Here is a 72,089-nt window from a genome sequence, read left to right on the forward strand (position 1 = left end):
CCCATGAACACTTGCCTGAATGCACGACAGTGCGATGAGATAAAACTCGTTCAGTTCAAATGATCCAACTAGTGAAACCCGCATATTCTCCTAGTCTCTCATCATCACCCTGGTGCCTTTGAAACTAAATGTTGTGGGCAGGAATCGAACTTGGGTCACATGAAATACCAAGTCTCTCCCTTACCACTCCACCACTAGCTTATTATTAATTACTATTATGACTACTCTTAGACTATGTGTAAGCCGGTCTCTGAATTCATCCAATATATTATGTTACGTGGCGCTGACTGGACCCGACCCTTCAGCCTTTGTCAGTCGCGCCCCCGTTGAATTCACCCGGTTGTTGCTGAATTCATCTATTCGCGAGCCAACTCATCAACTTTCCCCCTTTAACTCAAACGAGTAAGCTCGCCCGAAGTCGCGGTGCCCGATTGCAGCGAATGATAAAGTGAGGGTGCTATGGTGTGCGTTAGCCACCTGACTCGTGGTGACTGGCCGCGCCAGCCGTTGATAACACATGGCCTTCTTGTTATTAGTTTATTACTATTACCTATGTATTTGTTGTATTTATTTGTTTTTTTTTCCTGCTGCCTTAGGTCTAGTATTCAACTTGTGTTTCTTTATTGAGTTTATTGAGTTTCATGCGCATGATTTGTAATTGGGGTCTCTTTAGAAGCAATCTTCCTATTCTTTGGGATAGGTGTAAGATTTGCCTACATTCCACCCTTCAAGAGCAATAGCTTTGCACTTGGCTGGATTTTTATTGAGTATGTTATTTCAATACGATGGTTTGGTCCGGTTTCGAACCAATTTCACCCAAACCGATTCTTGGATCAAATTCGGATCGGTTTTGGATCCGGTTTCGGATCATAATTGGTTCGGTACTTCGGTTTAGTTTTACACATCTATCTTTTTTTTAGAACAGCTAGCACACACTTAAGACGCATTCAAAATCAACACAGGTGTCCTGTGTCCATTATGGGACCCTAACCCTCAATCTAATGAGAATGACATCATTTTACACACTAATACGTCTGTCTAATCCCATGTAATTTTTTTTTAATTTTTGGTACATATAAAACAAAGTGTGTATGATGACTTGTGTTGGCCCAAGAGATGATCTCTCTGATGAAACACAACTTGGTATACAAGTCCAACACACCTTGGCCCAAACAGATTCGGCCCAAACCCAACCTAAATCTCAACCGGCCTACCCAACCCGAGACCAGCCCACCATTAAACGGTCCACCTCTCGGGTTTCAGAATCCCAACATTTCGGTTTTGGTTTCAGATCTGACCAGACGCACACCCCAAAGGTATCGACTAGTCGCAAAAACCCGTCACAAACAATAATAGCAAAACATAAAATACTCAAAATTGTAGCAATGGAACTCCTGGTAACAAGAGAAACTTCCGAGAAACACACTAAAATATCATTCCAACTTTTTATTATTCTTAGCAACAAATCTTTATTCCGCGACCCTTATCGTTGCAATACTTTATTAACACGACATTCCTTTCACATTGACTGGTACGAACGCACTCACATCAAACCTTTCTTAAAGAATTCACGGCTCAAAACCGCATGCTATTTCTCTTGATTAAGGAACAGGAATATATTACAAGTTCCTTTTAAACCACAAAACGTTTATATACTTTGAACAAAAAGAAACAAATTTAACACGAGATAGATTCTTTAGATGTCCCACACACCTTGCCTTTTATATATTCCCTCTGTGTGCACAAATAAATGTCACATATTTTGATTCCTTCATTTGTTCATCACCATGGTTCCAGATTTACAGGTATGTATTTGTCCCTCATGAAATCTATCTAAGAATATTAATACACAAATCCTTTTCCTAATTTCTATATTCTAAACGCATGCAGAAGCCTCGAGTCACCGAGATACAAGTCCGTATGGACTGTAACGGGTGCGTTCAAAAGATCAAGAAAGCTTTGCATGGTATCAATGGTGAGTTCTAATCACCTTCCAGCAATCTTACTTTACTTGTATGTTTTGTTGACTAATTTCATGACTGCTTTGTTGTTTTTAGGGATATATGATATATATATCGACATCCCGCAACAAAAGCTCACAATAGTCGGGTGGGTGGACCCAGAAAAGATCGTTAAAGCTATCAAGAAAACGAGAAAAAATGCCACCATATGTTCACATACAACGCCAGAGTCGGAGCCGCCAGATGAAGGTGAACCACCGTCTTCCGACACTGCAAACCACCCGCCCGGAGAAGAAGGTCCGCCACCAGAACAAGCTCCGCCAACAGAACCACCTCCAGAGCCGGAAAATCATCCACCAGATGCAGCAGCAACACCACAGCCTCCACTTACAGAGCCTACATCAAGCCAACCGCCACAATCTCCCAGACCAAGAGAGGCAGAAGAGGTTCATGTTGTGTACCGTTATCCATCTGACTATAATAATGACCGTGTCTACAGCGGGCGTGTGGACCATTATCCAGCGAGTCAAGGTGATCCACGGTTCAGTCAAGGTTTCAGACATGAGCCGCCACAACCTATCCATGTGAACCATGGCTATAACACATACAAGCCCACGCCTTATGTCACTGAATATGAATACATCCGTCCACCGCAACAATACACACCTTACCGCATACCCGAACCACCACAATACACCTCCTATAGTTGGCCGGAACCACCACAACAATACTCACATTACAGCCGACCAGACCCACCGCCACAACATTACAGCAGATCAGACCCGCCACCACAACATTACAGCCGACCAGACCCGCCACAACATTACAGCCGATCAGACCCACCACCGCACCCGACAAGAGCCGTCAACGCCACAACATTACAACCGACAAGAGCCGCCACCGCCACAACATTACAGCCAACAAGAGCCGCCACCCCCACAACATTACAGCCGACCAGAGCCACCACCACCACAACAGAGCCATACAGAGCCGCCACAACAGAACCGCCAACCACCACAACAATACACGCATTACAACCGTCCTGAACCACCACAACAGTACACACGCTACAGTAGACCGGAGCCATCAACACATTACATATACTACAACAGATTCGAACCACCAGATTACAATATGCACTACAGTAGCAGCAGAAATGATGGCATCAGCTCGCCTTTTGGAGATGAGGTCCAAATGGATGTAAAATTGTCTAGACAAAACGAATCGAATGGATCTTTTGGTCCAATTACTGGTTGCCCAACAGGTTAATGGAGAATAACCAAAAAATTGATTAACACCATACAAAAAAATATTCCCACAGAAACATGTGATGGTGATGATAGAGAAGAACAAGATTCTTAGCTTGTGAGTGCATGAAGAATATATTCTTCATTCCTTTTGAGAATGAGGTGTTTTATCTTAAATACTACTTTACTGTATTAAAAAGTAATTATAAACTTAAAGTTTTACCTAATAATAAGTATTCATATTTTCTAAAAGTCGGTCAACCTTTTGACTTTATAATGACTCACATCTGACTATCTTTACTTTAGTTTCAAATCCTCGATGTCATGCACAATTATCCTGTAGACCTAACTTGCTGCCCTAAAATCACGATGACAGACCGACAATACCTCAAAAGAGAAGTAGTCAATTACAGAATGTCTAAACATTAGTCAAAAGCTCGGGTTTCATTCAGGAAATCCTAACCGGTCATTTCTTGGTCCTGTCTAGTCAATATGGACCCCTGGTCCTTCCATAACAGAACAAGACTTTCGTAATGTGAAAATATCAAAAACCACGTGTTCTAAACAAAACAAAATGTAACACAAAAGTAGATAAACAGTGAGAAAAAACACAAATTTTCTGATATTCAGTAACTATAGCTTACAAGACCAATTACATTAAGTTATCAAAAGATCGCCAAGAAATCAAGAGGAGAATAGGGAGACAAAATTGTTTCTGCAGGCTCGTTTACAACGTGACCAAAGATTTGATAATAATGGGAAAGCTTCTAAATAACTATTATACCTCCAACGATATCATTTCTACATGGGAAACATGATATCTAATGAAGAAAACAAAACCTATGTTTGCCTGTCTGACACTGACCTAGTTATTGTCATCATCGCTGGTATTTTCAGACGCTTCATCTTCTTCAACAGAAAGCATATCTTCATCGTCGTCGTCATCTTCACTTTCTTCTTGTTTCAAAGGCTGACTTTTATCAGCAGCCTTGTTGATCTGTTCAGAACAGAATTTCAAATCACCATTAAAACATGAACAGCACATTTATCAAGGGTTATATCTCTTGCTATTAAAGAGAGTAACCTGTGATGTTAAAAGTTGCAATCGCCCGGATAACTGTAGTAGAGACTGAATAACAGACCCCTTTGACTTTGTAAGCTGCAAAATTATTAAGAACATTTATTTAATAGATTAAAATGCTAACACAGCTAGGAGCATATTATACTAATAAGGGCTCAATATAACTATACCTCATGCAGTGAATCCAGTATATATGATGCTGATTCTGTAGATTTAACATAGTTCCCGTGATGCACAAGTATGCAACAAACCCATGAAAGAATGTACTGCATGTTCATTGACCTATGACAGAGAACGTCTTTCAAAAACTAAAACGCCATGTTTATTTAACCCAAAAGTCTTAATTAAATATCTGGGGAATTCATAAATGAAAAGGTAGAAATGCAAAATGAGCAAGTTGCGTAACGAGTTAAAATGGGTTCGGTTAAAACTTAAAAACAGTAGTTTGATTTGATTCCAGTCAGATTAGGTTAACCCGCAACACTTTTTGTCCAAAAACTTTAGTTTTTAATAACCACTGTACTGGATATGGGATCAAAAGGATATATCTTGGTTATGTTCAGCTTTTCAACAACTTTACTAGTATTATAATAATCACATTTATTAAGTAATAACCAAAAGTAGGACATAAGAATTAGAAAATGCGCACCTTGATTGCCACATGGACAACAATATTTTCAACAATGTAAACGCATCGTCCGATGTCATAGATGAAACAGTTGATCTCATCTGTTAGCATTTTAGTAACAATACAGATATGACAAATATGAGAAACATGCTGAAACTAGTTTTCAATGCATAAAGTACAATTCAACTTAAAGCATGTTTTGGGTATATATGATTGTTTCTAAATTAGACAACGTATTTATGAAATAGCCTCCAAAAACATGCACAAAATGTGAAAAGAGCATAAAAACCTGTTTTTGTGGTACAGCATCTTCAAGGTTGACCCCATTTAGAAGCTTGGATAAAATAACTGTGTTAGATTTTATATCATTATCACTCATGATAATGCCTTCAGCTCTCAACCGATCTTCAAAGCGTACAGTTACTTCATCTATTTCCATATCATCTGATCATAAGATTTGAAAAAAGAAGTGAACAATAATTACAATTTACCACTATAAACATAAAACTAATAAAAGAGCATATGCAAACCTTTAGTTAATGAAGGTGTATCTCCGCTTTTGGCATCATCAGTCGCATTGAAAATCTTAGAAACTGGAAGCAATGCACCTTCAGTATTTGCACGGTCTAAAGCTGTAACTGTTGAGGTCTGGACTTTCTTTGACTTGTGAGATTGGGTCAAAGGTAAGAGAATACCATCCATTGAACTAGTTAGCTTTACGTCCGTGCCACCATGCACCAAAATTTTCTCAAATTTCGGTTTTATCAACAAACCATGGGCGAGAAAAACATGTCCAGTTGCAGGTTTCAAAAAACTTTGTAACTTTGCAGAAAATATAGTAGGGCCCGCACCCTTGTAATTCTTGATATCATCCTCTACGGATACCATGACTTTTGTTGACTTGGAACTGTTTAAGTCGTCAATATTTGTTCCATTCCAAAAGTAACAAACACCCATTTCTGAAATGGCGAGTACAGATAGACCTAAATTATCTGGACCATATGACTTGCTATCTATGAAGATAGCAGGATGGCCCATTGCAAGAACACAAGAAGCTGATTTCTTTTTGCTACCATCTATCCCCCAAATGGCAATGTCTCGTTCACCAACAGCAGATGAAATTACATATTTGCCATCATCAGAGAAAGTCATGCACCGAACAGCTACCTATTATAAGATATAAGATTAAACAAAAAAGCATAAAAAAAGTTAATAAAATAATAAAGACAAAAAAGAAACATACAGGATGCCCGGAAAATTTCTGAATCTTTTTGTGGTCTGAACAACTGAAGATCTTTAGTTGAGCTGCTGCTGTTGCTAAAAGCTTCCCATCTGATGTTAAAGGATTAGCATAAGAAATGTTGCATGATGAAGTAAACAAATTTCTACACAAATTTCAGATGACATATATACCTGATGAAACACACATTGCAGATATGGCTTTTGCAGAAGCTTTAAACTTGCTCAACAAGTTTCCTGTCATGGAATCAAGTTCACATACCATCCCATCAACACCAGCAGTATACACATGAGATCCACTTGCAGGTGCAGAGATGGCAGTGGCACCCCTGCATATTGTTACAATATTAAATTTTGGCTATAAGAAGTAGAATTATCAAAATTAATCTAAAAAGGGAATAACATCTTTTTCACGGCCCATTTTTTAAAGTGAATGTTACAAACTGTAATTCTTGTGTTACCTTCAATAACATGCATGAAGCATTGCATAAAATTTTGGAAAATTATTATCAAGAACCTTGACATACATAGAACTATAAAAGAATGAAATTATAACTCACCCAGGATGGCAATCACTAACCCTCCACTTTAACTGACCAGCAGATGCATCCAAAGCTAGAATATCACCACCACCTGTTCCTAAAATGAGCAATGAGTTTCGAAGCTTCCTTTTTTTCTGACAAAAATATAATCAAGTAATCAATAATGATTAATGGTAACCAAACATTTCATCATATATGTATAATAAATAAACCAATTCATATATACAAAGAAAAGAAGGCAAAAAACAAACCTTTTTCTCCAAGGACAACCATTTCATGCAAGTGTAATCAACCGACATGTGTCCACCTTCAGGTTTAGCAAAAATGCCAGTTTCATCTGTTGACACAATGTTTGCAAAGTCTGTCTGCACTTGACCCTTAATAGTGTCCCATATCTGAATAAACAGTTTAAAGAGGCATCATATCATGTGCCTAAAACCTCTTATTCCCAGAACCCTAATACTTCAAAAGTATAGTAAATGATACCAGAAATGTAAACGAGCCAAGCCACTCGTGAGCTACTCAAAATCAGCTCGTTAAAAATTCGAAGCAACCACGCTTAAACAAGCTCAAGCTTAAAAAAATAAGTTTGCTCAACAAAAGCCCGAGCGCGAACTTCACTTGTCGAGCTCGAGCTGGCTAGTGAGCCTAAATGAGCCTACTACAGTACTACTTATCTAGTTTTTACTTAACATATTATATATACAATTCTATAACAATTCTTATTATATGTAAAAAAATTCGATAAAAATAAGCTAATAATACGTATTATGTTATATATAAAGATTGCACATAAATATATTTAAAAAAAAATAATAAACGGTTTGAGCCTGAGCTCGCGTTTGAAAAACTATCTCGAGCTGAGCTCAAGCTTGAAAAACTGCTCACAAGTTGAACCTCAAGCATTCGTTTACACCACTAAATGATACAAAGATTCATAATCAATCTCTGTAAGCGAGTAAACCACAAGTAATACTTTGCACAAAATAAACAACTGATATGAACTTAAAGAGCTATTGTAGAATTTGTTTAAAAAACCAGCTAATCTTTTGTGGAAAACAAATTGCTTCAATTAAAACAAATTAAAAACCTCCATATATAAATGCAGTAAATGAGGTCAATTCTTCAACAAGCAACCAGTTTCAAAACTCTGATTTTACTTAATTTCATATTATTATTAGTATTATATTTGCTTATATAACATCCATCTAGGTTACTCTAATTTGACAGTTAAATATTTAAAGTAATTTTGGAGGTTAAAAGGCTACCTTAATCCGGCCATCGCCTGAACTGATAGCAAAGAAGTCCAACAACGGACTAAAGGAAGTTAATACGTCTCTGATATTAGCTGCTGACTCCATTCTAAACCTAACCTAAAATAATATAAGTCCATTGATATTAATCAATATATGTAGAATATAATGTTTCAAGTAATAATTATAATAATACCTGCTCCGGGAGAGTAGATGACGACGGAGACGGGTGACGTGTGTCGGCGCCGGTGGTTGTTTCTTCTTCTTCTTCTTGACGCGGCGCCTGTTATAAAAATGGTGGTGATTTTGAAAAGGGAACCCTCCTTGTTGTGTTTAATTTGGCCCTTGTACTTTTGCTTTTTCTCTAAAACTAGCTTCTTAAATAGGAGATTTCTGAAGCCAAAGCTAGGGGTGCAATTGTGTAAACGAGTCTAGGCGTTTGCGAGCTACTATTTAAAAAGCTCGATGGAGCCGAGCTTAATCAAGCACAAGCTCGAGCCTTAAAGTAAGCTCATTTAATAAACGAGCCTGGATCCAAACTTCACTTATCGAGCTCAAAGCCGGCTCACGAGGCTAAGCTAGCCTGTCATTTATATCTTTTTTATAATATAAATTAGTAATTTTAATTAATATATATATAATGTTATGAAAAAATAAATAAAAATAGCTAAGTAATATATATTATTTTATATATAAAATTATAATAGAGAAAAATATATAAAAATACTTATAGTTATATAAAAAATAATTGATAAATAGTAAACGAGACAAGCTCGAGCTTGAAAATATAGCTCAAAACTTTATGAGCTCAAGCTTTGTGTAAGTCAAATGAGTCGAGCTCGAGCCTAGTCAAGCTCGACTCGTTTGCACTTCAACTGGTGTGGCCTTTGAACGCCATTGGAAGAGACGTTGGTTCAGGTGTTTGGTTGTGATTATCCGGATTTACATACGCATGTAGATGGACGGTGGTAATCACACGATTGTTAAATTGGTGTTTGAGAAAGAAAAGGGCGTGGTACTGGATGGAAAATGGGTGTTTTTTAACTAGGATTTAAAATACCATATGCCATCACACATGAAATTAAAAGGGTGATTACATGACATGAGTAAATTAAAACAAATTGTATTTATCATGGCATATGTTGTAATTGTGTCTACCCAACATTTACTAATTCAAAGCACAATAATTGCGAAAATATAGTTATTAGTAATCAATTATAACAAATGAAAGGTTACTTCAAGTCATTTCGGTGATAATAAGGCAGGTCTTGAGGCCTATTACCTTTAAAGTTGATGATTTTAGTTTGTAGATACAATTATAATGTCCTAAAGGGATATGGTGTGGTGGTAAGATATTTCTTTTTTTTTTTTTTGCCTCATCGGTGAATAGATGGGTGAATAGATGTATAGATTGTTATTCAAGAGAAAAAATACAATTACAATATTTGTTTTAAGTTTGATATAATATGATGCACTTAAAACATGTATGTCTAACATGTTATGAGTAATTTTATTTTGTATGTGAGATTTTTTTCTTCCATCAATTTACTTATTATGAAACCTCAAATTGTTTTTAACCTTCCATTGCATTTTCATGATATGTTGGTTTGGCTAAAATCTCATGGCCGTATTGTTTTATGAAGTTTGATGGTTTGGGGTAGTCTTCATATCTTCTAAGTAATGAAAGAAAGATGGTTATAGCATCTCCAACACTACTTTGTACTAACCTTTATCTCAGCATGCCACATTAGATTTCATTAAAAAATCACTTAATTTCTTCCACAACAACAAACATACATAAACCCAGTTAACAAAATATTAAAATTGTATATATATTTACGTATTTGAGAGAGTAAGGGACCTACACTATCCCATCCGCTCTTCGTATAAAGCCACAAACTTCCAAGCTAGGCTTGAGCTCCACAACGTTGGCGGTCTGATTGCCTATTGTCCACCTAGCTCCATGTCGGCTACAGACTTAGCAATGGGGATGCTCTTATAAGGTCTGCCTTGAGCTACAAATCTATTAAAATAATGTTTGGTAAAATTTATTTAAAACATAAATTGTTGGATAAAGTTCTACTTTACTTGATCAAGTTGTTCGATAAAGGTGTATTTTACTTTATTTAGTTTATGCTTAACGTGTTTCACTATTTTTACATAAGTTCATGAACTAAACAAACAACAAGTTGTCTAAAGAATGTAACCTAAAACCCTTCCATACTTATCAATCTGGTAAGTTTTAAATCTTTATATGGTTTATGCTTAACGTGTTTCACTATTTTTACATAAGTTTATGAACTAAACAAACAACAAGTTGTCTAAAGAATGTAACCTAAAACCCTTCCATACTTATCAATCTGGTAAGTTTTAAATCTTTATATTTATTTTGTATGTATTATCTCAAGATTGATGAACGATAATTAACGAACAATATAGAATGATCCGACTTTTATTATGTCAGAAAAAAATTACAAATTTTGTCCTTTTGAATATGTAAAATTATGGATTGGGTCCTTTTTAAAAATGAGTTTAACTTTTTATCCTTTGTTCGCATGTTTCACTCATTTTTTGTCCTTTGAACTAACGACAATCCAAATACTCAGTTAAGTGTTGACATGTGCCAAACATGTGAGGGCAAAAACTTAATTTCCAATCTACATTATAATAAAAAGAATAATAATATATTTTAGGGTTGTGGACTTTTGACCCATCTTCATCTTCATCTTCGTCAAACCATCTTCAACCCTAATCCTCCACCACTACGACCACCATTGACATGACCTGCAACCGCCGCTTACACCACTCCAGCCATGATCTTCATCTTCATCAAAAACCCCTCTTCTCATCTTTCACCATTTAACCCTAACCCACCACCACCACTACTGGCCGCCATTAACAGCCACCCGTGGCAACCACCAGTAACACATATAGAAAAGTTAGGATAGTACCGCAAGTGCTTTCGGTGACTTCATACAGGTAGTGGTGGAGCCGATGAACAACGGCAATCGTGGAGGTGAACGCCGATAGCCGTCAGAAGCTCAATTGGGGATCCGATTCCGATGAGGATTTGAATTTGCGAGGGCGTGAAGCGAGGATGTGGAACAGTCAAGCCATTGGATACCTTGAATGATGTCCAAATCTATTATATGAACAGTTGATTCGTATTGGGGCTAGGGTTTTGAAATTGAGAGGATCATGCTAACTATTGGTGGTGTGTTGGTGGGTTTCAAATGCTGAAAGAAAAAGAATGGGGGAACATGGTGGCGGAGTGGTGATGGTGTAACCAGGTGGTTGTAACGGTAAGGTGGTCCAATTAGTGGTAGTTAGGTTAGAAATATATTATTTTTGCCCTCACATGAATACGATGAAGATGATGATGATCTGATGAATATGAAGCATTGATGAAGATGATGATCTCTGATGGGCTCACAAATTCTAAAGTATATTATTTTTTTCTTGTTATTATAATATAGGTTAGAAATTACATTTTTGCTCTAACATGTTTGACACATGCTAACATTTTACTGAGTTTTTGGATGGCCGTTAATTCAACGGACAAAAAACGAGTGAAATATGCGAATAAAGGATAAATAGTGAAACTCGTTTTAAAAAAGTACCTAATCCATAATTTTACATATTCAAATGAATAAAATTTGTAATTTTTTCTTATATCTGGAAAATATAACTCAAAATACATCATTGCAATAACTTTCATAATACATAACCCTAACTTGGTTGATGTATTTAACTATTTATATTGCTAACACAACTTCGCCAACAAGTTATTTTAATTAAACCATAAAGCCCCTTAACCCCATACAACTTAATGAGATACTTAGGCCTGGACCCAATAGGCTTGACCTGCTTGACCTGGTTAATTAATTGAAAACATAATCTTGGTGTATACATGCACATTATAGAGATGCATTTTGATGATATTAAAAACCCAGTTAGTAGTATTAAAAATCCAAACATGCAATTATATCATAATTATAAATATAAATAAAAAGTGATGCTTGTTGCCAGAAGATTTTCAAAATCCCATGTAAGTTACCCTTTAAATAAATTATATTTTTGGCAATTTAACAATTTGTTAAGAGTGTGATGGTTAGAGATGTGCTTGTTAGGTTGTTGCTTGCACAGATGCAATGGTGCAAGTTCAAGTCCTGAATGTTCCCTCTTTTAATATGAACTAGTGATTTGCTTGGCGCAACCAGGTTGGTAAAATTCAGGCGGTGGTAAAACCCAAGTGTTGAGACGGTAGGTCGATACGAATTCGATCGGTTTCGGTTGCGTGTGTTATTGTGCTAGAACTAAAAAAATCTTGAGGTGGACCAATGGGGTGTAGTCGGTCAGTAAAACTCGATCGATGGTAAAACCCAACTGTTATCGATACCAAGTGTTGAGACGGTTAGTTTACGCGAATTCAGTCGGTTTTCGTCACGTTCGTTATAGTACCATAACTAAAAATCAGCATTATGTTGGCTTTCGTTATGTTCGTTACGGTACTAGAACTAAAAACAAAACGCTGTGAGTTTACGCGAATTTGGTCAGCTTCCATCACGTTTTATTCAATACAATAACTACATAAAATAAAATCAAAATTGGTTTTCGATCGATTTTTGTTACACACATTACGGACTTAAACTAAAACAAAAAAACAAAACAAAAGAAATACCACCAATAATGTGCCGCAAAGTGGCCCAATAGGGGACTTTGCGGCACCAAAGTTCTAAAGTATTATATATAATAATTTCTTGGGTTACCTTTTGGTTTTATCATGGTCTTGTGGATAGTTTTTTTTAGTAATGAAATGATTCTTTATTTATTTTATTGTTTTTATTTGGTTTAACCGAATCGTTAGCCGAAACCCAACCGTAAACAGACTAAATTGAACCGAAAATCGAATTAACCGAACCGCACCGAACTCTTCATTTTCTTCATATTTTCAAGCCTTTTTTCCTCTATTTCGTGTGTTATATGTTTAATAGTTTAATACTATCATTTTCATGTATTTATATCTACATTTCATTTATTAATATCTCAATTTCATATGTTTATATCTTCATTTCATGTAGTTATTCCTTCGTTTCATATATTTAAGCATTCATTTCATGTATTTTTAAGCAAAAATTTAGCCCACGTTTGATATTGGCTATTAACCGAACCGTGCACACTGCACACCCCTAGTATGTACTTCTTTTTAAATATATGTATTCTTATATAAAAAAATATTTTTTTTACTTACAATATTAAGTTTACAATTTAGTATCGGCACCATCAATATCGATCGAATTCGTGTCGGTTCGGTAACCTAATACATGTATTTTTTTCTTTTTGGTTTTAAATATGCTAATATATTGTATTTTGGCGTTGACAACTTTTTTAATTTTTATTTTTAACTTTTTGTGCAGTAACCGATACCGACCGAATTCGCGTCATGCTTCTAACATTTTATGTTTTAACATTTTTTTTATAATAAGTTTATACAAAATGTCAATACAATTACAGCCCTGTACTGATTTATTTTTTAGGTTTATTGTCGTTACTACAAGGAACCTAAATGATACTAGCCGAGCACGTGCCGTTGCCCCCATCGCAATACGGAGGGCTTATTAACTAGTATAGATTAAAAAAAAAGCAAAGCTTGGTGCCACAAAAGGCTTTAAGGCTATTATTTTGGCCTTTTATGTAATTAGTTCCAATCATCAATCAATCTGCTTATTTGGTTCAATGGCTTTGATTAATCTTCCCAACTCTTGATCATGTTTGTCCAAGTTCAAATCTCTAGGATAGCAACTTAATTTTTTTGGTTGGTTATCCCTAGTGTGTGTTGTGTTAGTTTTTATGATTAGTCGTTTTTTTTTTCATGTACATTTTATTTCTTTTTTTTTTGTTTTAAATATACATTGTTCAATCTTTGGTATTTAAACATCTCACTTCCTAGCATTTTACTAATCATCACACGTCAAAATCAAAATTAAGAATATTCTTTATAGTTCTAATAAAGTGATTATATCAATATTATCATATCCCCAATACACAAGACAACAAGAGAATAATGGAGCTTAAACTTGAAAAATGATCACTACATATCTTAGTGATACTTTTGAAAAGGATGATCATCCCCTGAAAGAGTGACCATTACGGCACTACCTGGCTAGCTAGTAGATTAAACGAGGAATCACTACCTGACTAGTAAGACAATTGTGGTGATTAATTTCACATCGGGAAAAGAAAGAAGTTGCGGTGATCAATTCCTTATTACGAGGAAGCTTTTTAAATGGTTCATTGTTTTATATTCTTAACGAACAAAATTAAATTTAGTGGATACCAATAAAACGAGTGCACGTCTCTGTTTTGATTTCTACTTTACTTCATTAACTATAATTATCTATATAGAGTAAAGTAAAAAGTTGGTGCAACAACTTGCATTTGATTGATAAAGTTTTAATTCTAGTATACAAAAGATAGTTTTCTAAATTAAACATAAATGAAGTAATGGAAGGGTGGTTATCATATGTTTGATTCTAGGTCATCACCCGGGTTTGACCCTTGGTAACAGATAATGGTGGATAATATTTAGATTTTTTAGTCCGCGTCATTTTATTATTATTAATAGATTCAATCTCATCTCGCCAACTGATTTGAATTGTTTTCTTTATATATATTATATGCACTTATTTATATATATTTAAACAAATAATTTTTTTGGTATATGAATATCTGGAACTAGATAATATAAAATAAAAATAATTTTTTATATAGTTTTTTTAAAATCTTCATTTGATCTAGTATATAAGTAAAGGAGACTTTTGGCGTCGTAGAAAGGAAACAACTTCCATGATTTGTTTTTCAATATATTATATATTTATGAAATGCAATCATAAAAGTTTTAGATTTTTCGCTTTAGTTCCGGTATTGTGACAAATGCAATGTGACATTCGTCAATTTCGGGTCTTGTTTGTATTCGTTTTTGTATTTGTTTATTATGTAAACCGACCCGATTTGTAAACCGAAGCTTATGTTATAATCAAAATGATGGATTTATGTTACAATATTGTTTCACACTTGTTGGGTCTTGAAAACATCCTATTTTTATTTGTATTTTTATTTATTTATTATTTATTTTTTTTTTTTTTTTTGTTGTTTTGTGTTTTTGTCTTGATCCATTTTGCATGAAAACTCTTGTGTCTCACACCCATATTTGAATACCAACATTACCCTATATATACACCACATTTCCTCTTCATTTTCCCTTGCTACAACTCCAAACAAAAAAAAAACTCTCTCAAACATCAAAGATTCAAGGTTATCTTCTTAAGTGTTCTTGAAGGATTTTGGTCTTTCATCTTAATTAGTTTATGTAGCCTTATTAATACTTGTTTATGGTTGTGCAACATATATATAATATACACCCCTTGTTTACCTTTGGTAATTACTTCTCCGATTCCGGTCGGTGAGGTTTCGGACCCCATAAGGCAAGGCTTCATGGAGAACTTCGTGTCCTTGATATATATACATCTATATAACTTGTTCATACATATTAATCTTGCTTATTTTAGTTTGTTGGTCATGTTTACAAGTTCCATGGTTATGGGTTTTTAAAAGTCTATGCTTCGGTTTAACTGTAAATAGCTCTAAACCGTAAACCAAACTTTGTTACTAGTTTTGTTTGTTTAAACATACTTAGTGTTAGATCTAAGTTTCTAAAATCATTTTTACAAATTCTATGGTTATGGGTTTGTAGAATATTACCTCGGTCTTAACCCGAAACACGATCCGAACCGAAAACCAAACTTTTGTTTAAAGACTTTATTGTTAACTTTTGGTATTTTTTTATTTGTACATTATTATACAAGTTCTTTAGTGTTTGGACATGTGGAAACCATCTATGAACTTGTTGTGAGATGGAAACCGAACCAAACCGATTCTTGCTCGCTTAAGACACACAAGTGTGTGTTTTTTTTAGCCATCAAGACTTGTGTATTTATTTAAAAATAGTTACAAATTGATTTTTAAATATTTTCTTAAGTACTTGGAAATGTTGGATCCAACTTGATCTCATAACAAAGTTTGGACCGACAAAACCGAACACTCGCTTAACGTGCGTTGTTAGTTCTAAAACAATGGAACTACATACTTGATTAAGTCTTATTAAATTTTATTGAGTTATCTCATAACATTCAATATTTTGGAAAGTTGACTTTGGGTTTGACCAATTATCAAGACCCGAACCGACAACCCGAACACTCGATAAAATAAACCCGTTTTAGTATCTTTATTCCAAAGGGATTTGCATTCTTGCATTTTACCCACCTTATTACTTAACATAGGTTGAGTAAATATTAAGGTTAGATACTTTAACCCGGTTTCGAGCAAACTTACATTTTTAAAGGGTTATTATTATAAATTCTTAAATGGTCACATTTTAAACCTTGAACTTTAGTTATTTACATTTCTCAACATTTATTTTGTTTAAAGACCTTCAAGACAACCTTTCTAAATTCAAGACTTCTTTTTTTTAGGCATTGTGCGTTAAACTCGTCGTTCTGACAAATCTCCAAATTATCATCTTTCAAGTTTACCACTTGAAGGTGAGTACTTCATACCCCATTTTTCATCTTTTATTTTGGGGGTGACATTTCATACTTATTCAACAAAATGCTTTATATTTGAATCTTAAACCACAAACGTAGTTGTATACTTTACCTAAATAATAGCTCGATTTGGTGTTCTATGCTTATATGCCTATGTGTTTATCGCTTTTGGTTGGTGGAACTATAAAATCCTAGACTATTTGGCATCCCCTTATAGCAAGGTGTCGTTAACGTAATGCAATTAACGATAACTATAAAATCCTAGACTATTTGGTATCCCCTTATAGCTAGGTGTCGCTAATGTGTTTAGCGATATCTATTTATCCAAATTACTACTTTTATTTATCGTTTCGTATGCAAATTTTGTGGCTATCTTTATTATATACTAATATGATCAAACTTATGAATTGCACACCGACCTTTGTGTTGACAAACTTTATTTTATGAAATGTTGCAGGTTTGCATCTTGGTTGATTTATGATTGTGAAGAAAACGACATCAAAGACCTTAGGATATTAGTAAAAATGAACAATATCAATTTGCCATATTTTGTGATATCTTGTTTATGGTTATTTTATGGATAATTGTTATGTGACATTTTCGATGTTGTGAAATGAAATGAGTTTATTAAATACTGTCACTTTAATTAGTGTCATGTGTTTATGGACAATCGTTACACCTCGGCATGTTCCGCCGCCTTTGGTCAGGGTGTGACATGCAACCTAACGAATTTTTTTAGATCCGGTACAGTAACGAGCGCGATGTAAACCGACCAAATTCATGTAGATCCAATTTTAACGACCGACGACACCCCATTGGTCCACCTCAACTTTTAGAATTTTTTTAGTTCCGGTACCGTAACAAGCACGATATAAACTGACCAAATTCATGTTGACTCACCGCCTCAACGACCGCGACCAACAACGATCGGGTTTTACAGACACCCGATTTTAACGACCGACGACACCCCATTGGTCCACCTCAAATTTTAGTTTTTGTACCGTAATGAACGCAACTGAAACCTTAATAGACATCATGAAAACTGCCCAGATTCGCGTAGACTCACCTCCTCAACGTCCAAGACTGACAGCACCTGAGTTTTACCAACGTTGCTTATAACGAACGTAACTGACACTGACTGAATTCACGTCGACTTATTGTCGAGTTTTACCAGCCTCCAAGCATACTATTTTTTTAACATGCTAATTTAACGAACTTTTTTTAGGTTTAGTTCTAATATTGTAACGAACGTAGCAAATATTCACCGAATTCATGTCGACTCACTGTTGAGTTTTACCAACATCCATACACACTATTTTTTTTTAACATGCTAATTTCTTTTTTATATTTAGTTCCAAATCGTAACGAACGTAGCAAGTATCTACTGAATTCGCATTGACTTTCCGCTACCACCATCGGGATTACCCCGCGCAACGCGTGGGTAATTTACTATTTACTAGTATAATATAAAGCTCAAAACTATATTTAAACTTTACAATATAACTACTAGAAAGATTTATTTATATAATAAGTTTGAAAGTTTAAGGATTTTAACAGAAAAGAATAATAATTTAGTTATTAATATATATTAAAAGGTAGATTATGGTTGTGAGAGGCTTTTCACTGTTCAATTTACTGTAGAACATATGTACTACTTTTACACTTCATCTATCATTCCTTGGTGCATATGATGGAATTTTTTTGGAATATATTTGTGTTTGACAAAACAGCAAAACTAGTCCTTTATGTTTACACGTTTTTACAATAGTTGTCCTTTCGCAAACTTAATGACAGAAAACATCATTTTTGTTTAAAACCTATATCACCTTATGTCCTTTTGACCCCGATTAACTTTTCTCGTTATAATAATTAAAAATAAAAGAAATAATATTCCAAAATTCCAAGTCAACTCCAGTCATCGTCTTCATTTCTTCAACCAAACCCTAACCCAGATTCAGCCATGGCGATTCCACCGAGGTCGCCTCCGGCCATCTTCCTCTTACTAACTACACTTGTACTATCCACACCACCATTCCTTGCCGGAGCCACCACCGCCGACGCCGATCTACTCTCCTAACTCCAATCCATCCGATCCCGTTCCAACTCCGGCGTCATCCACCTCTCCGACACCCTCCTCCGCCGCATCATCTCCACCAAACCCAGATCCTTCAACTTAATAATATTCTTCGACGCCGTCCAACTCCACGACAAATCCGAACTCCACCTCAAATCCTTAAAATCAGAATTCTTCCTCTTATCCAAATCCTTCACTACCAACAACCTCAACTCCCAATCCACCCTCTCCAAATTATTCTTCTGCGATATCGAGTTCGGCGAATCGCAACCCTCCTTCGCCTAATTCGGTGTCAACGCCTTGCCCCATATCCGCCATGGATGAAGTGTAACAGGGAGAGAGAGTGAGAGTGAGAGTGAGAATGAGAGGGAGAGGGAGAGGGAGAGAGAGAGAGAGTTTATACGTTTTTTTTATAAATATGTTTTTAATAAATAAGTTGTAAAATTATCAAACTACTCTCATGTGTCTTGCACATGACCAGATTTAACGAGAAAATTAATGGGTTTAGTGCAAAAGGACGTAACGTGACATGATTTTTTAGCATAAAGGATGTTTTCTGTCATTAAATTTGTGAAAGAATAACCATTAAAAAAACGTAAAAACATAAAAGACGAGGTTTGCTATTTTTTCTTTGTGTTTAGTCACTATCGGCATTCCACATGTTTTCCCTTTCACATGTGAGTTTCACATTTTGGAATTTTTTTTGTTTTTTATAGTTTTCGATTTTTACCTTTCCCTTTTCTAATGCTTCGTTTGATCAGCCTATGTAATTTCAAATACTTCTAACTCTTCATGACCATTTTATTTAAATCCACTCACAAAATTACTATTTATTTTATTATTTAATATTTTATTAATTATAATATTAAATTACTAGACATGATTTCATAAATAAAAATAATAGAAATGATAGTTTTTATTTTCTTTATTTTATTTTATTTTTAAACTAATTAAAATATTTAACAAATTATATTTTTAAACACTAAACTTAGGCGAGTGTCGGCTTTACATGCTTTATTTGTCGGTTAAATGATTTTCTTAAACTTTGCTTTCATATTTTTATAGTCCGTTTTTACAATGACCGAAACTTTTTTCATGATTTAAAAATCCCATCGTCACATGGTTTTATATTCGCGTTTCAACGTTTGATACCTCGTCTTTAAAATATTTTTTGGCTTACTAATTTATGTTTATGAATGTGTGTTGGTACCGCTGATACTAACCAAATTTGTGTTGGTTCGCAGCTCTAGCGTGCTGGTTTTTTTGGTTTTACATTTGATATAATTTGTTTTATTTTGGCATTAACGGATTTATTTCTTTTGTTTAGTTTCGATGTCATAACTTGATACGACTTCGCGCTGACTTGCAACGAGTTTATAGTTTATATAATTTGTTGTAATTTGACATTGACGAATTTTTTACTTATGTGTTTTTGTTCGATTTAACGGTCCCGTCACAAAGTGCGGGCACAAATCCTACTTAGAAAAAAAAAAGAAGCCCTTAAAACCCTAACAATCCAAACGCGGCTCCGTCACCGTCCCATAAAACCCTAAAAAAACCAACCTACTTGTTATCATTACCTGCATCAATCAATGGCGTTGAAGAACCAAAAGAACAGTGAATCAATTAAGAGAAAGAGAACAGCTAAAGGTACCGATGGAGGAGGCAAGTTTAACCCGAAGAAGAAGCTCAAACCCTCGTCAAACGACCAACAAAATAAGCCCTTTAAGAAGAACAAGTTTGACTCCGCTAAACCCAAATTCGATAAACAAGCTGCAGCTGATAATGTGCCCAAAACGAAGCGAGAGCTTCGTATACAAGCCAAGGTTTGTCAAACTTTATTATTTTATTTCAGTTTTTAGACTGTTCCAGTTTGACTTTAGATGTCAAAGTTTTAACCTTTAATTCATCTTCATTATTAAATAATTATCTTGTGCTAATATGCAACAAAACCCATATCAATTTGGCTAAAAAAAGTACTAGGTTTGACATGATTGATGTACTTGAGCCTAGTCGCACTTGAGCTACTCTAGTTCGGCTCTTTAATTCAACCGAGCTTAAACGAGCTCTAGCGGGCTTCTATTAAAGCTCATCTGTGGGATATCTGTAATTTTGATATCATTCAGAATTTATATATATATAGCAATTTAACACTAACAATTCAGTATACCTTTTGCAACTTACAAAACACTAACAATTGTAGCAAACACCAACATTAAAAACTAAAAATTGACAATTAAGACTTAAAAAACTGATAGCGGGAAAATCGGTGATATATCGGTCCAATATTGGTCAATGTCGGTGCCAAATTCTGACCGATATTTTGCATTTATGCTAGAGGCCCGATAACCATTATAGCACTGATATTAATCGCATAGAAGCTCATTTAATATGCGAGCTCGAGCTTCGCACATCGAGCCCCCCCAGCCAGCTCGCAAGCCTAAACGAGGTTTTTATTCTTGTAATTTTATTTAGCATATTTATATAATAACTATTATAATATATAAGCATATGATAAGGGGATGGCTATCATTACAGAACTCTTAAATTATTTAAGAACTTGAAGGAACCCTTAATAACTAACGCTTTTTTATAAAATTTTTGTATGTTAATGTTGTTTGAGTGTAGTTTTATATCTTTTTATATCTATATTTACGATTATATTTATGAAAATTAGTTTTTACACATATCTATTTTTTTACATATATGTAAATTTGCTATTACATAAATTTTTACACATATGTAATTTACACATATGTAAACTTGTGATTTATATATGTGATAAAAACACTGATATATAAAATATGGTAAAACTAGTATCAAACAATGTTATTATATGAAAAAAATTAAAAAAATGTTTGGTTGTTATGAGTTCCTAGAAGTTCTCAACTTTTTTGGAGTTCTGATTCTTCCAAAAGGATAATATGGTAAAACTAGTATCAAACAATGTTATTATATGAAAAAAATTAAAAAAATGTTTGGTTGTTATGAGTTCCTAGAAGTTCTCAACTTTTTTGGAGTTCTGATTCTTCCAAAAGGATACCAACCCTATGATAAGGTAATTAAATAAGTTATATTATACTATGTGTAAAATGTAAAATTATAATATGTATAAAATGTAAAATTATAATATATATGTAACTTTTGTAAAAATGTATAATAAATATAATAATTAATAAATGATAAACGAGCCGAGCTCGAGCTTTTGAAGTACAACTTTAAAAGAGCGGAGCTCGATCTTAAACTTAAACAAGCTTGGGCTTGGCGTGGCTCGTTACGCCCCTAGATATGAGCATTTGAAGTGTAGCTTGTGTTGAACTTTGTGTAATTGGCTAATTCATGTTGCCAATTGTGATGCAATATTTGTAAACTTTATGCTTTTAATGAGATTAATTGTAATATATATTGCTGCAGGGACTTGCTGAAGCTAGGAAGAAAAAGCGGAAGCCTTATTACACTCTTGAGCAAGTGTGTAGTTTATTTAATGTTACCATATATGTATTATAAGCTTAGTATATGAATGCGACTATTGATTTATAAATAATTTTTTTAACATAGGAGCTTGCTTCACTATGGGAAAAGATGAGGCGTCGCAATATTGCTAAGGAAGATAGATCCAAGTATGTACATTGTTGCATGTTTAATGTTTTACACCACTTTGTTTAATGTTATGCTAATAATATTTATATCAAGGTTGGTGAGTGAGGCTTTAAGGAAGATGAAGGGTAAAACTCCGGAAATTGCAGGATCCCATGTTTCTTGTCGTGTATTACAGGTGATTATTAAAACTTAATAGTTATTCTTAGTTTTTTGTTTTAAGGTAGAAATTTATTGTTTTTTTCTTCCTATTTTTGCTTTAGACTTGTGCTAAATATTGCACACCAGACGAAAGGAATACTGTTTATGAGGAGCTCCAGCCACACTTTCTAACCCTAGCTTGCAACACTTATGCAGTGCATCTTATTACAAAGTTGTTGGATAATGGTTTGTTGTAGAATTTAAAAAATGTTTTTTACCACGATACCCATTTGACCCGTACTATAGTTTGACTTGTTATTTGACTTACTGCAGCCTCAAAGGAACAACTTGCAAGTTTTATTTCTTCGCTTCGTGGGCATGTTGCTTCTCTTCTACGACATATGGTCGGTTCAGTTGGTATGCCACGTGTAACTCATTTTAGCTAGATTACATCTTGTTTTTAGTTGCTTATTGAGTGGTGATATTTTAGTTTGTAATTTAATTGTCTTTCTTGTGCTGTAGTTGTTGAAAATGCTTATCAACTGGGAAATGCATCTCAAAAACAGTCTATTCTTATGGAGTTATTCTCTACCGAGCTTCAGTTATTCAAGGATCTAGCTTCAGTGAATGAACGAAGGTAAGTACTAAATACACATATTCAAATGTATTCCCTTATCATTTAAAAGTTTCAAACTATAAACTGTATATGGTTTTAATAGGTTAGTGGACATAATTTCGAAGCTGAAGTTGCAAAAAACAGCAGTAGTGAGACATATGTCTGCTGTGATTCAACCAATTTTAGAGAAAGGGATAGTGGACCACTCCATTTTTCACAAGGTGCTTGTGGAGTACTTTACGGTTGCTGACAAGGTATTTACACTGTTTAACTAGTTAATAGTTAATGCTAACATTCCAATTATTGTTTTTCTTTTTTGATCTGTCTGTATTCTTAAACCAAATGTATGGATAGACCTCTACTGCAGAAGTTATTCAACATTTGTCAAGTGCACTTCTTGTACGGATGATTCACACAAAAGATGGATCCAAGGTTGGGATTCTTTGCATCAAGCATGGCAGTGCCCAGGTTTGATTTATTTTGTTTCTAAGTTTTCGATCATTATATTAATTAATTATATTATATTGTCTTGTTTAATCTCAGTTGTAATTTTTTTTTGTGTTTTTCTTTTTTTTTTTTCAGGAAAGAAAGAAAATTATAAAAGGGATGAAGGGTCATGTTCATAAGATAGCTTTAGATAGATTTGGCAGTATGGTAAGTAACTAAGTATATTATTTAAACCATCTCGTCGCCATATAACTTAAAAGTGAAGCATCATTTAAGTTTTTTTTATTCTTGTTTTTAGGTGCTTACATGTATTCTCTCTGTTGTTGATGACACACAGTTAATAAAAAAGGTTGGTCACCTCTTATCTTAAGCTTTTACATAGTCATGAAATATTGAAATGTCCCATTACTTATTAAAGTTATCTTTCAGATCATCATTCGCGAACTACAACCAGTACTAAAGGAACTAATTTTTGACAAGGTCCGTCTCTCATGTCTCTTACTGTTATGTACATTAATTCATTATCTGGAGATTTCCAATCATTAATTTAATGTGATTCAGAATGCGAGACGTCCTTTATTACAACTTCTTCATCCAAATTGTTCACGTTATCTCAGCCCAGATGATTTGTCTTTGTTAGATTCATCTATACCTTCTTTACTAATAAAGGTGTGTTTTTATAACACCAGTTAAGTTAAAATGAAGTGATTTTGCTGGCGTGTAGTTTAAGTTTTTTTTCCCTGGCGTCAGGGTGACTCAGCACCAGAAACCGAGACCACAACTTCAGAGGTTGAAGGTGATGATTTGGACATGAGTGATGCGGAGGAAAATGCAAAATCAGTAGCTGGTGGGAAAAAGGATCCAACTTTAAGAAGAAAAGAGTTGTTGGTTGATAGTGGACTTGCTGAGGTTTTTTTTTTCTAGCTTTTTAATTAGTTTCTACGCCTAGTATGTATTAAATTTGATTATAAAAGAATATAAATTAACGTTTATTTTTATGTTTGTCTATACAGAATCTCATTGATGCATGCAGTGAAAGTGCAGAGGAATTACTAAGATCGAATCATGGAAAAGAGGTCTTATTTGAGGTGATTTATTTTACCTATAGATATGTATATTTTTATTTTCTTTTTACACATTTGATATTTTAAATCTCAATATTTCATTGTTTGAAATGTAGGTTGCTTCAGGGGGTGCGGATAACATTCTCAATCCACATTTGGACGAAAAGTTGGAATCTTTACATGAAGCTATAGCATCTAGGGTATCCATCCCTAAATCCGAAGGTCAAGAAGAGGAACATCTTCTTGAAAACTTCCATTCAAGCAGGACAATAAGAAAACTGATACTCAAGTGCCCTTCTTTCGCAACCACTTTGTGGAAACAAGCGTTTAAAGGGAATTCCAAGACATGGGCCCAGGGTCACAGGTAACGTAACCACATGTATAAACTATATTAGGATAACCATAACCTTAACTTATTTGCTGAACCTTTTAAAACCGTGTTGCAGTGCAAAGGTTATTAGTGCGTACTTGGAAACCTCGGATCCTAAGGTGTTGAAACTGGCGAAGAAAGAGCTGCAGCCGTTATTAGACCAAGGTTTACTTAAGGTGCCCGACCAGAGTCAACCGAAGAAAGAAGGCTAAACAACCGAGTGTGATGAGCCCGGAATTACCTGCGGTTGGTTCGGGTATTTTGATCTGAAATGTGTGCATTACTGAATGAGTAAAACACAGAACATTAGTTTAAATTAGTAATGTTTATGCTGTTTTCTGCTACAATTTGCATGTCAAAATTTTGTCTTATAGTACTATTTTTATATGAACTTATTTTGGAGAGGTCTCTTTGTGGCCAAAATTTTGCTTTTATTTACTCCTTATTTATTTGCTTACATGTGTGTGTGTGAGCCAAACACGTCATAAGATTAAAAGTAAGTGGAAGTATGATTTGTTATTAGTTATATCATACTTTTATCTAGGATTAGTGGCTAAGATTGAAGTGATGCATTTTTCAACTTGTTAATAATAAAGCTTCTAAAAGATTGGTTGGATAGGATATTTGGATCCCAAAAGCCAAGAGCCATTATTTTTGTTTGTTATAAAAAGAGGGTGTGTCTCATTCATATCTAATTGGTTGTCAAGGGTACATCTTGGGCCTAACAAACAAGTAAGACATAAATTATCAATAAATAATCATGTTGCTAAGTTATGAACAAAATTTTAAAAAATTGAATTACATTTTTATTAAACTATTGCTTTTTAGCGGCCAATATTACTACTACTACTATTAATTTATAACGGTAATATACCTTTGACCTTTACTCTAACCTTTATCAAGTGAGCTAATACTTAATTGACTAATTTAACTGTTATATGTTCTTAACTCTTACACTTTTAAGATAGACTATTAATAAATCTTATAATTTTACATTTCAGATAGTAGGTGTTATTACGTCTTACTTTTTTTTGTTTCTAGTATACAATTGACATAGATTAATATGTTGATGGTAGTGAAAACACCTATAATCCACACCACAATTGGATCCATGCCGAGACTGATCTAACAATGACCGGTGACTATTCACACATGATTAGCGTCTAGACATCCAACAGATGCCTAACCAAACATCCATGTTTATAAATTATAAAGCAATCTATCGTTACCAACTCAAGAAGAACACAAGTCATGAAGGTTGCATTTTCTTTTATACAAATATGTGTAAATATAAAAACTAAGATCAAAACTAAAACTTTGTCTGTAGGTTGTCGGTTATTGATTGTTTATTACATTTGGTGAAATACCTAAAAAGCATGTGTTTAAGTTTATAAAAGAATTTAAACATAAACAAATATTTCTTCATTTTGGCTAAACTGTTTGGATCGATTCATCAACAATATATAAAATTAAATTATGATAAAAAGTGTTGATTTATTTTTTTAAAAGGATATATTTATGTCAACGTAGCACCTTTGAAGTGTCCCTTTCTATCAAATATATATTTGGCCACAATTATTATATAGTTTTTATATTATATAGATACGTATTGACTTGAAATTGTGTATTAATAACAATCACACGAATAAAAGTACTAATATTCATGATCATGAATCAGGATAAGATATTAAGAACATAATAAATGTGAGAAAGCTTGTAATTAATTTGCATTGCGCATCAAATAAAATCATGGCATTTATTATTTTATTAATAAGTTACAAGAAAGCTATTTAGTTCATGGTAACATTATTGTGTAATAATAACAAGAAAAATAAAATGCTAACTATAGATAACACTTCTAACTTTACATAAAAATAACCCAGACTTGTCTAACAAGTTTAATAATTTTATTCCACTCAAAATATTGCAAATTGTTTTAGAAATATACATACAAAAATTAAAGGCCAACAATGTAATTTTTCTATTAAAAAACGACATTGCCCCTGACAACGAAAATTAGATTTGTAACAAGTCATATTTCTAGTATCAATTTTCACCGACTAATAAGACATAGTTAAACTACCACAATGAAATTAAGTCATTGAATCATATTTAAGAAAATCGTTGTTTGACTAGTAAACCTGAATGTTAGTCTAATTAAACTATCAACGATATAACAAAGTTCAATGCAATTGACTTTGAGGTCCAATGACATAAGGGTGATAGTTGAGACTCGAGTTTGAAACCTGACTCGATAGAGTTTTCTCACAGTAATTTGTTTGAGAGCTGATTAGCGGTGAACATAAATTGGATAAGACCCACGAGACCTGACCCAGATCAGACCCAATTATTTGCAATAGGGATTGGCTCCCTGGTCCCAACTCCTAAGAATGCCATTAAACAGGTTCAGGTCAGGTCCGACCATTTTCTCTTTATATAAACCAAGTAAGACTTGTGAGACCCGAATCGATCAGGCATGATTATTTACAAAAGTGTCCGACCCCGACACTAAGAATACCACTAAACAAGTCCAGTTCTCGCGAGTTGGACCTGTTTACACATCCTTGATGGTGTATTCTAAACGAGTCAGTACTGAAGCGTCAAAATCAGTATGTGGAACGTAGGTGCTGTTTGTTTTTGCAGACATAAACTGTCTGCAAGCTGATTTCATCTGTTTTCATGTCTGCAACTGAAGATGTGGTCTGAAGATCTGCAAGCTGAAAATATAAGACTGTTTGTTTTTATAAGCTGATACTGTCTGCATAACTGTCAAACTTATCTCACAAGATAGAAGTCATTTATTCAAGTTACATCTAGTTTTTAGTCTTTGCCTGCCATGCCGATTTGGTTTTGGTGGGTGGTGGAAGGTGGTGGTGGTGGATGGTGGTAGTGGCGGCGGACGGTGGGTAGTGGCGGTGGATGGTGGTGGTGGACAATGGGTGGTGGTGATGGATGGTTTTGGTTGGTGGTGGACGGTGGTGGTGATGGATGGTGGTGGTGGTGGGTGATGGATGGTGGTGGTGGCGGTGATGGATGGTGGTGGTGGTGATGGATGGTGGTGGTGATGGATGGTGGGTGGTGGACGGTGGTGGTGATGGATGGTGGTGGTGGTGGCGGACGGTGGTGGTGATGGATGGTGGGTGGTGGACGGTGGTGGTGATGGATGGTGGGTGGTGGACGGTGGTGGTGGCGGTGATGGATGGTGGTGGTGGTGGCGGTGATGGATGGTGGTGGTGGTGGGTGATGGATGGTGGTGGTGGCGGTGATGGATGGTGGTGGTGGTGGTGGACGGTGGTGGTGATGGATGGTGGGTGGTGGACGGTGGTGGTGGCGGTGGATGGTGGTGGACGGTGGCGGCGGGGTACGGGGGTGGTGGTGGCGGCGTACGGTGGGTGGTGGTGTTGGCGGACGGTGGTAGGAGCAGTGGATGAGAGGGTGGCTGCAAAGGGAGAAGAGTAGGGTTTTTTTGTGAAGATGTTTTAAGCAAGATTTCCTTGCTTTTCTTTTAAGATGAAAGAAGATAACTTCAGATCTGTTTTAAAAAAAAAAACAAACAGTCTTCAAGGGTAATGTCTGCGCGCCTGCAGACATTAGCTCCCTTGAAGATCTTTGAAGAAAAAACAAACACCCCCGTAATTTATGTAATTCTATTAAGCTCTAAAAAAATAATGAGAAAGTGGAAATAGTTTACCTATTCGGCTATCAAACGCATCAAAGGTCAATCAAATCTCTCTTCACAGCTTTCTCTCTCTAGATTAAACCCTACCGATCTTCACCAATCAACAACACTTCTTCGATCCAATCAACTAATTAACCAACCGGCCGTTAAGTCGATGACGGCGACGACAATGGCGACGGCGGCAGGTGCGGTGGTGCTGCTGTACTACGTGTTGGCCCGTAGATTGACGTCAGCTGACGCGAAGGCTGCTGAGGATGACGAAGGACGTGAGTATATGAAATCGAGTAAATCGAAGCGGAAGATCGCGCAACGGAGGCCTGCTCAGGCGCCTGCCACGTGGCTTGAGACGATCTCGACTCTCTCAGAGACGCTTAGGTTTACGTATTCGGAAACCCTAGGGAAATGGCCGATTGGTGATTTGGCTTTTGGTATTAATTATTTGTTGCGAAGGCAGGTATAAATTAATTCGAGTTGATGAGGTTAATAATTAGTTTAGTTTAATCTAGGTTGTTTGATGTAATATCCGGTTGGGGAGGAGAACGATATCATGGTGCGGTTACGCTGGGCTGTTAGTTACATCTGACTAACTCAATTGTCATTATTTAAAATAGAGTTATCAGTTATGTATTTGCATTACTTGTAATTAGCTTCTGTTGAGTTATTTGTGTTTCCTAGAGGAGTCATTTAGTTCATATCCATGTTTAAGTTAAGTGTTGTTTGTTAGGTCACAATGTGTAACAATAGTACAATACTAACTATGCCTAAGTTTTGAGATTGTCGAGAGCGCAAATAACACGCAAAACAGCGTATTGCAGGAACTTGTTTATATTCGTTCTTCAACATGCTAAAGTATTAGAATCATTATTGTATTACTTTGACGTGTTGAAGATCGAGCATAAAAAAGTTGTCTAATATCGAACGGTGTCGGTATTTTTAAGAACGAAAAGGATATTGGTTGCAGTGTTATACTATCAGACATGGATCATGATGTTATTCATATTGCATGTGAGAAAACGTGTTATTGGTTACGTTAGGTTGAAATCTGAGAATTCTGTTAACCTAGATTTGTCTCTCAACTTGATAATCTGATATAGACAGATTCCACGCATAGAACAGGCTCATGAGATTGATTATTAGACTTAATCTTAATCATTATTGTAATAAACTAATACTTTGATGTGTTGAATAATGAGCTTAAATAAGTTTTGTTTAATATGCTGTTTTGTAGGGTTATTTTCTTTTAATTACATACTTTGATTTCTTTTAAGTGTAAACTTGTCTTAATGTGTTGAATGTTGATTCAGGCTAATGTACAAGTAGCTAGTGTATATGCTGGAGAAAATAGTAGACAGCTCAAAGGGCCTGAAATCGTTGCAGAGTTGAAGCACTATTTGCAGTTGTTGACTCTTTGCATTCTTTTCTCAAAGAAACCGTTCCCAGTGTTTTTGGAGTCTGCTGGTTATTCAGAAGAAGATGTTTTATTGCAAAAGCCGAAAGCAGGGGTATAAGTTGTTGTTTATCAATAATAAGGTGTGCTTGTTTAGTCATTTATATCAATGAGGTTGCTGTTTTTTTATAAATGCAGATTTTGAAGCCTGCTTTCACGATAATATGTGATAAAAAGTCTAAGTGCTTCCTTTTACTAATTCGAGGCACACATAGTATTAAAGATACACTGACAGCAGCGACTGGCGGTGTTGTCCCATTTCACCATTCCGTTTTACATGATGGTGGGATAAGTAATCTTGTATTAGGTTATGCACACTGTGGGATGGTTGCTGCTGCTAGGTGGATTGCAAAGCTCAGTATACCTTTTCTGCTTGAATCCCTAAAAGAAAACCCTGGTTTTGAAGTGAAGGTAGATTTTGTTTCTGAATTTCAAAGTAATGTTAAACCTTGTTGTTACCAAAGTGGATGCTTAATATGATCAGTGTGCACGTTCTTTCAAATTGATTACAAAACATAATAAACATGTACTTCACTACTGCCATTTAGGAATCATGCAATCTTCTGAACAATTTGAAAGTAAACATAGTTTTTCACCAACATGAAGCAAAATTTTTTGCAGTTTTTGCTGGATCGCACATAATAATTTTGATTTGCATAAAAGTTGCTAATTGTCGCTTTTAATTTATGGTTATTAGTGGATGAAAAGTAAACGACTGAAAACTCACCATAATAAAGAATATAGATTTTCTGGGATGACCCGAAATTGAGATTACTGTTTTTTCAAGCTTCATAGGAGAAATAATTGTCTACCCTCCAAGAAATGACTTTTATACAAGCTTAATGTGTTTGCTGCAAATACTTTTTATTTGAACTCATTAGCTACATGCCTTATGGATGTGTTACTTCAGTCTCACTACACTAGTTAAATGAGTGTTCTAATGAGATTTTTTTTCCAGGTTGTTGGTCATTCACTTGGTGGTGGGACCGCTGCACTCTTAACATACATTCTTCGAGAACAAAAAGACTTATCATCTATTTCGTGCATTACATTTGCACCAGGTATGTATTGCTCATATGCTTCATGGTTCTACATTAGGAGAATATAAACATTTACAGTCTCCAGATCTGTGCATTTATCATCTTGATCATAGGAATACTAGAGATTTTTTCTCATGTTAAATAACCTTATGTTAAAAAGCAAAATTTGCTAAAAAGTTAAAGCTAAAAGGAAGAATTCAGTTTGTTGATTCTTTGATCCAAATTTAAATTTCTGCAGCTGCTTGTATGACATGGGAGTTGGCCGAGTCAGGTAAGCACTTCATCACCACAATAATCAACGGCTCTGATCTGGTGCCTACATTTTCAACAGCTTCTATAGACGATCTACGCACTGAGGTACTATTAACTCCTAATTTCCAGCATTAGATTTATTATCCCCCGTATTCTGTTTTGTCTACGAGCTAGAGGTGGCAACTTTAACCAATTTTCTTACGAATGCGTCGATTTGGGTTATATTTTATCAAGCATGTCGAAAGATGCACAATGTGCAGTACCTCTAATCATTGTGTTCAAAGAATTAGATTATTATTGAAATAGTATGATTTTTTAAATCATATTGACATATCATTTATTCACAAAAATGTGACCCGCCTGTACCAACAGATTGTCCTATTTATCAATCCATCTGACCTGTTACCTACTTACCCAACCCACCCACCCACCCACCGACCTATATTTGCCAGCTCACTATGTAGAATGATCAAATCAAGAGGGAACTGTTTTGCGGATATTACTGTAGAGAGATATTTTAACTTATCTACTCTGTATCTGTTTTAACTTTTAATGAATTTGTGGATATTATCTAAACCAATGAATTCTTTAAAGTCTGATATTCAAACAGTGGCTTGTTACTTTCCTATGATGGAACTACTAAAATACCTATTAATCATGTAAATTAGTTTTAATAAAGTATTTGATCTACAGGTTACAGCATCCTCTTGGTTAAATGATCTGCGTGATCAAGTCGAGCAAACTAGGGTTTTGAATGTTGTATTCCGTTCTGCAACCGCTTTGGGCTCTCGACTACCATCAATTGCCAATGCACGGGCCAAAGTTGCTGGTGCTGGTGCCATGCTTCGTCCCGTTTCTAGTAGTACCCAGGTCAAATCTTTACTCATTTTATTCACTTATCTTACATGTGTAAAAAAGCTTATAAAATTTTCCTTTTTATAAGTTTAGGTTGTAATGAAACGGGCTCAAAACGTGGCTCAGGCGGTGGTTAGAACCCGGTCAACGCTATCTGCATGGTCATGCATGGGTGCACGACGTCGAGCTGTCGGCACCGCACCAACTGAAATCTTTTCTGAAACTTCACTTATACTTGAAAACAACCCGGATTCTCTTGCAACCCACACTAAGCATCCGGTCCACGAGCCAAATATGGATCACGGTTCTTCCAGTGATGGTTCTGGGTCTGGGTCGGGTCATGATGACACGGATGAAGAGGAGCTTCTTATTCCTGTGGACCCTGTTTCATCCAAATCTGAACACATAACCGAAGGGGAATTGTTATATGAACTTGAGAAAGAACTTCAAAGGCAAGAAAACGAGGCCCGTGTTCAAGCCCAAGAAGAAGAAGAGGCTGCTGCTGCCCATGAAATTATAGAAGAGGAAAAGGTTATAGCCGATTCGGTTGACCATGACCGGCCAATTTCTTCATCTGATACTTTGGAAAATCAACATTTGTATCCTCCTGGACGAATAATGCATATTGTTTCAACCATTTCAAGTAATCCAGTTGATCAAGATAATAATGATCATGATGGCGCTGTTGAAGAACATGATCATGAGCATGAACACGTAGGTATTTATGAGACACTTCGGGATCTTTATGGTAAGTTAAGGTTGTCAAGAACGATGATCAATGATCATTACATGCCAATGTATAAGAAGATGATGGAGAAACTGTTGGTGGAATTAGAAAAATAGGTTTGATATATTAGTTGATGGTATATAGTATCTTTATATTGTAATTGCATGATGATTGGCAACTGATCATTATTTTGTTCTGAACAAAACGGATTTCACTAACTGCTTGTTTCATTAGTAGTATGTATCTAAACATTGCTTTTAAAGTTTAAACCAATCTCAAAGTTGACTTGTACTTGTGTTTTCAATCTGGTAGTTGTAATTTTTCTTTCCAGTACTTGTTCCAGATTAGTGTGTAATTTTGAGGGAAAGTAAGACCATGACAAGCTACAAAATGAAGGATGTTACAATATGAAGAAACACCGATTTAACCATTGGTCTAATTACTTAGTACTTAGGTTAAAGTTGGTCTTTCCCACGTGGGTTAAGTGTAATCTGGCTAAAATGAGTAGATTCATGATGCGTTGTCGGCATCTTATTGGCTGGAAGCCCCTTTCACCAAGATACTTCATTTTTGGATCATACCTAGGAAGATCTTTGGAATCAATCTTTCTAGAGTGTTTGGAAATGTTTGGCGCAAGGCTGGACTTCCGTCAGTGCCATGTACTTTTGTAGTTGGCGCTTATTACTGTTCCGCGGAGGATGTGGGTTCGCATACGGAAGTTTATATTGTCATTTAGGTGGGTGTGGGACCCTACCTCTTCACAACCTAATGGACAAACAACTAAAGTATGTGTAATGTAAAGGGTTAGTGTAGAATATGATGGATTCTCGCCTCAATCCTATGTGGTTTTTGATTTCTCCCCCTCTACTCTTATTGAAATATATTAACTTCACTCTCTATGTTGAGAGCTAGGCTTTGATCTTCCATCTTAGCTTCCGTCGGCTGTTGCTCCCTTATCTTGTTCTTATCCTTGTGGGAAGGATGTTGCGCCTTTGCTCTCGTATGTGGTTATGTAAAAGAAGCGGATGGTGTGCTTCGCCTTACCCTTGTTATCAGAACCATTTATCTTTAAAAAAAAAAGAAGAGAGAGAGAGAGAGAGAGAGAGAGAGAGAGAGAGAGAACACTTATAAGTTTACTGATCGAATATTAAAATTTTTAATTTGATATATTTTAAGATAAAGTTTTTTAATTTTAAATTTAATAGTGAATAAATTACAATATCAACTCTTATATAGTAACATTTTTTTTACGGATTTAGAACTTTTTTTTTTAAGTAGAATGAATAATCCTTGTAAAAAATATTTATAAAACTTTAATGATTCATGATTTTAGTTTTTAGACGTATCATATCATGTGATAATAATATTTGGTCAACTTAAAGTTCAGAACAGACAAAATATCAGCTACATTTGTCAAAGTACATATTCAAAACCAACCAATCATGCAACGCAAAATAAACTCGTTGTCTAAGGATACTACAAATCTGGCAAGGCACTATACTAGTAAAAGTCTATGAAAAAAGACAATCAAATCAACATACATGATAAAGGATCAACCTCAGACGCCGTTAACACTTAGCCCCCTTTCATATATTTTGATTTGTAGTTTCCCTAGCTGCATATTGCCAAGTGCCAACGGCTAAGACTTGACTGGCCCTTTACATTTGATGGCAATATCAATCGGACCATCATTTAGGCCATTAACGATCCTCCAACGGAGGTCCGATCGCACCTCACCCCAATCGCAATTTCACTTTTCACTCAACCGCCGGAACGTCACCCTCCGCCAGTCAACCATGCCGTCTTCCGGCAACATCCTGCCACCGAAACATACAGAGCTCACAACGGAGTCCGATTTTGAGCAAATTGTTTCTCCCGATGGCACTCTATCTATCTGTGGCTTCGGTTCTTTACTGTCTGGTAGTACTACCACTCTTCACACTACTGTCAGTTATCATACTCGGTTTAATTTCAGTTGCAGACCTAGTATAGTTTGATCTAACCCTAGGCAACGTATATCAGTACTGAAATGAAGAACTGGTCTCTTTAGCGAATAACCGGATATCACTAACGCTTGAAAGTTAATATTGAAACGAGTTAAACGAAAGTTGCAAGTTTAGTTTAACTAATTAGGATTTAGTTAATAGTTTGAAACTTTTTAGTTTTTGAATGTTTTGCTTGCGAGTATGTTAAGCTTATGTTTAGTTTGAGTATGATTAATATGGTTTGGAGGCCACTGTAAGAGTCGATCTTGGTTGAGATCAAATTTTGTGTTCGTGTCCTTGGGCCTGATTTCAAACACTAATCAGTTCTGTTACTTTTTTCAAATGTATGATCACTGCTTTTGAGCGATTAGAACGGAGTGCGAAGAGTACCTTTCCTGATCTTGCTAACTTCAGAGTTGCAAAATTGAATGGATTCAGACGTGTATTTGCTCACGTTGCTCCCATTTTCTTCGAGCGTGGAATTGCCAAGCCTGAGACCAAGGTGCTTAATTTGTATGCACGATTATGGATAATAACTTAAATGTAATGGTAATGGAACTGGTGTTCTACATATCATTATGATGATGATTAATTTTGTATGTTTCAGGAAATTTCAAGCTTGAGTGTGGAACCATGTGAAGGTGAATCACTTGTAGTTACTGTTTTTGAGATTAACAAATCAGAGGTATGTATGGGAATTTGTTGAACAATATTGTTTTAATTTTTAATACACAAATGAACCGATAGAACGCACTGTTATGGTGATCAGATCCCATCCTACATTGAGAGGGAGCATGAATTCCGTTTTTTGGCCGTAAGTTTTTATATACTTTTTGTAGAAGAGTCCATTTCTGGTTCTCCAGATGTATGCTTTGTTCTGAGTTCTGACAATGACTCAATGAGTTGATTTGTTGGTTTTAAAGGTCAAACCTGAAACATTAGAAGGCAGCCAGTATGTTACTCCTGCTGTGAGTGATACCCGACCCTACATATCTGCTACATTTATACCTTTTAACGAATTTAAGTTTCTTCACTCTGTTTATAAGACTGATCGTGTTTTTTATTATTGATACAGGTGCTCTGTGCATGTTATAGTGATGAGGAATATTTCCAGAATAGATGCAAAGGTATAATTACAATAAGTTACAAGTTTCTACTAATTGGAAGGAAACAGATATGAATCATTATTCGAAAGTATCACATGCGGATGTTTTTACCATTTTTTATATTAAAATATTTAATTATCATTTCTGGGCCAAAATTTGGCAGGAAGCCAAGAGATATTTCATGAGCGGTATGGACGATTTGGTATTGACAAGATCTGGAGAGACGATGTCTTGCCATGTCGTGTTTATTGTCGGCATTGGTAAGTGTCTAGTGCCAAAACGACTCAGGGACAAAAATGTCATTTGCATTGCACATATTGAGAAAATTTAATCTGAAACAAATATAATCATGTTATGCAGCGTGTTGGCAGCAAAGAATCTTGGGAATGAAGCGTATGATAACTTCTTGGATCATACATTTCTTGCAGACCGCAAAAAGACCCTCAGAACATACTTGGCCACAACAGGCTCTGGCATAATGGAAGAAGAACCTCCAGAGCTGCTCAAGGCTAGGTATGGCGGTTAACCATGGCATCAAGGTTTGATATTTGTTTTGGTATTCATTTGTAGCTTACTTTTCATACAAACTAGACAAACATTTACCATTGGAATGGGAGATGTGGCTATCATTAGAGTTGATAGCATCTATAGATGCTATGAGCATGATCTGATATTAACATTTATCAGAAAAAAAAAAGTTCATAATATTGGAACATGTATTGAAAGTTGAGTGGCTTTTCTATATAGATAGGGTTGAGTGACTTTAGTTGAACACTTGCAAAACATGGTTAACCAAAACCATAAATCTTAAAGCTGGGTTACAGTATATGCTCTTACATTCGATTCAACTACTTTACTAGTCTACCAATGATAACTGGGGTTTCAATGTCAATGATCAGCGTTGAAGCCCCTGATAAAAAAATAGCGTATGCCTTGAATTTTGATCGCCTTGGCTTAGACTAGATAGGGTAAATAAGGTATCATTTTGGCTACAAGTATGTGGTTTGAGTAGTTTACAATGTTCATTGAAATTGAAGTTCACTTACATAAATTGGAGTTGACTAATGGCAAAGTTTGTTACTTAGATGAGATGTAGTTACTTTCGTTATCAGGTTTAATCGATTGATTGTAAAACCTGATATATTAAATGAATCAAGCAGTTACATAGGCATAACTAATATCAAATTATCAATTCCAGATTAACCTTACTCGGTCTATTCCAAACCACGCCAATAAGCTTTCCTTGCCTGCACTAGCTACGGTGGCCGGTGGGCACTATCAGGAAATCCAAAATAAATCATTTTTGAGTTAAACGAGAATCAATAAATTAATGAGCATATTTGTTCCAATGTTAAAACATAAATTCGAAAATCACAAGTCTTTCAATGAGATGAACAAGCCCTTATCCATGTTGTGATTAGAAGTGTTCAGCCACACATATTACTTGATGATTTGATGATCAGTAAAACAGAATGATTGTAGAATGTGTATTATGATTTCTTTCTTATGAAAGTTGAAATACTCATGTCCCAAGACCGGAACCTCTCAGAATTGTAAACCTTTTGAAAGCCACTGAGTGAGGTAATGCAAAATAGAGTTTAGACTCTTGTGGTGATTTTGTTGATCTTGTATTGTAAATTTCAGTTTATTTTAGTAGTCTGCATAAGTTAAAAAACGAACAACCTTCTTACTACAGACTGCAAACCCTGGGTTCACCTCTTCTATAAAGATCTGCATATGAGGTCCGAAGACTGCAGACATTGTATTTCTTAAAAAACAAGCTGCAGCTCAGTGTTTAAGCTCCTGCTGAAACTATTTTTACGAATCAAGCGTTGACCAAGCACAGATAGCTTGGTTTTTGCTGCAAGACGTTGATTCAACGCTAAGAAAATGTTCAAAAGACTTAGCTTTGAACGACGCTAAAATGTAGTTATTCCGTCTTTCTTAAGTTTCACCCTTATTTCTCTCTTTCTTATCTATCTTTTTATGTGTCACGTGATGACAAGATAATACATCAGAGTAGTACGTGTTGGACCAGTTGTACAAATTGTTGCAACTAAAACCTAAATGGAATGCATACACTAGTTTGGGTGAGTCTTTATGTATCCCATGTGAGAGGGATAATATTTTTTTCATTGACGGCGAACAAACGAAATTTGCAAGAAGGGATACATTTATCATCACTCTAATTTTTTTTATTACTCGGATGATCACTTCTAATTATGCACACCCCTCTCTCGTCATCTTCGATCTACTGCTCCAAGCCCAAATTATATTTGTTTAAACTACCCGAAGTTATATAGTAAATTGTGAAACCCGACCTCCATATCTTTTGTCATTGAACAATCGTCCCCATCACCCCGTCTCACTTTCAACCACCCCGTCTCACTTTCAACCACCAGACATATGCCTCTCAGTTCTATCGCCTCTTCTCCTTTCAGCAGTCATGTACACACATTTGGTGGCATTTGTTTCTTCAGTCGGATTTTGAGTGTTTTAAAACAAATACTGATGAAGAAAACTGGAAGTGATGAATTTTTTAGATTCAAGTGTTCACTTATCAGTCTAGCGGGTTGTAGGTGTTTTAAATTTGGTGATGATATAGACACACAACCTCAAATCTACACAAAACACATTTCATATTTATCACATCATACATGTCCTGAAACATACCTTTACCTCATACATTATGTATCACTTTTGACACACTCTCTCTCTCTCTCTCTCTCTCTCTCTCTCAAATCAGTGAACTTTTAATAAAGTTATACAAGCTCATACAAACAGTATAAAGCTCGATTACATCTAATACAATCTAGCATGAACCTTTTCGTCATATCATGCGTGCCATATAGGGTCATACGGGCTGTATGATTTGTCCAAAACGTATATGTCCCATATGATTTGATGAAAATGTATACAACTCGCATGACTTGTTAGTGGTGTATAGATGGTATGTCAGCGGTGGTGTATAAATAGTATGCCAACGATGTATAGATAATATGTTAGTGGTGGTGTATAGGTTGCATGTCAGCGGTGTAAGTGTAGCTCTGCTTTTCAAATTTCTTTAGTTTGTGTTATGCGTTTTATGATTAAGTTTCATCTTGTTTATATATCTATTTACTTATTTTCTTTTATAATTTAGTTTTGTTTTATTCAAGATGACAAGCAAATTGAAATTCCTAATAAGGCTGTGTGTTATGGCATGCAAATCAGGCGCCATACCAGCCACATCACCTGTTATTTCGACACCATACCACAATACCACAACCATTATTCAAGCGCCAAAGTAGTTCTCCCCCTCAAACACTATGGTGACAACGGCTCTATCATAATAAGGGTGGGGGTGGTCCACCCTCACTAACAACCAATCCGTTTTTATCTTTTTAAAAAATTTATTTAATCTTAGTCTTCTCACAACGCTTAAATTATCTCATTGTCTATACATAGGACGCGATCTCACAAGGCCACAACACACATCCTAATAAACTTATGGAACGATACATTAACTTCTAAGGCCATGTGCAGTGGGGCTACACTGGGGGCGATTTTGTCAAACATTGCTCTCCACATCGCCCGCTCTCCACATTGCTCTCAACTTATATATATATACATATATATATATATATACATATATATATATATATATATGTGTGTGTGTGTGTGTGTGTGATGTGATGAGACGAGACGAGACGAGACGATATTGAGTTACAAACCACTACATCATTAAATGAAAATAGTTCCCTTGTTGACGTGACGCCATATATTAAAAATTGCCCCAAAAATATAACCCCTCCAATCTATGACAATTCTGGATCATCAAACCAACAAACCACGATAAGGGGGTTGGGGGTGGTTTAAAAACCATAACTTGTAACCACCAATCACGGTGTGCCACCTCACCTCATCACTTTCCATCACTAGTGATGGAATTTTGGTGGGGGTGGTGGTGTGATGGAATTTTTTTTTTATTTTTTTTACAATAAATACTAAAACAAGGTTAAATTAAATAAAAAATAAAAAAAGATTAAATAAATATTACAAAGATAAATAAATTAAAAAAACCGACAAAAAAAAACCTACGGCGCTTCCCAACCCCACTTCTCGCATAGCTTGCGTTTGCGTTGAAGTAGGATCGATCTAAAGGGTTCATTAAGATGTTCGTGCGGTTGTACGATGAACCTTAAATCGGCGTTTTTTTGATTTTCATTCAAATGGTTGATATACGCCTCGTCACGTTTTAATTTTGAAGCAAGAGCTAGTTGCTTTCGCTCCTTCGTCTTGACCATTTCCACCAACTTAGCCGACTTGTATTCGTTGAAGTCCTCGGCCACCGTTTCCTTTCCTAATCTTGACGATTCCCCACTTTTCTTGCGATGCGGCCGTGTGAGTGTGGATGTGTCTTCGTCGGGATCGTCTCCGGGTTGATCGTTCAAGTTCATGTTCGGCGTGTTGCTTGACAAGCCGTCGGTAGACGTCATGTAGTTCCCGGGATCGGAAGTTTTTGATCTTTTTGAAGAAGATCCTTTTTTCCTTGAAGCCGTCGGTCCGTCCATGTCGACCACAGGAACTGGTTCCCACTTTGGGTGGTGTCTCGCAATCTCCCACGCATCCAAGTGGGGAAAATATTTATATCGGAAAATCTTGATATAATTCCTCAAGACGTTCTTTATGATAGTCGCCTCGCTCGCTTCGCTTTGTGGATCTCGGCTCTACAAAACATTTCGAAAAATATATATATATCAAAATTGTAAAAATAAAGTAATAAATTATAAAAAAAATTTAACTAATAAATTTAAAAAAATAATTACCAATTGGATGTAGCAAGCATTAAATTTTGACATTTTTCTATTCAAATCTCCCCACTTGGAAGTCATTTTATCCATGTTTCGATCGGTTGCACTGGGAAGTTTTTCGAAATGTGTAATAACACGTCTCCATAACAACTCTCGTTTTTGTTGGTTTTCGTGTTTTTTTGTTTCGGAGGCGTGTAAATAAGCCTTGGTCAAGGCAACCTCCTCCGCGGACGACCAAGGTCTACGGACGATGGCATCCTCCTCCGCAGGCTCCTCCGCGGGTTCATCTTCATCCACATCGTCGTCTTCATCACGAAAAGCACGTGCAAATTGATGTATAACATTGTTATCCTCTAAAGGATCGACGGACGTTTGAGATTGAAACGTTTCAAAAGGATTATTTTGAAATATTTGGCTAGAAAAAGGTGGAATAAACGGTTGGTTTTGATACGGTGTCGATGAAAACGGTGAGTTAAATGTTTGAGATTGAAATGGTTGGTTTTGGAACGGTTGTGGTTGAAAAGGTTGTTGTTGGAATGGTTAGGTTGTGTCGGGTTCATCTTATAATCGGAATCTCGCCGGCTTGCCAAGATTTTGTCGAACCTTTGGTCGGGATTGGGTTTTCTTTGAACCCGAGCCACGTTTCTTTGAACCCTCCATTTGTGTGATGTTAGAATGTTGTTTGTAGTAGAGGATTTGAGTTGGATTTGAAGATGGATTTGATTATATTTATATAGGTTAATTAAGTTTTTTTTTTTTTTTATCTCCTCAACGGTCACATGTAACGGTCGAATTGGATTTGAGTGTGTGATAGCCATCACGGCCGGCCCCCCATCACGCGTGACGCGTGATGGCCACCTATGACGGACACCCCAGTGGCCTAATTATAGTTAGGAAAATGAAACCAATTAGTGAAAGAACCTAGAAAGTTCCATCCACATCACTCAAAAAGCAACACATGTAGACACAAAACTCACCACAACAACCTCCTAGCGGCTAATTCAATAGCCACGTGAGCCGGCCCCAAAACTCACTATCGTGGCCCTCTAAAAATCCACTATTTGTCCTCACCCCTCCCTTATAAAACCCACCAACACCACCACCACAACACTATTAAAAATCATTCACAATAATGGCAGTAGTTTCTTCACTCTCCATCACCCGTCTCACCACCACCACTCCACCTTCCAAATCCCTCAAACCAAGACTCAATTTCTCAGTAGTAAGATGCATGTCACAACCACCTCCAACTCCAGAACCAGACTCAACCAAACCTCCGGCCACACCACCAGTAACCACTCCGCCGCCTCCACCCAGTACTAAATTCTCAGACCTATTAGCATTCAGTGGACCTGCGCCGGAGAGGATCAACGGGAGATTAGCGATGATAGGTTTTGTGTCGGCGATGGCGGTGGAGTTAAGCAGCGGTCAAGACGTGTTTACTCAGATCTCAAACGGCGGCGTTTCGGTGTTTTTGGGTACCAGTTTGGTGCTGACGTTGGCGTCGTTGGTGCCGTTGTTTAGAGGCGTGAGAGCTGAGGCCAAGTCGAGTGGGCTGATGACGTCAGACGCGGAGCTGTGGAATGGAAGGTTTGCGATGTTGGGGCTGGTGGCGTTGGCTTTTACCGAGTATGTGAAAGGCAGTGCTCTTGTATGAATTATGAAAGAGTTTTTATTAAAAAAAAAAATAATTTTAAGATGTTAGTAGACATGTGTACTTTAATATATATAAAAAATTGTTATTGCTTATAGGAGCTTAGAGTAGAGGCGAGAAACCTAAAATATTGATTGAACTGTTAATAGAAAATTTTCAGCCAAAAACTAATATAATCAACAAAACTAACTGTTGAAAAAGCGATCTCGACATCCAAAAAGATACTAAAAAAAGGTACCTCCAGGTAGAGATGGGCAAAAAAACCGGTTGGTGAACCGGTTCAACGGTTTAAACCGAAAACCGGTATTTACAAAAACCGGTTATTTAAAAACCGGTTTGACCGGTTTAGTAACCGCCGGTTCGTATATCGGTTACTGAACCGGTTATGGAAAAAACCGGTTAATTTTAAAACCGGTTATTATGAAAAAAACCGGTTATTAACCGGTTATTTTAAAAAAAAACCGGTTAATTAAAAAAACCGGTTATTAACCGGTTCTAACCGGTTTCTAAACCGGTCCTAACCGGTTAGACCAGTCCGAGTTTTGCACCAAAAAAACCGGTTAATAAACCGGTCCGGTTATTTAAAAACCGGTTTTTTTCCAGGCCAAGAAAAACCGGTCCGGTTATTAACCGAACCGGTTTTTTTAAAAAAAACCGATTTGTGCACCTCTACCTCGAGGAATGCAGACCAACTTTCAAACTTATATCCACTTGTGGGATATTTTCCGTCGTAGTACAAAGTGGCCGGTGGTGCTTGGAATGCTTCATCAAACTAGTGAAACCATTTTAAGAGGCATAGGTTATTCCCACACCACATAGGTTATTTAAACACGGGGTGTCTCTATACGAGTTGTATATGGGCTATACGAGCCGTATAAGGCATAATTATGTCATAATGTGTCGGAGTGTGTCTCAGTCTATACGGGTCGTATTATAGACTTGAAAGCTATCATAAAATACGTTTGTCAATTATGCAGCGTATAGCCCCTATACGAGCCGTATACACTTGTTAACACACCATGGGATGGTGTTTGAATATAACGACCCTTTTAAAAAAGCGTCTAGTGAAACCACAACTCATTGACTAATTGGGCCGTTTTAATATAGTGCCAATCCAACGGGTCACGGGTGTAATCTTTAGTTTGGGTGTGATAATGGGCTTCTACATAAACCATGGGTTTCGGCCCAAAAGTTGACCTCCAATCTATCTTTTCACTTTTTTTTTTCTTTCTTTTAACAAGACCTCCCAAACCCTTCAACCCAAGGTGTTTAAAGAATTTGCCTTTACCAACAGACCACCAACCCCATTTATCTAAACGTCTTATTTGGGCCGATGATAATGTGCCAAAGAGGGTGTTCTTTTACAATACCGTGTCCTTAAATGATATTTTTTTTTATTGAGAACTTGCTATCCTCTTCATGAATAGAGTAGCCACCGCAATATTCACCGGTTAACGGGCACACGAACACAACCCTTTTAAGTTTTAACCTGAAATTTCTAAACTTGTAGACTTACAAGTTACAACATTCCGTGACAAAAAGGTGTAGATTTTGGAGTATGATTAGAAAACGTGTAAGTTTGTGGTTCCAAAAAAGAAAACCAGCATAAGATAGGAAAATTTTATTTTATAACAACACTACATATACAAGTGGAATGCAATAAGCAATGAGACATTGCTCAGTGCTCACCACCATTTTCAACATTCATGCAATCATGCATATACAGATTCTCAATGTTGTGAAGATGATGCATTGTTGAAAAATATGCAGACAACTGAGATGTCATCCGCCGCAAACCCTGGCCGTTTATATTTCCATTGGGTGGCTGCATACTCGACTAACCGTTTTGCTGCTTCGTCTCTTTCGGCTTCTGATGATGAAACAATCTCCACCGCCTTTTCATTCGAGACAACATCCCATACCTACATGCATGTTATTATAATTATTAGAGTCAATCTCAGTCAATTACATAAATGGTCGATACGGTATGACAAAATAACATGATTGAGGTTTAACCTTAAAAATAACAGGTTCGGTATCTGTGTTATTCTGGGGTGTTTGGGATTCCTTTTTTTTACCTCCTAATAACTTATAACTTATGGTAAGTTAAAAAAAAGTGTTCGGGTTTCCTTATTATGTGAGAGGAAATGTTAATAAGTTACACATTTGTAACTTATGACTTCTCCTTATAAGTTATAAGGAGGTGGAAATAAGGAATCCCAAACAGCCCCTCTACTTGAACATGTTTGGGGTAATACTGACTTTTGTTAAAAACCCTGTTAAGTTTTTCCAAAATGACAATTTTACCCTTGTAATTAAATACATAAATAAATCCATATCCTCTACTTTTGTAACTTATTTGGGATCTACCAGTATATGTATAACTAAAACCCTATCTTTTTAATTTACTTCGCTCGCACAATGGTTGCCAAAGTAAATTAAAAAAAGGAGCTAATTATACAATTAGCTGTAGAAGCCTATAGATCCCAAATACGTTCCATAAGTAAAGCATAAGGAACGATTAATATTATGTAATAAGTTAAAAGGGAAAAACTGTTTTTTTTTAATTTAACAGATTTTTGAACAAAAGCTAGTGTTAACCCAAACATGTAACAAATTCAAAAGTACACATGTTAAACCTGTTACCTTTTAAAGTTAGACCTCAAACACACTATTTCTTTATCAAACCATATATGATGTTGGAGTTGAGATAATGAAAGATGATGATATCATACCCCATCAGTCGCCAAGATAACAAAGCGATCGCATATGGTTAAGGTTCTTTGTGTGACTTCTGGCTCAGAAATAAGACCGAAATCTTTAACACAAAAGTCACCAAAAGCCCTTGAAAGCGCGAGTCCTGGTCCTTCTGGCATCTCATCAATTAAAGCACGGATCCGTGACACTCCTGGTTCATCATCTGATTCGCACACAATCCCTCCTGACTCGTATATCCTCTCTCTTTCCTCTAAATTAAATCAAGGATAAAAAGATAATGTAAGTGACAAACACATGCATACACAAACATATGTTATGCATGTAATATGTATGAGAGTGCTTACGAGGTAAACTCGGTTTGAAGTCTACTGTTAACTGAACAGCTTTCATGCTACCGTCGTCTAAAGCGGTCCCAAGAACAGCTCTAGAATCACCAACATTCGCCAGCACGATAAGATCTCCCTGAAAATAAAATAAATAATTATCAGGAAAAATGATATTATTGCAATATGTGGATCGGGTGGGTTTGGTAATGGGTTGACCCGAAAAGATTTATTGCAGCATGATCATGACCAGTTGCTGCATAAAGAGATTAAGGAGGCTCAATAAATTAAATTTGGCTTTGGCCCACTTTCAATGAGTTCAAACTTCAAACCCATTTGACCCGTTTTCTTTTCAACTAAAACTTTTGTCCCAAATAGATACTGTCGCCCCTAAGTTTGACTTTAAAGGTCAACATACTCATTTTGACCGGTATGTATTCAACTTTCTAGTACAAAATTGACATGTAATCATCAATTACCTCGCGTATCATGGTCAAAGCCGCTGTACCACTGTAAAAAGTATCAATTACAGGATGAATCTCAAGATCATAATCAACAGTAGAACAGGCCTTGATGAAAGATTTCTTCCACACACCGAACCGATCAAAGTTTGCCTTTTTACACAACTCCCCATCCATCAAGACCAAACATTTAGCCATATTTTCCCGCCAATAATGCAACAAATAAGCCGGCATCACTTTCTTCACTCGTTTTCCCACAAGATGCCCCCATGGCCCATGCCCATCAAATACTCCACATAACATTACATCTTCTTTCCCTCCAAATCCCTAAAACATATCAACATTTTAAATTCATAATCTTTGATAAAGTTTTAATCTTTTTATATATGGTATGAAAAAGAAACAATACCTCCCATACAATGAAGCCATCTTGGTTAATTCCTTTATTTACACCCTTAGAATAAGCACACATGTAATTACTAGACCCTTTGGCACAAACGCTACCCGGAGAAGTTAACAATAAACCATTTCTGCGTGCTTCTTTGGCCAAAGCCTCGGTAGCTTCTCGTCCAAGATTAATTCTTCGTTTCTTCCCCTTTTTTGGTGAAATGTTTTTCGTCAATCCACTCAAAAAGGAAGAAAACTGCACCATCTTTTCTGTAATTAAAATGATACCTCAAGATTAATGAATGCATAATACTAAAAGTAACATCCACTAATTCATGTTTGTATAACTAGTCAACATCAAACACATGAATGAATCTAAAACAATTTGACTTCTAGCAGTGTTTAGTGTTTACCATCATATACTTTTGATAAAAAGGAAAACTTTTCATTTTGGATGCTAAACTTTTGGTAGTGAAAACGATGGACAACTAAACAACATAAGATATACCAAAAATTATCAGGGAAACCGTGATCAAATTTTCATATCGAATAAGGTTAAACGAGAGTCACTTTTTTGGACCGCAACAGAAAAACGACAAGATAGCAGGAAAAAAGTGGGATCATCATCATGTGGTTCATAGTGATCTTTGACCATAATACCTTGTCAACTGCTCGAATGGACCACTAAACGACTATTCTCTGTAACTGTTACCTTAAGCTTCTTTTAAGCAGCATACAAATCTTTACATAGAATGGTAGTTATGGTAAACACCCAAGTAAATGAAAACATATACATACACATTTCTTAAAAAATGGAACCTTTTAAGGCTTCATATCATTCGGTTCATGATATGACATGATCATTGAATTATTTTTTATTTTTTAAAATATGTATAAAAAAGAACAATTTAAAAATATAATTCATTTGAATAGATTCCCAGAGTTTTCAGGTTTTGATTGGCTGATCTAAAATTATTTGATTCCATAAAGAAAAACATTATTTTGAAACTGTTAAATCTCAATAATTTGGTTCAAATTGGCAATGATTCAACTTTCTTGGACCAGTCAACACAAACCTCCTAACTCATCAAATTCTTGATCCAAGAACAAATTAAAGAAACACCACATATAAGCCTCAAACTAGCAAAACCGACAAACAATCATCCAAAACTAATGCTATAAGTTAACTCAAGAATGAATCGATACGACTCACCAAAACGAAAACAACGAATTTGGATTGAATAACTCTCATTCTATTACAACCAGAAAAATATAACTCTAAAACTGACTACAAACTCATCGTTTTCATTTTGGTAAGTTATATCAACTCGTTCTTGTATTGCCCATAGCTCGGGTTCAAGAATTAATTAACTACAAAATTAACCTTCATAAACAAACAAACAAAGAAGCTAAAAGAACCTTGTTTTCTAGCCAGATTTGTTTCAATGAAGGATCTTTAATGGCAAACAATAGTTACAAAGCAGTCCAGAAGTTGCTTCAGGTAACTTCCACGCCATGTAGTTGTTAATAAAGATACTTTCCCAAGTCACTGGGGCATTTATATATGCAAACACTTTGTGTGCATATCAGTTTCCCACAAGTCACCCTTTGTGCTGATCAAGAGACGGTGGGTGTGTGGACGATATATATGCATATCAATATAGCCCATGTGGTCTAATGGGTCCCCATATGCCATAATCAATAATCATGTGCTAACGTTTATTGGATTGCTGCCTTTATGGTTTTATTTCACTAGTATGCTCTTTAATATTATATTTATTTCCAATTATAACCCTTTTGTCTTTTTAAACTGCAAGTTTAACCCAAAGTATGTATTGCTATCGTTTGGATAGATGTGACGGGCAAACCTGAAATACTTTGGACAAGTATTCAGGTATACGATTAGTTTTATAATATTTTTTGGGTGTGTGACGGATATGAAATTAGGTGATAATTGATCCGGTTATCCAAAACATATATACCCGTAAATATTTGTTTCATTTTATCCTTAATTGGATAAAAGAGTAATCTACTAGTTTATTAAATTTATAGTCTTCATATTTTTTTTTTAGTTGTAAACTATATTACTTGTTTGAACGACCAGCTCATACACTTGCTAATTATATTCTTAAATCTGTATTTTTTTTTCACCACGAAACTCGAATTCTCAACGTAAAATGGAGGATTATATTGGGGAATTAGCGACCCAAAAAGATGTGATTCTATGATGAAAAATATAAAAAGAACTATTGATGCATAACTTAACTAATGTATTTTAAGAGTATTCAACCATAACAACTTACCATTTAATATAGTAAAAGTATCTATGTGCCCAAAAGTGATATAAACACAAAACTAGCTACCTAATTATATAAATAATAGTTATTATTATGATAATAAAAGCCTTTTATTTAACACAAATTTGGATGTAAAGTTGAATTTGTTAATGACTTTTAATAATCAATAAATATTAATGTGAGGTTAGTTTTGAAGGAAAGAAGGCTTTTTGATTCCAAAGCAACATGGACCAAGCAATTTTTTTGTTACTATTAAATAAAGGAATAAATTACCTATCCAAAAGTAAGTCGGCGATAAAATATAAAAACGTATTATAAAATATCTTAATGTCTTAAAATGATGACGCATAAGAAAATATTAACTAAATAATTAGATAGATCCAGAATTAATAAAATAATGACGATCTTTTTTATTAAAAATTGTATAAATGTTGTTGGCCAACTGCTAGATTGTGTCATCATTGTTAACGATAGAAACATTAAGATAAACTTTTAATAGAAATAGTTACACTTATGGTGCCTATTATAATATGGTTAGATTACAATTTTGATATCAACTTCTTAAAGTTATAAGACACGTCCTTAGTGTTTGGCAACCCGTAAGTTTTACACTAATCAACGTTAAAAATGTACATTCTGTTGTTTATGAAATACCATTATTATAGCCTCCCGAAATTTGTAACTTTAAAGTAGTGACGTGCAAAAAGGATATACAAACTTTTTTCCGAATTAACTGATTAAATGGGTGGCTTTCGTGTTATCACCTACCAATTACGCTCAACTACAAGACATCATTCCCTTTTTAGCCTGCATCTGTTTAGCAACATATATGCGGTTTCAATTCTAGGTTTGTATGTTAGAAGATGTGAGTTGTGATAGTGGGAATATTGGAGATGGATGAGATTATGGAAGCCGCATATGATGAAAGATATGGATGGTGGTATTTGTGTGATTTAGGTTTATTAAAGATGTTTTGTGATTTTAATTTTTGTATGTTTGCAGGTGACCAGGGAGAAATGGTTTGACGATAGTGTTGGTTATAGTTAGCGGGAACCCAAACACTACTATTATGCTTATATGTGTCAATGCAATTAATTATACCCCGAACGCAATTATGAAGTCGCCTGCATCTATACACAACACGCGGGCCGCAAACTTTTGGCAAGTAGCCGGATTTGGTTTGAATATATGAAATATGTGTAATATAAGATAAATCAATAAAGTATAAAACATGTCATATCATGATACAATTAAATATGCTTGAATATGACGTATGGAAATTTTTTTATATATTGATTAGAAAAGAAATTAGGTACGGTATTGTTTAATACGATGACGAGACACTTAGAAATTACAAAAGTAACACGATTCTTCTAACTTGTTTTATATGAAAATGGCATCTAATTCATATTTAATTGAATTGTGAAACATTTTGTTTAATTCAACCAATGTTACCGACTTTTTAACATGTCCTTTGTTATTATGTTATCCTAAGTTTAGATGACTAGGTGCACGAGGCTATAACTATAACTTTAAGTACTATTCAAGTTGCTTGGTCTTGTCAAGAAAACGACATACCTTCAAGGCAAAAATCTCTATATTAAATGTTGATGTGAATTTGAATAATATTATTACATGAGGTACCCAAAAATGATTGCTATCCATTGGGCCCATGACACATCATATGTTTGTTCTAAATAGAAGGGGCATAATATACAAACCTCATAAATGAAGGGACTCAACAGCTGCATGCAAGTTGCTGCAGCACCTGGCCTTTGCTCCCTTCAAATTTGGCAAGGGGGCCACTCGCAATAAACGTTGGTGATCCAGATTGTCACCAATTTTAGTAGAAATCACCGCCCAAAGGCAACCACTAGCTTACAAACGCCATTTTGTTAGAAGCGAGACTCGAACCAATAAACTTCCTCTGGAGACAGTCATCGGGGTATATTATCTATAAGAAGTTTGTCCTATTTAGACAACAATTTCTGAACTTTTCCCGACAACATATAGTTGCTAGAAATCTAAAAAGACTTATCCCGACAACATGTTGTCGGGAAAAGTGTTGTCGGTATAGTTTCATCCCGAAAAATAACGTAAAAGCTTTCCCCACTACATGTCGTCGGGATAAATATGACAAAAACATTTTTAAGAAAATGTTTTATTCTTTAATAAAAAACATAATATTTTATAATTATAAAAATATAATATTCATTTATCTATGCCGACGACATGTTGTCGGGATAGATTTTAAATATTATTTTATTTCTTTAACTTACCGATGACATGTAGTTGGTATAGATAAATGAAGAAAATAATATTTAAACTCTATCCCGACAACATATCGTCGGGAAAAAAATTACATAAAATATTAAAAAAAAATCATTTATTTGTTTATAAAACGAAAAGGATTAATAATAAAAAAAAATAAAAAACCTTATACCGACGACATGTCGTCGGTATAGGTAAATAGCATCATTAAAGTTTGCTGCTAATGCCCCTCCGGAGATTTTGCCGGAAAACTTTTCAGGGACGAGTTTTGAGACTTAAAACGTAACAAACGCGAGATACAACGCAATGTCAAACATAATATCCAAACAACAAAGTTATAAACAACAACAAAACAATTTATTTCTCATTAAATCGGTGTTAATCGGTATTACAAATTACATACAAACACGAGATACGAACAACTTCAAAAATGAAATATAAAAACTAAGGAGATCTTGATGGTGGTAGTTTGAAGGATTTTTAATGGTGGCAAGACGGAGGCGGAGATGTTGACGGTGGCGTTTGACGAAGGTGGTGGCGTTTGATGGTGGTCGTTGAAGGTGACGGTGGTGGTTGAAGGCAGTCTAGATTTAATTGTTGCAAGTTGAAGGTGGTGGTTGATGGAGGGTTTGGTGTGAATGAAGTAAATGGATGGATGATGGAGATTTATTATTGAAATAAAGAAGATGGTGAAAGAAGGAGTGTTGTTAGCCATTGGATCAAAATTAATCAAGGGCCATAAAGCATTTTCAATAGATCACACGGATCATGACTTTTCCCGACGACATGTTGTCGGGATAGTACTCCACAAAAATAATAGCGGGTACATTTCACTTAGGCACTTAAGTTAAATTATTTTCAAAATATTTCATGAAACTTATCCCAACGACATGTCATCGGGATTAGTTAGCATATTTTTAATTTTTATTTGCTTTTTATTTATATGTATAATGCTTTTTAAAAAAAATAAAAATAAATTTTAATTTTCTATCCCGACAACATGTTGTGGGGATTAGTTTATATTTATTTTATTTTTATATGTTTTATTATTTATTGTGTATTTTGTTTTAAAAAATAGTAAAAATAAATTTTTATTTTTCTATCCCGACGACATGTCGTCGGGATACGATGACATTTATAATTTTTTTCTTTTTTAATTTATATCTCAAAAAATTATTTTTATATTTCTTAACTGATTATTTTTGTATTTGTAATACATACAATGATGGCTATATGCATACATACATACATACATATATTGATGATTACATGTCGTCGGTATATAGGTTTTGTCACAAAACGTTTACATACATACATTCATACATAACTACTTACATACATGCATATAAACATACATACACACATACATATATTCATACATAACTACTTACATGCATACATTCACATACATACACACACACATACATACATACATACATGTATGTATACATACATGGTTATATGTATGTATGTATACATACATGGTTATATGTATGTAGGTATGTATATATGTATGTACGTATCTAACCATGTATGTATGGATGTATGTAACCATCCATGTATGAAGTGTATGTAACCATCTGTCTATGTATTTAACCATGCATGTATGTATGTATGTATGTATGTATGTAACCATGTGTGTATGTATGTAACCATGTGTGTATGTATGTATGTAATCATGTATGTATGTATGTAACCGTGTGTGTATGTATGTATGTAACCGTGTATGTATGTATGTAACCATGTATGTATATATGTGTGTATGTATGCATGTATGTATGCATGCATGTATGTAACCATCTATGTATGTTAAGATTATGTATGTTCTCAAACGTTTTGAACAAATCCAAGATAGCGATGGGAAATAAAATATAAAACTTCTACCTCGACGACATGTCGTCGGTATTGGGTAGTTAATTTTTTATTATTTATTTCTAATTTAACATGATTTTAAAGAAAAGGAAAATTATAATATAAAAACTCTATCCCAGCAGCATATCGTCGGGATTGGGTAGTTAATTTTTTAATATTTATTTTTAATTTATGATGATTTTATAGAAAAGAAAAAATAAAATATAAAAAACTCTATCCCGACAACAAGTCGTCGGGATTGGATAGTTAATTTTTTATTATTTATTTCTAATTTAAGATGATTCAAAGAAAAGAAAAAAATAAAATATAAAAAAATCTATCCCGACAACAAGTCGTCGGGATTGGATAGTTAATTTTTTATTAATTTATTTCTAATTTAAGATGATTAAAAGAAAAGGAAAAATAAAATATAAAAACTCTATCCCGATAACATGTCGTAGGGATTGGTTAGTTCTTTTTTTTATTATTTATTTCTAATTTAAGATGATTTAAATAAAAGGAAAATTATAATATAAAAAATCTATCCCGACATCAAGTCGTCGGGATTGGTTAGTTCTTTTTTTATTATTTATTTCTAATTTATGATGATTTAATGAAAAGGAAAAATAAAATTTAAAAATCTCTATCCCGACAACAAGTCGTTGGAATTGGATAGTTCATTTTTTATTATTTGTTTTTAACCTACAATGATTTTAAAGAAAAGGAAAAATAAAATTTAAAAACTCTATCCCGACAACATGCCGTTGGGAGAAGTGTCGAGTCAAAGGTTTGGTTTAGTCAAACATTCTCTAGCGTATTAACAATTGACACGTGTGTTGACAAGTTAAAAAATTTCTGATTTTCTATCCCGACGACATGTTGTCGGGATAGGGTTGGATATAGCGACAACATCCTATTGTCGGGATAGGCGTTGTCGAAATAGGCTAATATTCTTGTAGTGATACCGGCGGTACCGTTAGAGCACTGCTCCTCCTTCTGTGAATGAATTAGTAGTTCTAGTGGCAAAATGTAATTGAAAATTGAAATATGTTTTTGTTATTTATAACTAAATAATTTATTAAAAGTATAATGAGACTAATGAGAATATCGGTTGTCAATTCAATGATTTGGCTTGATGGTAGAAGCAATATAATTTTGTTTAGGTACCATGTATAAATAACTATTTGTGATAATGATTTGCATACAAAATATAGGCATATTAAAATAAGAATAATAAACAAATTAGATTATGATTGTTCTTACTGTTAACTTCTACTTTTTAAAATTTGAAGACACTAATTAAATAAATGTCAACCAGATTATAAGCCACCACTTTTTCGATATTGAATAAATCAAAAGACTAAAATTAGCGGGTGGAGATCAAAATCAGGATTGTCATCAAATGACAATTTGTGTAATGTACGAAAGTATATTCAAACAAGCAACAACATGTTCAGAATCCTAAATAATAATAGAATGAAATAACACGTGTCATACGACAATTAATAAGACACAATACGTTTTGTTATGCTATTTCTCTTTGTGAGAGAGCATTCGTTCATGTTTTAAAACGAGCAGTCTCTTCGAAGCCATAGCTAGAGACACGAGATGAAGACACGCACATCATATATTGAGGCGTAAGTTGTCACAAAATGTTTAAAAATGATCATATGTGCATCATATTTTCCTCATTGTAAATGGTTAAATATCAAAAGATCGTTCAACTAGCAACTAGATGTAAATATATTATCCAAAAACAAAGTGAATGCTTAGCATAAAAACATACAGCTTATAAAACTTGTTCAACTAGCAACTAGATGTAAATATATTATCCAAAAACAAAGTGAATGCTTAGCATAAAAACATACAGCTTATAAAACTTGTTATAGTTAGACAACAACATGTTCTATCAAATGTTATAAACACTCTAAACACATCCATAACTCTATATGTACAATATACGGATTTACATTACGCCTATCTTGTTTTTAAGTTCTATCGATGCCACAGCTGTATCCAAGAATTCCTTAATATTTCGGGGCTTGAGACTATTGTAAAAGTTGATCTCTAAAATCACATTTAATTGTGTGATGAATAGTTGGACAATAACTTACTAGTTGGGTTGCATGTTCAAAGCTCATTACATACCAAATCAATAATAATAATCTACCTATATATTATTAAAATAAGACAGTTTTTTTACATGTCATTCAATTAAACCCTTCACACTGACTTTAACTTAATAGTTAGGTTACCATCTGGTTTGAAGCAAAAGGTGAAGATCATTTAGAGAGACTTTAAGTTATTTTAATAAAAAGACATTTATGTTGACTTTTCTTTCTTACTTTAGAATATTTGGTTTATTATGGATTTTTTTTGTAATTGTTTGAAACATTGTGTATTTAGTTCAAATCTTAATAAATAAATTAGATATTGTCATAATAAGTTGCATGATGGTGTCTTGTGAGTTGTGAACCAACGGTTCGCACTCTGACATTCCGCCATAGGTTGGAATGTGAGTGTGTGACACGTCAGGGCTATTCCTAGAATGTATAAGATCATTAGGGATGCTAGAGAAGACATCTTGGAGCATGAATGTGAAAGGTTTGATTTTGATTTTCAGTTGTATGTAGTAGAGCAAAAAGTCAAATTCGACATGTGTTGTAGTAGTAAATCATCAAATTTGAAACCTTCAGCTTTAGAATTTGGATTCAATTAGAAAATGATATATAACGGTTCGGAAAAGCACGAAAGTGCCCCCAACAACAAAACAATGAGGCGTGATCCATGGCATGGGGCGAAAACATGAAGCAGAAAAGACTATAGAGTCGTGGCGAAGATTTTATTGATTTTTTAATATCTTAACCAATCAAACAATTACATATCACACATTCTATTTAAGATTTACGCATAACAGCTGTAATAGATTGATAGGTTCGGATTTGAATAGTTGGGCCCGAAGTATACTTGTGCAAATGCATCAACCTAGCCCGAACACACTTAAAGTCATATAACTCGTACATAATATGTTCAATCCCTTTATCAAAACAGGTTAAACTAGTTGACGAGTTGTAACAAAGTTGCAAGCTGTAACATCCCATTTCCATGGTGAATATAATTGAATGTTTGTGTTCTCACATGGTGTCATTGGTGTGTTGCATTGAAGTAATCTAAAAGACTGAAACGTGTGGATATATCGAATGCTACAATTGCTTGGGGTTAATGTGTTGAAAGTGCCTAAAGATGAAAATACACGTTGTTGACTAGTAAGCGTCGTATGGTATTCTCATAAAACGTACCATACGCTACTTTGTGATACCATACGTTCAATGGATGTTCCTAAACCATTGAAGCATCATTAGTTAAACAATCTTGAATGCTTTTAACCATTTAAGATGGATCTCTCTTATAATACATCTCAACACCTAGCTCGCCCATACTCATGGCCAAAGGCTCTACATACATGTCATAAAGGCATAAGTGGCGTGGCACCATCCATACCGGTGTAATTAGACTAACGCCTCCATATATGTGACACATAGTATATATACATAGGGACACAAACGAGCCGAGCTGTTGGATTGATAAAAAGTTCAAAACAAGCCGAGCTTTCTCGAACTAGAACCTCAAATAAAGCTTGCTTAGTTATCGAGCTTGAGCTCATGCCTTGTATGAGAAGCTCATTTAGGTTCGTCGACCCTTAACGAACCTTATGAAATTTTAAGTTTTACTTATTTTGGGCTTCTATGTATTAGGTCAACACTTCACAACTGAGCTCGAGCTGAGTTTTGGCCTGTTTAAGATACTAAACGAGCTTTGTTTGTGCTTAGGCAGTTTAAGGTTTTTTCTTAAAATATAGAAAATAATAAAAAAGCTAAAAACAGGTTGAGCTTGAGTGCTCATAAGTTAAAACAAGTAGAGCTCGAACCTAGCTGAGCACGGGCTTTGTTCTCGTTTAGTCTAGTCGTAAAGTGGCGGACCTAGTATATAACTAGGGGTAGCCTCAGCTACCCCTCAACTTCTCACCGGTAGTACAAATTTTATACATGGTCGGTTTCGTATCTCGCTACCCCTGAAAAAATATAACGTTACCCTTGTTTGTTTAAAGTCCAACCAAATTAAAAGCTGAAACCAATTAAAGCCAATCAAATTTAAGCACAAACTAAATAAAATCATTTGTTTGGTTTTTCTTTATGCTTAAACGCTTAAACGTTTGATTTAGGTCGGACATCAACATTCAACAAAATAAAATTTCATTCAGTCGTGGCTTTCACCCCAACTGCCCCAACCCGCTGCATGTTGCAACCAAGTAGCCAACGGTTGATGCTCCTTCAGTCCCTCAGTCACTCGTCCACGGTTTGAATTCTACATTTTCAATTTATGTATTATTCTACTTCTACTTAAAATTGTAATTATTTATATAAATTGTTAATTTTAAATTGTTTATGGACGAATAAATGATTTTTTTTAACAGTGAACTTTTAATTTTTGTTGTCTTTAGAATTTGAACCCAAGACCTCCGGCCTCTCCAAACCCAGGTGTTAAGAAGGCTTTGCCTTTAGCAATGGAGCATCACCCCATTGATAGCAATTGAATGATTAATTATGGTTTGTTGGATATACGAATAATAGAAATTGGAAATTGTAATTGATTAGGGATTTAGGGTTTATGTATATTTTGAAATTGATAATAGATTTATGGTTTAAATTTTGTCCCTTTTAAAATTAGGGAACTTGGAAGATGAAACAACAAAGTCTTATTAGCAATCTTTTTAAACGAAAAATACAAGAAAATGATGATATCGGTCCAAAGACAAGTTAAAAAAAAACTATTGTATGAAATATGGTAAAAAAAATTCGTTTACATTGTTTGAAAAACGATAAATTTTTTTTTTGTATGTTACCCCTGAGATTATAGTTTATATCCGTCACGGTGGTCGTTATACCCTTGGTCAATCACTTGTAGAATTCGGTTCGTGGGTTGGTTGATGCCCACATCCCATCACATGTTATTGGTACAAGTCTTAAGACGTATGACTCGCGCCTTTCCCCCAATTGTGAGTCACCGAACCCTAAAACACCTTGATGATCAATTGATCAGTTGTTGATCAACTGATTGTTTGAACCGATGGATGCTTCACTAATTTCCGATAACGTAACAACACTCAACAGAAAGCATAACCATAATCTAGGGTTAGGGTTAGCCAATTCCACCACTCGCCGCCACAATTTCACACTCTCTTCACCGGATCAACACCGCCGAACACCCGAAATCCGTTCCCAAACCTTACCGATCGACGCCGTGGCTCCGCCGCCGGTGAAACCTACCACCATACCTAAATCACACACCACGAAACGCTCCCGCGTGAAACGCAGACGAAAACTGGACGGTGCTGGTGCTGATGACGGAGGATTCTTTGGCGGTGATGGTCCGTTTGGCGGCGGCGGCGGTGGTAATAACGGTAACGGTGACGGCGGTGGTTTTAATGAGTTTAATTGGGGTGAATCGGCGCCGTCACCGTCGGATCCGGCTTTTGATTTTGTTTATGAGTTGCTTACGTGGTTTGTGTTGTCGAATTGCTTGCTGTTTGCGTTCAAGCGAGTGGTGAGGATAGTGGTTGATGGATCTGGTGATCCTGGAGAGAGAAGGTTCCAATGAGGTTCGGCTTTCGAGTTGGTGTAGATTGAAATCGGTAATCGGATGGTTGTTTCGGTTCCTCAGATCGTTATGATGCAGATATTGTATATAATTTGTTATGCTTGTGTATATTATTATTTTTGTGTTTTGTGGTACTGATTGCTGTTATGTTATTGTGTATAGGCTGTAATAATTTGATTGATTAGGTTAGTTTTATGCCATTAGTTGTTGCCTAATGTTAAACGTGACCGTTTATTTATCGTGTGAATTGTGATGATTGTAGTAGTAATGACTGGTAATTTGACATCGGATGTTTCGATTGGTGAGTGGTGGATGCAGGTTGTTTAAGAGAGTGGATCATAGAGCCACTGTGAGGTGTTAAAATGGTTCCATGCTCTTGCAAGTTGCAATCTTTGTTGGTGTAGATTCGACTTCAGAAGTGTGGACCAGTGAATCAAGGTGAGCAGTTAATTGTACAAAATCTTTTAGACGTTTGAGAAGTGTTAGTATGCATTCTTTCATTTGTCTGCTGGTTTAAGAAGCGAATTGCAGTGTTGCGTTGTGTAGTCAGTCGCATCTGGTGCGGCTTGTAGGGACGGTAGAACCACCGCGGTTTGGTAAAATATATTAGCCGATATGGGCATTATTTGTACAGAGGAATATTATAGGACATTATTTATAACTTGAATATGACAATCCTATCCTAACTATAAACCATTGTATGTATATATTTATTTTATCGTAATATATCGGCGATTCTAACTAATTGACATGGTATTAGAGCATCTATGGACTCTGATAGCCAAAAACACTAAGCTGTCTCCCTTTACTGATCTTCTCTTACGATAACACACACACACACAATGGTTTGACCTCATCTATAATAGGATATGTTTGCTATAGTCAAATTACAAATAATGTCTGATAATGTTGCTCTATACATATCTGCTAATAAAGCGGTTCCATTGTGTGTGCAAAGCTGTGGTAGATAAAACTAACCATCAGCTTTTAAGTCCATGCTCTTGGCAATTGTCTTGCAAGCTTTGTTGGTATTGAATCAACATCCGAAGTGTGGATCATTGCATGAATGGTAGCAATGGACAATGGTATTCACTCTCTAGTTTGTTGGGTAGCATAAAGACTGAGGCACAGTGCTGCATTGTCCAGGTCGCATCTGGTAGAGTAATTGGGTACCCCATGGTGCCCATGGGTATAGGGCACGGTTTTACAATTGGATATAGACTATAGGACTTGGATTCCCAATACCAGTCTTATTGCCCTCCCTAGATGCACGATACATTGTGTACAGGAGCCGTGTGCTGATTTGCACTTCTCTGTCACTCCTTGAGGTGCGCTAGTCTCAGTAATTGGCTTGTGTGTAGGGGTTACAGATGTACTTTAACCCACTGGATGATGAAATTGATGTATACATAAAACGTAAACTCAATGCATATGGTTGCTATATACATGCGAATAATCTGTGATGATACAAACATACAAGATATGTCACAAATCACAGATAATATTTTAGGGATATGATTTTTAATTAGTTGGTTTTGTTAGAATTAGTCATTAATTAGTTACAGTTAGTGCTGTTGATGTTTCATGTATAGTAGTGGCAACTTGAGTTAGCGAGGTTGATAGCTTAGCTTACGATGCGTTAATTCATGCCGTCATGCACATCTGTATCGTTGGGTAGGCAATGAATTAGATATTATTCCTCTATGGCTTTCTTATGTTTCTTTTCTTTGCATTTGGTTCTTACCGTAACATGATACACAATCGCTATTTATGAACAAATTGTTTTGATATGCACACATTCACAAACTGTTATGCTACATACATATTCAAACTGGAACGCTTGAAGAATAGAAACTCATGATTGACAAATTGGGATGATGCTTCTGTGAGTGTGGATTCATGATCAAACCGAAGATGATGAACACCAAATAGAAACTCATGATTAAGGGTTGTATGGGGTTCGTCGTAGTGCTTTTCAGGAGATGCCCGCTTCCATGAGTAGACAGGACTATCGGTGCATATTTTACAAAAAGTTGTGTGTGTGTGGATGCTTGTGGTTGATGATGTAAGAAATTATGATTTATGCATATGGGAGAGGCTAGACTTCAATGTTTAATTTAGTTAAAGAGAACAATACATATGTTAGCATTTTTAGGGACATGCTTTGGATTTGGACTAGGACCTACCTAGGCATTTTAGAGGTCATTCAGCCCAAATATAGTTTAGCCATTTCTCTCTCAGGGTGGTTGCTTATCTCAGTCTTCTGAGACCTCAGTTTTCTCACTCCAGGCTCTTGGTTCTTTCTCAGCTCTGGCACGCTCATCGCTTTGCAACTCATAATTCTCAGCTTTTGCCCTTGACTCGTTTTCGACTTCCATTTATCTCAATCTAAACAACCTAGTCTCTTAAACCCAGTTTCAAACCAGTCAAACCCGATCATTTCTTTGTCCAAAACTGGCTTAAACTAAGTTGACAAAAACCCGATTTGACCATCTATGATCCAACCTAAACTAGTTTGAGCCTAAAACCCAATATAACCTTTAGTTAAATTTCCTTCGTTATGTGAGGTATTTGACGTCAAATTATTAGTTACTAACTTATTATGTAATTTCAGTCATATCTTATTTCAAAATATCGTTTTATAATTTATAAATCTTTGTTACTAATTATTTAATAATATTTCATGTGTAATGTTTCTAGTCTAATTAAATTAATGAATGAGTAAAATAATCTAAAAGAATCTATTATGAGCCGGTCAGAACCGAAGTTTGATTTTCTTTTAATATCTAGCGGTAGATAACGGAGTCCCGAAAATTCGTGACTTCTATGAGAAAATTTCTAACTCCGTCACTGCCTGATTCCTGTAAGCATTTTCTTTTTACATTTTATTTATTTTTCATTTGGCACTATATAAATCTACTTAATTTTTAACAAACTAGTATACCGAAAATTGTATATCGGAATCTCAACTAGTAACTTTTAACAAACTAACATTTATATCAATACACACAAATATATCTGATTGCCAACATGTAATGATAATTCGTATACTCGACGGATTTGGGATCGGGTATGCGCCACGCTTTTGCAATCCGATATGATGATGGTATTTTCAATACCCGTCACAAACCAATAGTGATATCGGTTATTATATATATTACAATTTTGGGAGTTATTAGGCTTCTAAAGTTGTACCTCATGCTTTAGGGGTTGTACATATTGTTTAATGTTTACAGCTGAATTTAATGAGTTAACACATTGCAACGCATGTGTGATTGAACGTTTTTGTCTATTTCCCCCATTTAACGGCCCCATCACAACGTGTAGATGTTAAGTTGACTTAGTTATTTTTTTCTATATTTTGTGTTTCGGTCTAATTTTTATGTTTTAACACGAGGCAACGAGCGTGTGGGGTTCAATATTTTTATGTCTGCTTTTTGTTCAGTTTTCTTAATGGTGATGTTAGTTACTGGCTACGGGAGAGGGGATGACGAATGAAGGTAGTGGTGATTACTTCATGCTTTCGAGTGGAGTGGATAAGTAAATACACGGTTTTACACCTCCGCCGCAACGTGGGGGTGTGTTAGCACTAGTTAAAATATCTATACTATATATAAAGCATGAATGAGGGACCTCTTAAATCTTAAGAGATAACAAACTTGTTGCTTTAAGTACAAACCATAATGCATAAATTTATGATATTTTAGGGGCAATTTTGTCTTTTAGCAAAATCATGTACCATTGATTTTAATTTATTCAAAAATAATTACAAGTTTGGTCCTTTAACTTTAATCACATTTCGCAAATTTATACAATAGTTATATACATACCCCTTATTTTAAACCAACTGCCTCAAAACGTTTAAACGCTTATAACTTTTTCATATGTTAATATTTTAAAAAAACATTATACCATAAAAACGAGTATTTTATTCTTTTTAATTTGAGTAAGGCATTGTTATACTTTTTTCATATTAAAAACTTAGGACACGTTCGTTTCACAGAATTAGTGGGAATTCAAATTGGAATTAAAATCCCAGACATGGCGTGTTTGTTTCGTTGAAATTGGAATCTTAATTCCATTTTTGTGTGTTCGCTTGTCAAGGAATTGAAATTGAAATTGGAATTCAATTCCTTCAAATAAAGGGATTCTAAATTCTTCCAAATTGTGGAGGATTTCAAGCGAATTCGTTGGAATCTTTTCTCGAGTTTTTTTTAACGAGAACAATGATTAAAACATTTTTTTTTTACTTTTTTGTTTTCGATTTATATTTTGAGTTATCAATTATTATTATTTTTTAATATTTTTTGAGGGTTTTTGATCTTAATATAAAACCCTTAAAAAATTCAAAAAAAAAATAATAATTAAAAAATCATAATGCAAAATATAAATAAAAAGACTAAACTGTTTCCGCCGTTATGCTCGTTAAAAAAATGATTCTAATTCATTTGTAAAACGAACACATCAAGAACGGAATTGGCTTTCAATTTCTTCAAATTCCAATTCCTATTGGAATGTTCAGATTCCAAATCCAATTCCTTCTAATTCCAAATCCTATGCAAATTCCAATTCCAATTACATTCCATTTTGTGAAACGAGCACGCCCTTAATGTGTTACATGATTACCATTAAGGACCGGCAAGGCAAACGGGTTGGGCGGGTTCGGTCATTCGGGTCATGGGTCATTTAAGTTAAGGTTGGAATGGGTCGATACAAAAAAGGTTAATTTGTTTTGGGTCGGGACGGGTTCAGATCGAAAGGGGTCAAGTCAAAACGAATTTCGTGTTAGAACAATGTTAGGCGTAACAAGTTGCAGGTCAAGACGCGTTCAAGGTTGCGAACCAAGACACGTTCAATGTAGCGTTACGTGTGCATCGACACCTGATTGCGCACGTACAGTTGGTGTGTGACGTGCTTACTAACATCGGTTAAGCTTCCAATGTCGCATTACGAGCATACTATCGCCATGTTGCGCGCGTACTGCTGTGAAGTCACACACTTACTAGAACGGTAACACCGTTCACGCGTTCAATGTCATGTTCGTGTACATACTCTGCTACATCGCGCAGGCATCCAATTATATATAACAAAGCATATCTAATACTATATAATACAAAAATTAAAATGCATTCAATGTTTACAGTCTAATCTGGTTTCATATGGTCGGTGTCCGGTACAAAACGCGAATTAAACTGTTCGCTACGGTTTGAAATTTTGAAACCGACTGAAAGTAAAAAACCCGGCCATGAAACCAAACTGATGACTGATTTAAACGGTTTCAAGGTTTTAAACCGAACCATGGATACTCATAATTGTTACGTGATTAACAGGATACACGTTCAAACACCCGCTGCATCGCGTGGGACATCCGTCTAGTAATTTCTAAAGAGTGAGTAAAAAGATTCTAGAATGGAAAATGTTGGCACTTTATCATTGGTAAAAATGAAAGTTGATTTGGACATTTGATAAGATTTTCAAGGGTATTGTTGTGAAAACCGAAAATTAGGGACAAATTGGAATAAGTTGTTAAGGATGCAATGCATCTAATTTTCACTATATTAATACAAAAAAAAAGTCTTGGATTCTCCATTTAACAAGGGATGTGTATTTTTTATTTTTTCATAACATTCGATTGTTCTCATATATGGTTTGATAAACTAATTGATTTCTTTTACGTTTAAATATTTGTGTGTGCGTATCTTCTAATATATATATATATATATATATAAACTTCTAAAAAACTATTTTTAACTTGTTTTTAATTTTATTTAAAGTTTCTTTTTTTCCATTATTCTTATATGTTGTTATTGGTTTAAAAAAAAAAACTTGTCGGTAACCTCGTCGGTATAGTGCGCATGTGTAATAGTGTGCATTGCATATATATAAAAGTGTTTGTATTGTATAGAATACAACACTATTGCACATATTTGATACACACTATTGTATATATGCAATATAAGACTAATACACACATCGAATACACATTAGTACGTATGTGTAATACAACATTAACGCACATGTGCACCACATCGACTTTTATTTTATTATTATTTTTTTTTCCATATAATACAACACTAATACACATATACAATACACAAATATTGAATATATGCAATAAAACACTATTAAACTCAAAAATACATAGTAATACACATGTGTAATACAACGGTATCGCACAGTAATACGTATGTACATTACAGCGGTATTTTTTATTTTTTTTATATTTTTCGAGTGAAATATAAAAAAATATAAGAATAATGGCTAAAACAAAATTTTGAAAATATTTTTTTATTTTTAATTAAAAATAATTATTTAGGAGTTTTTTTAGTTTTCTCTCTAAAGGTGATTTCTCTCTTGATCCTCTCTCTCTCTATATATATATATATATATAGGGTAAGGTTATAATAAAAACACATTGTTTTATAGAAATAGTAGGAATAAATAGTAACCATTAGATCAACCAATCTAATGGTTGAGATTAGAAACCATTAAAAAAGCATGGTGTTTCTTAACTTTATCCTTCCTGATGTGAGTATTAGGGGTAGTTTTGTCAATTTATTCTATTGTTAAATGAACTAGAGGTGCACAAATCGGGTTCATCTTGAAAACCCGAACCGGTTCGGAACCGGTTTTTTTCACACCGGGTAGAAAATGAAACCGGTTCCAGTCAGGAACCGGTTCGGTTCCCAACCCGAACCGATGCCCAAAAATGCAATCTTTTAGGAACCGGGTAGGTTGGAACCGGAACCGGTTTTTACGTAAAAACCGGTTCCACCGGTTTTTTTTGAAATTTAAACAATATAGCCGTTAGGAACCGGTTCCAACGGCTATATAACCGTTTTAGACCGTTGGAACCGGTTTTTTAACTATAAATAGGTTATCTTCTTTCTATAAATAGCAAGGTTTGTTTGTGTACTTGTTAAACCACTCCCAAAACTATAAAACACACTCCAAACCACAATTAACCTTAAACCGACAACAAATGGCAACCAATGATGACGTTGTTATGGTGATCGAAACAACAAGATGCCCCGATGTTTGGGTTCATTACGATTTGTGTCTCATGACCGACTCACATGAGTTGGCACGTTGCAAATATTGCTCGAAGTTTCTTAAAGCAGCGTCCAACTCGACATTACGAAAACATACGAATAAGTATTGTCGAGAGAAAAGAAGAATGGAAGCTAAAAAAACGGAAGTGGGAGAGTCGTCCGGCTCTACAACCCAAAAATAAGTCTTCCCGGGTTAAAACGACGGACTTTGTTTTTTATGTTTTAGTTGTTATGTTTAGTATCGTTTATGTTTTAATAATGTTTGTAATAGTTATTTTTTAGAAAAGGGGTTTGCTAAAGGAGTAGTATTGTAGTTTGTTTTTGAGTTTGGTGGTGAAACAAGTAATGGAAACAACTTATATATAGGTTTGGCCCAAAAACCGGTTCCAACGGCTATATTACCGTTGGAACCGGTTCCAACGGCTAATTGGTGTCTAAAAAAACCGGTTCCAACGGCTATATTACCGTTGGAACCGGTTCCAACGGCTAGTTTGACTTTTGTTTGACCCTTCAAAAAAACCCGTCGGAACCGGTTATTCCGGGTACGAACCAAACCGGTTCCAATTAATAACCGGGTAGGAACCGGTTTGGGACCGGTACTGACATATAAATATTAGAACCGGGTACGATTTTCGGGTACAAAAATACCAAAACCGGGTATTGTTCCAACCGGGTTGGAACTGGAACCGGTTCCGGTTCGGTTCCACCGGTTAGGTTCCGGAACCGGTTTTTTTGTGCACGTCTAAAATGAACCGTCATTTTTTTAAATTGTTGTATAGGTAGAGAATGCAGCTATGATTCTGGCTATAATATAGTGTTTTGAAAAAAAGCTTATCACTTAATTAAAAGATACTTTTTTGTTTAATACGTAAAAGTAACAAAACAATGACATGATGTTAATTAAATGGAAATAATAACCCTTGAACGAAGTCATCAAAATATTTAATGGAAAACACCACTTCTGTAAACGTAAGAATTTAATTGGAATTACAAAAGCTACTTTGTATTTCCATCGAAACATAATTGGTTATAAATCATATAATCAACAACAATCATAAACATTAAATAAGATATTTACCTTTTTCACTATCCATCATCGAATTCATGTTTTTTAGGGTTTTGACTTTTGACAGCATAATCACGTAACAAGAGTGGAGAGAAGGGTTGACATTTACAAGGTCGTCTACTAATCCCATAAAAAAAGGAATAAAACCTGTTATACTATTTTTTTTAATGATAATTTAAAGAATTGTTCAATTACCTAACTATCCTTTATTGTAAATTCAAAGCAATACCATATGTCAATATTTTATCGGTTCTTATCATTCTTATAAAACTATTTATTTTTATTTAAACCCTTTTCTTTTCTTACGTATAAAATATTTAAGGTGGAGAAGATGGTAATTTGAAAAACATAAGATGCCGCTGTTATAGTAGTAGGGTGAGACGCCGTAACTTCATCACCGACGTCCTTCAATCTGCCTGTAACCCCCCAGTCCTACACTCTATCTCCATCATCTTTCATCCCCCAATCCTACAATTAAACCCTATCTTCAATTGCACTGATCCTCTATTAAAACCAATTGCAATTACCATGATTGATCCTACAAAACTCTCATCCGAACTCCACAGTTGCATCTATCAAACCCACCGCATACCAGGTAACATTTGGGTCTCCTATTGTTATTACTTCATCTGCAACTGTTGTTGTTCAACCACCTACAGATTCATATTGTTTCTGCCTCTTTGGGTGTTCTATTGTTTTTCCATTATATGCACTTTAGTTACGACCCAAAAATCTGGAATACTTTGGGGTCTTCAGTTACTATTATTACTATTCGGTTCAACCAACAGCTTATATTTTTAGGGGATTTGCATTTTCAGTTTTTAGGGCCTTTGGTTTACTATTGTTTATATAAGACCTGCTGATTTGGTTATCTTGATGTATTTTTTGTGAAAACAAAATTCATGGATTTTTAATTCTTTGGTATTTGACACCGCGTTAAATCTTTGTGACAAGTAAACGCAGCAGCCCTGCAAATTGAATGGTTAAAATAAAACAAATCAAAATATGAAAGCCAGAAAAATCAACAATAAAAACGAACTGCAACTACTGATTAGCGGTAAATCTTTGGCACGACTAAATGCAGCAGCCCTGCAACTTCAACAGTTAAAAAAAACTAATCACAATATGAAAACCAGAAACAAAAACAAAATTACCCAACCAGGCCCGAACCCAGTTCAGTTGATGCCTAACATTAAACTTCTTGTCTTAATCCTGTGAGGAGACCAAGACCCATTTAAATCTATGGTACATTTTTAATGACACACTATTTTAGCATCCGAAATAATTAAATCCCCACTTTGCATTACAAGTATTAATGCACAGTGCACATGTGCAGATACATTTGCACTTTAATAGGGTGAAGTTGTGTGAATAACACTTTTCCCATTAATATTTGTATCTTCTTTGTTGTAGTGATATGCAGAAGGTACCCAAAAAAACGGGGGCGTTGGGTGTTTGCTGGTCTCTTACCACTATTTAACCCGCCAAGGCATGATAGTGTTAAAACAATTAGACAGGCCCTAACTTGGTGTGAATGTGAAGATTGCTAATCGAAAAGGCTCAAGGCTTTGCTGGCATAGTTTTTTGGTAATTACATAAATTTCATTTTATTAATACTTTATTGATTCATAACTGAAATTATAAAACCGGCTAACAAAACCAAAGCACATGTATGAAATTGTGAGGAAGTTAGGGGAGAGAACATATAGCTCCATATAGTTAAAAATGAACCGGGTAGAGAGCATTTTCTAACGCATATAATCTCATATCACTTTATATAAAAAGTTAGAATATATATTAAAAGTTTATATTTGTTTCATCATATTTTTATTCTAAATATATGATGAAGCAAATATAAATTTAGTACATTTTAAGTTATGAGGATGTTTTGGATGCACATGGAACAAATTTAGTGCATATTTGTATTTGTTTCATCATATTTGACATAAGACACTTAAATGGAATAAAAATTTATTGTAAACTGTATTTTGGTTCAATCCTTTGATTTTGCCAAAGAACTCTTTTACCCAAACCTCCTGTGACCTAAGGTACAGTTTTTTCCACCATTTCTGACTTATGAGGATGTTATGGTTTGCAGATGGGTATTCAGAATATGTTGTGTGTGTTTGCAATAGATTGAGAAACCATGAGGGCATGTGGGTGCATGTGTTTACGAAAATGCAGTAGATGGAAGCATTCGTTGGAATATATTAACGCGCTCCGCTGCAACACGCGGCGCAAATATTTGTTGTGTATAATAAAGATTTATAGCAAAATGTATATTGGTTCAATCCTTTGATTTTGCCAAAGGACTCTTTTACCCAAACCCGTTTGACCTGTGACCTGAGGTACCGTTTTTTCCGCTATTTCTGACTTTTGAGGATGTTGTGGTTGCAGATGGAACAAATGAAGAAGATTAAGACATTCAACGGGCATGCAAATTATCTGCAGAGACAAAACTAAAAATAGTATGCAAATGGTGTGTCTTTTGATATATCTACTCTCTCTCTTTTTTATCATTAATGTTAATTATCGTGCATTCAAATCATAGGCATACCTTCGTTTGTAACTTTATTAAATAATAATTTATGACCTGCTCATCGTACATTCAAATTGAACGCATATCAAGTCGACGGTTTGCTTTCAGCCAATATTTTATTGATTTTAAGCTAAGGAACATATATTGTAAACTACTAATTTCATTGATTTAAAGCATTATAATACATTATTAAATTTAACCTCTTCATATACATTGCAGCGACTTAAAAGATCCTTGATGGTTCATCAAGGAAGGACTAAAGATGTGGAAGGGCTGCTTCTTTCAACATCATTCCCAACACTACCATAGCTCCTAATGTAATTAAAACCATGCAAAATGTGCTGGTTATGGACACTTAAGTTCTATATTTTTGGACTCAATTTTCCACATCTACTTTGATCTAATGTTTTAATTTCTTTATTTAGGTTGTTGCTAATTGCCATCCCTTAACATAAATTACCTGGAATATCCTTTCATCATGTACCAAATGTGGATGTTTCAGTTGGGGACTTATTGGAGAATATGGTGATTTGTTGCTAAACTGTATAGGAATGCTTGATATCTAAAACCTATAACTGTGAATTTACACTTTCATTGATTAATCTATTTAATTGGTGGTGTATATGAAGAAGATATGGAAAGTAATGCTGATATTTTTAGGTTTGTATTCGAAAAATTATCCGACCATGCAACGCATTTTACACACTGCGTAACAACGTTTGGGAAATAATGCTTATAATTAATTTTACTATAAATAAGGTTTATGTTATTATCTAACTTAGCAATATTTAATTGTATACTAAATGATAAATAAATATTTATAACTTATCCGATTCTTGAATATGGTTTGACTATTCTGGTCCTATGGATATACTAGGTAAAATGCGTTATCACTAACACCCTCATATGCTCCACACACAACCTTTTCATGCCTCATATATGGATGAAGAGGAATGAGTTCCTTATACATTAATAATTGGTATTTCTAGAGTTAGTTTATTTTTATTTGGATGGTCAAAAATGTTTAAAACCATGAAAGGGTTAACTGGTAAAACACAATAAAATTGAATCTAACATGAGTTGGTATTCAGACAAAATGGTTAAGTTTTAATTTATTCGTTACAAAAGGTTGACAATTAGTTAGTTGTAGTAATCACCGCTTCTTATGAATCTAAAACGAATCCTTGTTGCATCACACCAAACCGAACTTATACCGACCGGATACCCATTGTGTCCCTGCCGCAACGCGCGGGCACTTCTGCTAGTATATATATATATATATATATATTAATTTACATTGTTAAAATTCTCTCTTTTTTCTTTTCTTTTATTTTTAAACAACTAAATGTTACATTTTACAATAATTAAACCGTTAACTCAGCTTAACAATCTCATCACCCAAGCCAAAGTGGGAAAGACTAGATTTATTGTTAGGAGGTCATTTTTGAAGAATACATTTTTAGCTTTACGAAGAAGCATAAAGTAGAAAAAGTTTGAAAATAACGTGTGTTCGTAATTTTTATTACAGATTTTTGTTAAATAGCATAACAAAATATTATGGTAAGGATGAGCAAATGGTACCGACTACCAGTGTCGAAATGAATATTTCGCACTGCTACCAAGTTTTTTTTTGAAAATCGAGATATGGATTTTTTGGGATCGATACCGGTATTTACCGATTTTTTGTCTATGATACCATTATCAAGGTTTTTGGGAAATCGGGATCGATATTGGTTCGATACCGAGCTCACCTCTAGATTCGGGCAAGCTTTAAAAAAATTATGTTTTGTATATAATATTTTAGATTTATATATAGGGGAAAATTCATGTGCATTTTACTCTTAACATTAGTACGTAGGAAATAATACCAATTTATAAAAAAACGAGAACGTAAGAAACACTATCAACTATAATATCAATCTACATAAACAATTATTTATATTAACAAAGAAAAAAACCTAAAAATTACAACAAAAGAATCAAAATCAAGAACAAAATAATAACAGCAAATACCAACAAATACTTATATCAGCAAAAGAAGAAATCTAACAATAACAATAAAATATAAATAAGCAAATACTTATAACGTCTCATAATCGAAAATTAGCAACTACGAACAAAAAATAACAACAAACACTTATAAAAAATAAACCTAATAATAACAGCAAATTGATTCTCACTGCTTTCATGTTAAGAATAAAATGTATTTGATCATGTTTCTTTATATATATATATATAAATACTATATTAATACTACAAAAAGTCGCTTTGTGCTTTTTTGTCCGCATTAAAGCGATCGGTTGATGACATACATAAAATATAGCACGTATGTACTGAGCTGGATATCTATGGAACTTATTTCTTAAGATACATATTGATTTATACTTATAAAACATAATAGAAAAGCATTAACTATTCTCTAGATTCCATTAGATTATTCTTGAAAATGTAATAAGACAATGTAGGACCTTAATCTAGAAGTCAGATATAAAAGTAGCAAATCAATATAGCTAAGAGATTATTAATTTTAATTTACATTTACTAACACGATAGCAGGGCTGGCCCGGAGGAGGGGAGGGCGGGCGAGTGCCAAGTGTCTGCACTCACCGGGGGCCGATTGCGTACTCCCAGATATATTTTTTGTTCTGGCGCAAAAATTATACAGTCTAGTTGGTAAGGCAACTTTGTTTTCAAATAAAAGATCACGAGTTCAATAGTCATTCAATACTGAGACAATTAAAAACAGATTTAAGAGTTACTTATAAGCAACCTAAAATATTGGCTTATTTGGGTGTTCAAACATTAATAAGTTAGAAACGTATTAATAAATAATTTATTTATTAAAAAAATTTGTAAATATCGTGAAACAAAAAAATTCCTCAAGTGGTCGGTCGTGAAAAGGAACGTCTGTTTATTCATGCCTCTCCTTTTTGTTACATAATAATAATTTATTATTAGATTCAAATTGAATTAGTTTTGGCAGTCACGAGCCAAGCATTTACCAATATTATAGTATTAAAATTTGGGTTAACCACAACTAATCATCAACTCCAAATTTTTAATGA

The 72,089-nt window shown here is 34.9% G+C and overlaps 6 protein-coding genes and 2 pseudogenes across 6 annotated transcripts; 6 read left to right on the forward strand and 2 right to left on the reverse strand.

Moving 5' to 3' along the window:
• Positions 1–1,460: 1,460 nt before the first annotated feature.
• On the forward strand, positions 1,461–3,328 carry LOC143581863 (uncharacterized; annotated as a pseudogene).
• A 731-nt stretch (positions 3,329–4,059) lies between these two features.
• On the reverse strand, positions 4,060–8,062 carry LOC143581864 (uncharacterized). Its single transcript, XM_077064547.1, has 11 exons — positions 7,967–8,062; positions 6,950–7,093; positions 6,717–6,832; positions 6,331–6,485; positions 6,161–6,249; positions 5,448–6,084; positions 5,207–5,361; positions 4,939–5,018; positions 4,460–4,571; positions 4,293–4,367; positions 4,060–4,205 (listed from the first exon to the last, which is right to left on the reverse strand). Exons 1-11 carry the CDS (start codon positions 8,057–8,059, stop codon positions 4,074–4,076), a joined length of 1,788 nt encoding a protein of 595 aa, XP_076920662.1. The 5' UTR covers positions 8,060–8,062; the 3' UTR covers positions 4,060–4,073.
• A 12,158-nt stretch (positions 8,063–20,220) lies between these two features.
• LOC143581859 (pumilio homolog 24-like) lies at positions 20,221–25,277 on the forward strand. The gene is made up of 17 exons (XM_077064544.1): positions 20,221–20,454; positions 22,043–22,096; positions 22,187–22,248; positions 22,322–22,403; positions 22,489–22,612; positions 22,700–22,783; positions 22,889–23,003; positions 23,086–23,236; positions 23,337–23,450; positions 23,565–23,636; positions 23,728–23,778; positions 23,859–23,909; positions 23,991–24,098; positions 24,180–24,338; positions 24,443–24,517; positions 24,610–24,857; positions 24,940–25,277. The coding sequence occupies exons 1-17, from the start codon at positions 20,221–20,223 to the stop codon at positions 25,073–25,075; spliced, it is 1,920 nt and encodes a 639-aa protein (XP_076920659.1). The 3' UTR covers positions 25,076–25,277.
• Positions 25,278–28,668: 3,391 nt separating this feature from the next.
• LOC143581855 (uncharacterized) lies at positions 28,669–33,059 on the forward strand. Its single transcript, XM_077064540.1, has 7 exons — positions 28,669–28,996; positions 29,847–30,044; positions 30,128–30,400; positions 30,948–31,050; positions 31,268–31,386; positions 31,975–32,151; positions 32,230–33,059. Exons 1-7 carry the CDS (start codon positions 28,697–28,699, stop codon positions 32,977–32,979), a joined length of 1,920 nt encoding a protein of 639 aa, XP_076920655.1. The 5' UTR covers positions 28,669–28,696; the 3' UTR covers positions 32,980–33,059.
• Positions 33,060–34,659: 1,600 nt separating this feature from the next.
• On the forward strand, positions 34,660–36,623 carry LOC143581860 (uncharacterized). Its single transcript, XM_077064545.1, has 8 exons — positions 34,660–34,783; positions 35,220–35,350; positions 35,456–35,533; positions 35,618–35,662; positions 35,772–35,816; positions 35,924–35,975; positions 36,118–36,214; positions 36,315–36,623. Exons 1-8 carry the CDS (start codon positions 34,660–34,662, stop codon positions 36,478–36,480), a joined length of 738 nt encoding a protein of 245 aa, XP_076920660.1. The 3' UTR covers positions 36,481–36,623.
• Positions 36,624–41,871: 5,248 nt separating this feature from the next.
• Positions 41,872–42,404, forward strand: LOC143581865 (early light-induced protein 1, chloroplastic pseudogene; annotated as a pseudogene).
• A 1,602-nt stretch (positions 42,405–44,006) lies between these two features.
• On the reverse strand, positions 44,007–47,891 carry LOC143581866 (putative protein phosphatase 2C 34). The gene is made up of 6 exons (XM_077064548.1): positions 47,710–47,891; positions 46,313–46,560; positions 45,922–46,230; positions 45,464–45,581; positions 45,137–45,369; positions 44,007–44,323 (listed from the first exon to the last, which is right to left on the reverse strand). The coding sequence occupies exons 2-6, from the start codon at positions 46,553–46,555 to the stop codon at positions 44,132–44,134; spliced, it is 1,095 nt and encodes a 364-aa protein (XP_076920663.1). The 5' UTR covers positions 46,556–46,560; positions 47,710–47,891; the 3' UTR covers positions 44,007–44,131.
• A 9,857-nt stretch (positions 47,892–57,748) lies between these two features.
• On the forward strand, positions 57,749–58,582 carry LOC143581867 (uncharacterized). Its single transcript, XM_077064549.1, has one exon. The coding sequence runs from the start codon at positions 57,837–57,839 to the stop codon at positions 58,365–58,367; it is 531 nt and encodes a 176-aa protein (XP_076920664.1). The 5' UTR covers positions 57,749–57,836; the 3' UTR covers positions 58,368–58,582.
• Positions 58,583–72,089: the final 13,507 nt, after the last annotated feature.

The sequence above is a fragment of the Bidens hawaiensis genome, unplaced genomic scaffold (assembly GCF_021521415.1).
Source record: "Bidens hawaiensis isolate Kalapana, Puna unplaced genomic scaffold, B.hawaiensis_p1.1 tig00031211_1, whole genome shotgun sequence".
NCBI classification, from domain to species: domain Eukaryota; kingdom Viridiplantae; phylum Streptophyta; class Magnoliopsida; order Asterales; family Asteraceae; genus Bidens; species Bidens hawaiensis.

Bases quoted from the DNA above. Each gene is read 5' to 3' on its own strand.
- LOC143581866 (XM_077064548.1), bottom strand. From the start codon at position 46,555: ATGGTGCAGTTTTCTTCCTTTTTGAGTGGATTGACGAAAAACATTTCA. The intron at 46,231-46,312 runs GTATTGTTTCTT...GATATGTTTTAG, and splicing joins ATGGCTTCATTGTATGGGAG to GGATTTGGAGGGAAAGAAGA. The intron at 45,370-45,463 runs GTAAGCACTCTC...GATTTAATTTAG, and splicing joins CTTCAAACCGAGTTTACCTC to AGGAAAGAGAGAGGATATAC.
- LOC143581864 (XM_077064547.1), bottom strand. From the start codon at position 8,059: ATGGAGTCAGCAGCTAATATCAGAGACGTATTAACTTCCTTTAGTCCG. The intron at 7,094-7,966 runs GTAGCCTTTTAA...CTGTTTATTCAG, and splicing joins CAGGCGATGGCCGGATTAAG to ATATGGGACACTATTAAGGG. The intron at 6,833-6,949 runs GTTTGTTTTTTG...TATTTTTGTCAG, and splicing joins GGTTGTCCTTGGAGAAAAAG to AAAAAAAGGAAGCTTCGAAA.
- LOC143581860 (XM_077064545.1), top strand. From the start codon at position 34,660: ATGCCGTCTTCCGGCAACATCCTGCCACCGAAACATACAGAGCTCACA. The intron at 35,534-35,617 runs GTATGTATGGGA...TATGGTGATCAG, and splicing joins TTGAGATTAACAAATCAGAG to ATCCCATCCTACATTGAGAG. The intron at 36,215-36,314 runs GTAAGTGTCTAG...CATGTTATGCAG, and splicing joins CGTGTTTATTGTCGGCATTG to CGTGTTGGCAGCAAAGAATC.
- LOC143581859 (XM_077064544.1), top strand. From the start codon at position 20,221: ATGGCGTTGAAGAACCAAAAGAACAGTGAATCAATTAAGAGAAAGAGA. The intron at 23,910-23,990 runs GTCCGTCTCTCA...AATGTGATTCAG, and splicing joins AGGAACTAATTTTTGACAAG to AATGCGAGACGTCCTTTATT. The intron at 24,099-24,179 runs GTGTGTTTTTAT...CCCTGGCGTCAG, and splicing joins TACCTTCTTTACTAATAAAG to GGTGACTCAGCACCAGAAAC.
- LOC143581867 (XM_077064549.1), top strand. From the start codon at position 57,837: ATGGATGCTTCACTAATTTCCGATAACGTAACAACACTCAACAGAAAG.
- LOC143581855 (XM_077064540.1), top strand. From the start codon at position 28,697: ATGACGGCGACGACAATGGCGACGGCGGCAGGTGCGGTGGTGCTGCTG. The intron at 28,997-29,846 runs GTATAAATTAAT...ATGTTGATTCAG, and splicing joins ATTATTTGTTGCGAAGGCAG to GCTAATGTACAAGTAGCTAG. The intron at 32,152-32,229 runs GTCAAATCTTTA...TTATAAGTTTAG, and splicing joins CCGTTTCTAGTAGTACCCAG to GTTGTAATGAAACGGGCTCA.